Source organism: Dermacentor silvarum, chromosome 4 (assembly GCF_013339745.2).
Source record: "Dermacentor silvarum isolate Dsil-2018 chromosome 4, BIME_Dsil_1.4, whole genome shotgun sequence".
Lineage (NCBI taxonomy): Eukaryota > Metazoa > Arthropoda > Arachnida > Ixodida > Ixodidae > Dermacentor > Dermacentor silvarum.
In genome coordinates this window covers 101,518,803-101,590,891 of record NC_051157.2, presented here as the reverse complement: position 1 = coordinate 101,590,891, position 72,089 = coordinate 101,518,803, and the positions used below count along the sequence as shown (strand labels likewise).

The window sequence follows — 72,089 nt, the reverse complement described above, 5'->3', positions numbered from 1 at the left end:
AAACTTACATTGAAAAACAAACCCTTTTCCCCCGACCCATGATACGCTTCAGAGAAGGCCTGTCCACTCAGGAAGCCTTTTTGCTATTGAGAGAGGAAGTGCTTAATAACGTAGCACCCAGAAACGAAAACCAATACTAGCGCTTGTTCTGAGAGGCACATATGACAATTTCTCCAACGAGGCCATTCTGCGGGGGCTGGAGGATATAAATCGCGGTGAACGCATCTTCACCTACATCCACAACTACCTCACTGGAAGAACCGCAACGGTGGGCCTAGGAAGCATTCGGGCAGAAAATTTCGAGATGCCCAACAGAGGAACCCAACAGGGGGAAATCCTATCCCTTTGCTTTTCAATTTAGCAATGTTCGATCTCTGTAGATGACAAGATCAAATACCATACCTAGGCTACACCGTATACGCAGGCGATATTACGTTATGGACTTCTAAAGGCTCACTCGGCAACAAAGAATGGACACTACAGCAGGTCGCTGACGCAGTGTCTACCTTTGCGCGTCAGAGCGGTCTGCAATGCGCACCCGAAAAATCTGAATTCATCCGTATACTGCTCCCGCGTAGCAGTAACAAAAAAAGGTCAAGAAATTGTGGAGCTTTTCAGTGACGGCCACCACATACAGGAGGTACCCAAACTCAGAATACTGGGCTTCTGATTGCAGCAGAATTGGCGAGTAAGTCGAAAATGATACCTCGAATTACCTATCATAAACAAGGAATGAAAGAAGCAGACATCATCACGCTGGTGCCGGCCTTAGTAATCATCAGGGTCACCTATAGCTTTCCCTATCACTCATTAAACACGATCGAAGAATCCCAGGTGGACGCAACAATTATAACAGCTTACAAAACCGCAGTCAGCCTTGCCCAAAACACATCATCGGGAAAGCTTCTTGCGCTGGGCATTTACTATACCTACAGTGAAGTCGCTGCGGCAACTCTGATCACTCAGGGTGAGAAACTCAGCCGGACCACAGCGGGTAGTGACCCAGCACCTCCACCAAATGATATGGGGCTTATTGGCGTTTAATCTCCGTTAGGTCCAGCCGAGTGCCACGTCGTCCACCGTACATCCACCGCGTACCATCCGCAAACCAATCGATTAACTGAGCGCTTCACTCGCACTCTTGGCGACATGCTCACTGCATACGTCGCGTCGGACCACTCCAACTGGGACATGGTTCTGCCCTTTGTCACCTGCGCTTACAATACCGCGACTCAAGTGACCACAGGTTGGCAAAGCGAAATTGCGCACAAAGCGACGAAAATAAGAACAAAGGCCGATGAAGCTCCGGAGGGCTCTTCAGTGACGTCGGCCTTAGGGAAGTCGGCGACAGCTCGAAGTTTCGCAGGATCAGGGAGGACGCCGTCTTTGGACACAACGTGGCCCAAGATAGTCTAGGTGCGAGCTGCAAAACGACACTTTTTTGATATTCAGCTGAAGACCAGCGTTCTTAAGACATGTCAAAACTTGGTGGAGACGTGAGAGGTGCGTCGAGAAGTCTGAAGAAAACACGACGATGTCATCAAGGTAGCATAGGCAAATGTTCCATTTCAGACCGCGAAGTATGTTATCCATCATGCGCTCTAAAGTTGCGGGCGCATTACAGAGCCCGAATGGCATGACGTTAAATTCATATAGCCCATCAGGGGTGACAAACGCTGTCTTCTGTCGATCACATTCGGCCATGGGAACCTGCCAGTAGCCAGATCGTAGGTCCAATGACGAGAAGTACTCAGCGCCTTGTAAACAATCGAGTGCATCGTCAATTCGGGGTAAAGGGTAGACGTCCTTCCGTGTGACTTTGTTTAGGCGGCGGTAATCGACACAGAAACGAATAGAACCATCTTTTTTTCGCACTAGCACAACTGGAGAAGAACACGGATGCCTGCGTGAGCACTCGTGTGGGTCGGCATGAAAAGCAGCGCAGATGTGGGAGCGCATGTGACGAGGTATTACGAGAAGCCACTTGCGACCATCCGGTATATAGTTGCGGCGGTAGAGCAGGTTGTCTCGCACGGTAAAATGAGAGGCTTGACGGAGGAACGCGTGGGAGGGCGGATTGGCAGTGGAATCCGACAGAAGGTCGAGAAGGGCAACAATCCACGGATCCTTCCGTTGCTCCGAATGCATGGACTCGACGTTGAGCGCTGAGATAGCGGTGTACTGTGCCGAAAGAGACGCTGTATCGTGGGGTAGAGGAGAGCGAGAAAGGGCGTCCGCGTCGGAGTGCTTGCGGCCAGACCTGTACACCACTTGGATATCATACTCTTGCAGCCGGAGGGCCCACCGACCGAGGCATTGGCATACCGCCCTACCCACAGCACGTGGGAAACGAGCTCGAGGAACTTGATCACTCGGACAGGGACCACTTATACGTGGCCCCTTTACCGAGGAACGTGCACGCAGAGCGTCACGAGGGGAGACGTAGGGCTCGCACAGCGTGGCTACGAGCACTACTTCGCCGTCTGAATAGGGAGGACGTCTAATATGTCGACGTCGCCCCCTACAGACAAGCTAATCCACAGAGGAAACACCACGACCACCAACACGTCGTCGCAGTGAGGCTCAACGAACACGGCGTAAATGCGCTCTCCTTCAGGGAGTCCTCAGTGACGGAAGCGGAAACCAAAGCTATCGCGCTGACCACACACCCGGGTGACTGTAGAGGACGTGACAGTGCCATCGTCCCCGACTCCCAGGCCGCTTGTCGGCTCCTACTACGAGGCGGAATTCCCAAATGCTGTTGCGCGGTAATGCAACATTGCCTCCACCACCACCCCACTTGATCTTCTGGTTCCCGGGACACCAGGGGTTGCAGGTAAATCAGAGGGCAGACGCCGCGTATCACACCTTAACTTTCCGGACAGCGACAGTGGCACCCTCAGAAGACTTCCAAACCACAGCCCCCTATCAAAATTATAACCCTACCATCGCAAGGGCCTTGCTCGCCCTTCAGCGTTTTACCCGTTAACTATGGGCCCCTCCCCATTAACAACTAACAGGACAAGAGGTCATCAGTTGGAGAAAAATTCAAACAACGGTTTAACCACACTTAAAAAGATTACACGCCGTGTTCCCGACGTGCTATCGAGGTTCCTGCCCCTGGTGCGGAGGAAATCCATCACTTTTAACGCGATAGAGTTAAGGGCCCCGTGTAGCAGAAAATCCTGTGCCGGCTTCGGCATCGGCCTTAAGCATCGGCGTCTGGCGGAAATAATCATGCCGAACATCATCATTCCGAACCACCCCGACCACACAGGCCCTCCGCGTGGCGCAAGGTGTTAATGAACAAAAATTGAATTTCTCAAAGTAAAATCCGTCAGAAAAATTGTAAAGTACGACTTAACCACAACCTACAGGCCGTGATGGCGTCGGATTGTAATTTGAATATACGAGAAAAAAGCCTGATAAGCAGCCAGGGATCTTTGAATGCCATCGCGTTAAGGGCGATGCTTAAGCGTCCTCCAATTCTGATGGTGTTTCGCTGTGCTTTGGTTCTAGGCAACATTGAGGGGAAGGTTGAAAACCGAGCCTTTCTCGATTTTGGACACGTGCGCGCCTCGGGGCAACAGCAAACAATTATTAAATAATATAAAAAGGTCCTAGGGCCTTCACATTTTGATATAAGACGGCTTAAATTGCTCCCGTAAAATATCTTCCCAGCAATGTATTTGTAATTAAAAGGGAAGCCGACTTTAAGGGGATCAGTGTAAGCTTGGTCTTTGTAAGCTGGCTTTTCCACGTTCGTGTGTTGCAGTGAAGCCCACTCATAAAGAGAAATGTGATGCGAACGGAGCCCGATAACGCTATCGCGTTCCACTCTTAAAGGCGAAGCTTAATCGTTCTCCAATTTTTTCACATTACCTGGGGCTGCTCAAAACAGCCTCCACACCTGAAAGAGACATATTTGGCAGCACAACACACTCTAAATTAGGGAGCCTACATGCAACGCCGTTTTAAAACAGCAAAGCAGCGCTTGAATGTAGGCTCCCCACTCTGAATCAGTGGGAGGCACTACTGTTCAGCTCTGACCTGGCCGACCAGCAATCGCTGATCGACCAAGTTGGACGGGTGGCTAAGACCAGTGGGGCTCTCGACTAGGGCTTCCTCATGAGAATAGTCTATTTGTTTATCATTGAATGAAAGTTTCTTTTATCTCTCTCCGGAAATTTGGCGGAATTCTCACAATTTTCGCATCAATTATAATGAAAACAGGCTGAATGTGAAACGCATGCCGAACCTGTTCAGTATGGTATGTCATAGAAAAAGGTGAACTTTTTGTCATTGGATTGAACCGACAGACAGATACCGTGAGCGAACCGCCGTAAAGCCCGGAATACATGGAGCGAACTTTCACGGCGAAATTCGCCCGGCAGGAATAGACGCGGCGTCACGACGCCAATGGTTCGCTGGCATCGCATACATGCAGCGAAAAAGAGGCGGATGCCGCCGCGCGCTCGTAGCATATAGTAGCATATCTGTCAGTGTTGCCAGACTCCATGAATGCGTTTTTGCAAAACTATAATAAATAGTAAATAGGCTTTTTATTGTATTATTTGTTGTTAATGGCTAAGCAACTTGGAAAAAAGTTTCAAATAGGCGCTTACAAACAATTTCCACAAATTTCAGTGAGCTGTAAGGATTTCAGCGGGCTGGCTTTGCGTCGTCTGGCTACGTTGAGCGGTGGCACCGCGGCAGACGTTGGAGAAGGTATTGTGGCTCTCCAACAGCGACGAGTTCACTTTCTTGTGTAAAAACACATGGTGATACATGTTTACCTCAGTTTCAGTTCCTGTTTTAAAGCCACCTCCAACAACAAGCGTTCAGTACTGCAGCCGGAGAGGTTAAGATTACCAAAATTTGGCGTGAAATGGGCCTGCCAGCGGCTCTCGTTCTCGATCCCCCAGGCATTCCGGGTGCCGTCTGGGCCCCCGCAGATGCAAACAGCCAGAAGACCAGGCATGGTCGGCTTTTTAATATAATCTGCAGTCCTGCCGTCCCTCTTTTCCCTCAAGGCACTCGAGCAGAAGGGACGTTTGGCGGCTCCCAACGAGCTGCCGGAAGTCGGACGGAGATCTATCGTCGCGACGCCTGGTGAGCGCGCGAGGCTCTCTCGCTACTTCCGGTGGCGATTTTCTCCGGCAGTCGTTTTTCCGATCGGACCGGGTCGCCGGCGGGAGCCAAATTTTCGACGCCGAGCGTCGAGCGTCCGCCGCCGGGCGAATTTCGTCGCTTCGACGCCAGTTTTCTGCTCCATGTATCCCGGCCTTTTAGCTTAGGGGCGATGGTGTTGCGCTGCTGAGCTCGAGGTCGCGGTTTGGTTCCCGGCCATGGCAGCCGCATTGCGAGGGTGTCGAAATACAAAAATGCTGGTGTACATAGATTTAGGTGCACGTGGGGAAAACTCCACAACGGCATGCCTCATATTAGATGATGGTTCACGTAAAAACGCAAAAATTTGCTTTTCTTTAAATACATATACGTCTCAAGAAGAAGGAACTACAACTGTAATATTAGCGGTTCTATCTTTGTCCTGCAACAGCCAGCCACACGTGACTGTGGTTAGGATTTGTGTGGGGTAAATTTTGCGAACCTGCCAGCAGCATTCATGTCGGCTGAAGTTCAGTAGGAGGAAAGTGCTCGCACTTAGTCAGCAACTAGCTCATTCTGGTCTCGTCGACATGGAGGCCATCTTTCTTTGCTAAAGTAGGCAACTCTACGCCACCTCAGCGCATGCAAGCATAGTTTTTCTTCCTCGACTTCTGTGTTACTGCTAGTCGAAAGCTTTGATACAAGCCGCGAAAGCGCGTGCTTGTCTTCCGACCATGACCTTCATTTTCAATAATCAGTCGCGTCATGTGTGCCACCGTTAGAGCCGTTCGGCTTCCACAAAAAGTGGTTTCTGTCTTCAGTCGATGGTACTGCAAACTTCTCGGCGTAATGAAACGGAAAGTGACAGTATACTCTGCTTCGTAAGATCAAACGTTCCTTTTTTTTTTCTTTTTTTTTCCCGCGCGTTGTATGTAATCACGGACTCATACGTCTGCTGAACTTTCTATAGGCCGTGCTAAGCGCACAAAGCTTACGCAGGAGGATTAAAATGGAGATCTTTAAGTTTACTGCATTCATTGACCAGTAAACAGGTATCTGCGCATGATGTCTATTGCTCTGCAGAATGTGAAGACGTGGTATGCTGATTGACTGAAGAAATTTTAATTTTCGAAAGCGTGGCGCCTTAACCTTAGATACGAGGATCGAGAAATGTGACATTTTTAATTCTAGGCATGATATCATCAGTTCAGCTGCTTCAATATTTTGGTCTATGTGGCGGTGTTTCATAGATAAATAGAGAGAGAGAGGAAAGGCAGGGAGGTTAACCAGAGGCTAGTTTCCGGTTTGCTACCGTGCACTGGGGTTGGGGATACAGGGGCTGGAAAGAGGGCGAGGGAAAGAGAGAGAGGATAAAAGAGAAAACTAAAATAGGAACAGGTAACAGGTAACAAGAAAGGCGTTCCAATCACGGGCGTTTGTACAGGCCGGAGGATCTCAAGAAGCGCAGTAGCGCTTACGCGGCCTTCTGATGCGATGGTAAGTAGCGTCGACGTTGGAACATTCTTTCTTCTGACCGAGGCGGGTTGTCCAACTGGTTCAGCAGGACGGAAGACGATCATCGCTGAGCAGTGCACTACTGGCACTGGCAAAGAACACCCCGAATTGTTTTCACGTCGCCACAATCGTCACATGCCGCGGTGTCGGCCATCCCTATATGCGGAGCGCGTAGGCATTGATAAACGCGACGCCCAACCGTAGCCTACACAAAAGGGTCGCGTCTCTTCGGTGAAGTCTTGGTGGAAGTGGAAGGCTTTAGTTTGGATCCAGGGTGTGTAACCGGGTGTGCGTAACATGGGGGTTCGTTCCACTCTTATGTGGAACGTGCATTGACGTGCAAGTAGGCGGAGCATCATTGCAGCATCTGTCCTAGACAGCGGGATTGATATTGTATTGTCGTCTACATGCGCTGAACAGCAACTTGATCGACACGTTCATTGCCGATAATACCACAGTGACTTGGCAGCTACTGAAAAATTATTTCATGTCCATCTCAGTCAGGTGGTGTATGGCCTCTGATTTCGAATACCAACTGTTCATGCGGACCCGCGCCGTATACACTGCAGTGCCGCCTTCGAGTCACAGAAAGTCGACCATTTGTGTGTTGGTTCGTCATTAATTAAGTGTAGTGTGACTCGAAGCGCTGCCAGTTCTGCTGCCGTCGACGTTGTCCAGTGAGACGTTTTCAACATGCTGGTGGCAGCTTTTCATGGAATGACGACAGCTGTGGTAGAGCTGTTCGACAGGACGGAGACATCGGTGTATTATGTAGGTGTAACTCCGGTACTTCTCATATAATAGGAGTAAGGTAACCTGTTGAGGAGCCGGCGATGACGTATCTGCTTTTTTTTCGGACGCCAGGTATTGTCAGGTTATTGGCTGAATTAGGCACCAAGAAGAATTTCAAGGTCTGGCGGCAGGTGTGAAGAAAGATTGTATAGCCTCACTATGTGCGGATACCATTCGGCAGAACAAGGCACGTGGTCTCTCAGCAGGTAGAGAGGCAAGATTGGTGCCAAGGAGTCCGGGCGAGGTGCCTTACCTGCCCTCTTGGTGCTTCAATTGCGATGTGGGTCTTGATGAGGTGGTCTCTGGCTATCGCAATAGTTGCCGCCATTGATGCACTTCGAGGATGGATGAATGGAATAACTTTATTGCAAGGTCCTGCGGGCTACGGGGCGCAAGGCCCCACAGAGCGGGCTACTCCCACGTTGGGACCGGGAGTTTTAACTCCCTGGCAGCATCGTGGGCTCGCTGGACGGCCGAGAGCTGCTCCGCCAGGTCCGTGCTGCGTAGTGCTTCTTGTAGCCTGGCGGAGTCTTGATTCCTTTTTGCGCGGGTCCGACCACACGGCCAGAACAAGTGATGTATGGCTAGTGTGCTAAGGTACTTTTTCTAATATGATGTTGTGTATAGCGCAGGCATGTAGTGATGTAGTCTGTTCTGCGTGGGGTACGTGTTGGTTTGAAGCATTCTGAAGGTGATGGCTTGAGGCCTGGTGAGCTCATTGTGAGGTGTGCTGTATATTCTGCGGTCTGGATAAGAGTGCTTTGTGATCTCGTTGTATGTGGAGGGAGCGTCCCGATTCTCGCGGGGATGAATGGAAATCTGGAGCGCCAGGACCTGAACACTTTGTGTAGTACGTAGGCTTGTTTTATTTGACTTATTCAATGCTGGCAAGCTGTACCGCAAGAAGCGGACAAAAATACCCTATATAGGTGCAGCATAGAGCTTGTGAACTTTCTCCAGGTCTTTCCAGCGAAGAAATTCAATAGCTGGCAGATGCCTGTCAACCGCTTTTAAATGCGAAGCATTTCTTGCCGGCGGCTCTGACCCCCCCAGCGCATGCGCGTCCCCTCCCCCTCTCTCTCCTTTCCTACGCTCCCCCCTTTCTCTCCTCTAGGAATCCTCTACGGAGCGGCGCCCGCGTCCCACACCCCCACAGCGCATGAGCATCCCCTCCCCTTCTCTCTCCTCTCCTACGCTCCCCCTTTCTCTTCTCTAGGAATCCGGAGCGGCGCACACGACAGGTGGTGCGACAGCTGCATACTTCGCTGGGGGAGCCACAGTAGTTCCGCGGTATGAAAATGACGGAGCGCGCGCGCCTCATTCTCTCTCCTGTGCAGCGCCGCGATGAGCGCTCGGGCCGCTGCCGCGAAACCATCTCCCGCTCAAGCTAATCATCTCGCCGCTGCTTCGCATCCACACATGGTTCCCTTTAGCGGGAGATGGAGTAATTTTTTTATTTAGAATACATGGGGGCTCCATGTGATGTCTCTGTCAACTATGACAGCTAATAATTTGTAGGACCACACAGATGGTATCATCTGACCATGTGTATATTGCTACCAGTTTCCTGCAAAGTTCACGTTGTGTTTCATACAGTGCAGCCGCACTCAACATTGCCAAGACGGCTCCCCCAAATCGTATTTTTCACTGCTTGAAAGAAAGCTAGGGTAGTAGGTACTGCAATACTTGAATAACTGTAACAGATATACATACGTCAGACAGCTAGGGTGAATAGTATTCTGGGTGTAAAGAAATTACGGGAAGTTCGTCATACTGAGGAAAAGGACGCAAGAAAACCAGTCGAACTCATGATGAAAACCCAAACTACATTTATGATAACAAAAACGAAATTACACGCGGACAGAACATTAAGACACATGGCATGATACACATACAAGGCTACAACAACGTACCATGTGCTACAAGTACATGCTACAAGTGTACCATGTGCTTACGGGTAAATGCCACAAGTGCACATTTATTCCATGAAATCTCGAGACCATGATTGCGGAGGTAGAGTGTAGTCTGAGTGGCAGCGTTTTGGAGCATTGCGCGCACCTGTAGCGTGTCCCTCCAGACGCCCAAACGCGTGTGTCGCCCGCATACATTAATAATTTAACTGTGCTTGGAATGTAATCGAGGAGACCATTCAGCGTGAGGTTAAACGTAGGGCTAAGTACGCCGCACTGGGGGACGCCACAGTAGGTGTAATGTAAAGGAGTGTGGCCGTCCTCGGTGCTCATAAAGAAAGATCACATAGAGAGATAGCTCTGTATCCATAGAAACGTACGACCACCGAGGCCTACCTCATCGAGAGCGGCGAGGATGGCTTCATGTGTAACGTTGTCGTACGCCCCTTTGACGTCGAGGAACAATGAAGCGCAGAGACGTTTGCATCCTTTTTTGTGCTGAACCCAGGTAACCAGGCCAACGACATTATCAATCGATGAGTGGCCACGTCGGAAGCCTGCCATGGCATCTGGGTAGGCGTTGTCGTATTCCAACTACCCCTCCAGACGTCCGAGGATCATCCTCTCCATCACTTTGTCCACGTAGCTCGCCAATGCAATCAGGCGATACGCTAAAAGCTCCAAAGGAGACTTGCCATTCTTCAGTAACGGAACTACGCGACTAGACTTCCAGATTGTGGGAAGTGTGCCAGCTGGCCAGGATTCATTATACATTTCGAGCAAAACACTCCTCGCCCGCTCACCCAGATGACACAGAGCTCTGTAAGTCACATTCATCATGAATGTGTCTGCAATGAACTTGCTCATAGTCAAGAATCAAACCAATATACGAGCTTCGAGTGTTGTATGGAACTCCACCCTAGGTTTCTCCCCACCACGCCGGCTTAGCAAGGCTGTGGGTGTTGCGCAGCTAAGCACGAGGTCGCGGTATCAAATACCGGCCGCCGCGGCCGCATATCGATGGGGGCGAAACGAAAAAAAAGTCGCAGTTTTGCCCGAAAGGCGAAGCATCAATTGCGATAGCAAATTGGTAGAGAGCTATTTGAAGTAGGGATAGTAGTTTTATCGGCTGCATAAACTTGGACACATTCGCTTTCTAAATGAATTGACAAGCGTGGTGTCATCGCGCACAAGCAAACATGAATAGATCACACTGAATGACCGCAGACAATGACTGTCAAAACGCTGGCGCAGCCGCTGCAGCGGGCGAAGAATCGTGCGGTCTATCGCTTCAACAGAAACTGAGCGGCGAATGCACAGCGCATACAAAGGTCAGAGCCGTGTGGAGATAAGAAACGGTGCGGGCGACCGTCACCACAGCCAGTGCAAGCGTATTTATTGGCAGAGTAGAAGCTCCTCCCTCCCTCTAGGCTGCCTATACCGCTTTTTTGCTTTCGCGTGGGAGATTGCGTTCCGGTTCCCCTTGCGCTCGGTTGCAAGATACGCATTTGGTGCCCTAGCACAGCGTCGCCCCGCCTCCCTCCCCCCTCCCCCCCCCCCCATACCCCCAGGGCTTTTGGCGCGACAGTCGCGTTGGCTTTTCGCCGTGCGTTGGCTCTCCGCGATAGCGCGCGTCCCCCGCGCGCTTTCACTCGCGCATACGGCGCGCGGCGACGATTTTATCGCCCTTGGAATCTATACGGAACCTCACGGCGACGGCGACGTCGACGGCAGAAATCCGGTTGAAGTGTCCATATAATTGCTATCGCAATTAAACGCCCGTGTCCCGGGCATTGGCGGCACGTTAATAATGTCATGGTGGTCAAAATTAAGCGGGAGTCCCACTACGGCGTGCCCCATAATATAGCCGTGGTTTTGGCACGTAAAACCCCAGTGTGATGATTGCAAGAAAACGATGCCGACGACGACGAAGTGCGCATGGGTTCTTTCGCCATTGGACCACGCATGTGAGTGATCTCATCAGATCAGCCATGGTCTTGTGTTTTGCCTAAGATGCGTCGCGTCACGATTGGGCCACGTATGACGAGCACGTGGGGAAATGCTTCGTAGCGAGAGAGACGCCTAGGTAGCGGGAGACGGAAGACAGCAGGCCGAAGTGTCGGACACCGTCGATCAAGGCTCCAGGGAACGCGGCCGTCCATGCAGCTGCCGCCCGACCGTTGCTTTTGGCTAAGGCGCTTCGCTAGCACGAGTACTGCAGCTCGGAGCGTGGCCTGGCCGGCTGTGCAACCCCTTGCCGCCAGCATTCCGGATCGCGGTCAGCTGTTCAACGAAGCACCGTTCATGGACTGGCCGCGTATGCGCCGAGCACTGCGGCTCGCGCGCAATCTGTCCGCTGGGCAGGCTGACCATTACTGCAACGTGCACTGCAGTTCGGACGCAGGCTGACTGCTGAGCGGTCGTCTCCGGTTCGTCAAGAGCCATCTCTTCACCATCCAACGTCGAGGCGTGTTCTACGTCGTCACGTCATCGCCCCTAACTTCGGTAACCTCTCGTCTCCTGGCCACCGTACCGTGAGCAGTCTTGGACTGTTCGTTTCTTGTACTCACGGCAACCTTCGTCGTTGTAGCCTTGTATGTGTGTCATGCCATGTGTCTTAATGTTCTGTCCGCGTGTAATTTCGTTTTTGTTATCATAAATGTAGTTTGGGTTTTCATCATGAGTTCGACTGGTTTTCTTGCGTCCTTTTCCTCAGTATGACGAACTTCCCGTAATTTCTTTACACCCAGAATACTATTCATCCTAGCTTTCTGACGTATTTGTATCTGTTACAGTTATTCATGTATTGCAGTACCTACTACCCTAGCTTTCTTTCAAGCAGTGAAAAATACGATTTGGGGGAGCCGTCTTGGCAATGTTGAGTGCGGCTGCACTGTTATTTGTAAACACAACGTGAACTTTGCGGGAAACTGGTAGTAATATACACAAGCGACACATGCACGTATACCTTATACAAGCAAAAGCCTTGCTTTGCTGCAGTGGCACATTAAGACGGACGTTCGCCAGTGCCAATTCCGACATTAGCGGGCATTGTGCGTCATTTACTAATGACAATGAGACATCAAGTGCGGTCTTTATTAATAATCAGCCATGACTTCTTGAATGCGTGCGAAAGATGATGTGCTGGATGCCGGTGCGATTGACGTCTGGGTGCGATGCGTGGGAGCACACAATTGTGTTGCGTCATCATGGTGTAGAAACACATCTCCAACAGAAAGACGACGAGAGCGAATGTCGCCATGATGCCCCACAGGAAGAATATGGCCGCCATGTCGTCGTAGCTCAGTTCCTCGAAAGACAGCACGCCGGCTTTGGAGGCGCCGGACCGTTGCATGTCCCGGCAGCGGTGCCACTCCTTCACTCCCTCGTTGTACCACTCGAGGCGAAGTCCAGACTCCATGATGGCCCTCATTCTTCCGTGAAGCGGAGCAGACCGGATGGTACGTTGAGAAAGGGCGCAAATGCAGAGAGAGAGAGAGAACACAGCACATGGTAAGGATGCGGGTAGCGCCCATCTGGGACTATATATAGTTGGGCAAAAGCAGACCTGAGATTCCAATAAATGCTGCTCATCACCCATGACAATTTCAAACCACTTGCGCCAGGCGAAAATTGTTAAGAAAAATAAAATAAAAGAAATGTGCGGGAAAAGGTTTTAATTTTCGCATTTTGCAGTTTAACATTATTTAAGTACTTAAAAAGGGTGTGGGTGGCTCGGTACGCTGTCAAAAAAAAAAAAAAGCATTCGTTAAGTAATGCCTACCTCGGAATCAATAAAGTAAAGGTGAAGGAGGTTCCATCTACTCCATTTTCGCACTTCAGTTGGCTTTCTAACAACACTCAGTTCTTGGCGAATATGTTTTCATGGCTGGTTAATCACAAAAAAATAATAATAAAGGGACATGCGTATGTACATTGTGACCGTTTCCTTCCGGTTATTTCACCTTCGTCCCTGCCAGATTGTAACTATCTTTATCGTGTGAAAGAACTTTATGAACACTAGCCATGCGTCACAAGGGAGTGCCGAATAGCCGAAGTTTAATCTGAAAGCGTACTTCGCTTGAATCCTCTTCTGCAGTTCCGCTGGCAGCCGCTTGGAGTACGCCATAGTGCTGAAAGACGTGAAGAGCAGCTCCGGAGCCACGTACAGCCGTCCTCCGGTGAGGCGGCAGTGTTTAGCAAGCATGTGCATGCTCCCGTCGCGGTCGTTGATTAAGACAGCGCGTCCACTGTACAGCTGCTCTAGGGAGCCTTGGGAGTACAGCTCGGACAGGGGCACGAATCCGTCTTGGCGAAGAGCCAGGCTGGTCAATGCGCGCAGTGAGGGCTTTTCCGACGTCTGCGCAAAGAATAGCGTTCGTCAAACGCCTAAATTATAAATCTGCAGTAGTTCTCGTACGAAATGCAGCGGCACTCAAATGCACTAAAGGAACACTAAAAGCACAGCAGACCTAAAATATTATGAACCTAGGTCGCCGTAACACAGTGTGCTCTGTTGTCAATAGGCCACTCGACGCCATAGAGTTTCATACCAAGATCGCGAGAGGAAAACCTGGCGCTGCAATCGTTCATCTAGCATGGGAACAGAAGTGCTGCTTTTTTTGGCATAGCTTCTTTGAGGAAGGATGTTACGGCTTTGTTACTCTTCGTTGAGGCTGAAGTGAGTGAAACGCATTCCAACGCTTCGTTAGAGAAGTTAAGTGTTCTAAGTTCGCAGCTATTCTCATGGTGCTACTTTCTGACCGTAACTAAAGCATGGCACTTTTGCCTGCAACTAAACCTAGATAACATTTGGACGGCAATACTCACTATGACTGAAAGGACTTTTGATATTTTTAAATATCCTTCCTTGTTGTATAATTTCGAAAATGACTTGATTTCTAGCAATCAGGGTCTATATGAAAGAAATCGGGGTCAGGTATTGAGCTTGCGACGAAAAAATTATACCGTCGAGTAGTTTAGATCTGGACAGCTGCAACGCCCTTAGGGAGACCAGAGATGGAAGTTGTGACGAATTTATTAAAGAAAGTTTTCTATGTCTCACTGATTCGTCCATGAGCGCCGAAAAAGCGCTGCAGGAAAGCCAACTTACACACTGGAACTATCGGCGCATCTGCGCACACAATCGTAGAACACTGCAGTTTACATTCAGAGTTGTACCGATAAAAACAATGGGAACTGCAACGCCACGCTACCCAGACGAACTGTATATAACTGCATTGCACTACGCGCGTCACGGAATGCATTCCCGTCCGTCACCAGGCCGCGGGTGCAGCGCACAGCAGAAGAAGAGGCTGCCGTACGCGAACGTAAGCGCGATCGCGATCGTGCCTGTAAGGCCGATCCCGTCCGTGTATCGGCAAGGCATGTAGTCCGTGAAAGTGTGAGTGTGTGTGTGTAATCAGCGGCTCCATGATCTAAAATAAAGGCTACGCAACTTAACGAAATGTGTCTTCATTCAACTTCAACGTTAACAAAGTACAATACTAAACAAGCAATCAAACCACATATGCATCGCAATGGGTCGCTCAGCATTTCTTAGGCTCGTTGCGTGGTCGTTGGCTTTGGACTTTGATTCAGTTTTAATGGGTGAAAACTTCGCGTTCAACCATCTTTCTTTAAGAAAGAGGATTCGAGTTTTGGTGTTTTAACTTCTATGTGTGCCGAACAGTCATTCTGGCGACAAGTGCATACGTACACTAGAACCAGGTTTCCATCTCTAGATTACTCAGCTGTAGTACTTACTTTCCAGCTTTATTGTAATTATGCAGTTGCAAAATTTTATGTTCACTGAAAGCGGATGAAAAAAAAAATGTCAACTGACCACGCAAAAAATCACCGTGAGACGAAAGCAGCATCTGCGTGCATGCACCGTTTGTGAACGAGCGTAAATAGCAGAGTCAAGCGTCGTAAACGTTTCGTCATAGGTTAAGGAGTCGGGAAAACTTGGCGCTCATTTTTCTGCTGCCCCTACCAGAAGACGAGTGACCATTTCAGTCATATTGAAAGCCTCTTGTTTTATTGGATATAGTCGTGAATGCCGCCGAACCGGATGCTTTTTCAGTGGTTTTGCTGGTGCCGAGAATGCTAAGATAACCTCGAAATATGCGACTCACAATATGTGACGCTGTAGCTCGGCTTTAAACTCGTAGGCGTTCGTCTGCTGGAGTGTACTTTATAGCGGAAGAATTCATCTCAATACAGTTGCTCAAGCTCGCTTGTTTTGTGTTTTACACATGTGAAAGTAAACCAACATTTCACATCATGTTCATCTCATTTCCACAATAAGAATTCGCAAAGCGTGTTCATGCCCGGAATTCTTCGCGCCAACATCACCGACCGAGTTATCTGCTCCTACAGCCGATTTAAGCTTCTGACAGGGCAGCGGTTCCTTCAGTGGTGACGTCGGTAAAGTAGCCAACATGTCGAACCCTTCGCGCTTTTATGCACCGCATGTTTGTAAATAACATTCCTTGTAACCCAGAAAGACAAGTAACCGATGCCTTTTTATGATTCTGTGCCCACAAGTGTATTTTGAAACTGTTTGCGACTGTCTGTCTGTGTTCCTTTTGCTATTACGTTGTGGCGTTATGGAAATGAACTCCAGCCCTGATGCCTCGAGGCTTTGCTAGATGCCGAATCCTTATTCGAGTGCCCGTCTGAAAAGATACTATCCTTTTTTATTTGAAGATGCAGACGCGTACTCGGTTCAGTCCGCAAAAAGCCACGCTGAGCTGGTATCTGCTATAAAAGCGACAAAGGCAAGTAAAGAGAACATGTAAAAAAAATTGCCGCGTATCTGCGTGCTTCGCTGCAAATGGCGTCGAAAGACGATAGTCTTCTGCCGGCCGTACTACATGAGTGCTGGTCTGATCCGCAGGCCACCCGTGATGCTGTTCTCGTACCATTTCCGTCCTGGCATGATAAATGCAATGGAGGTTTGTTTGAACAGATTTCATTTTACCGCATTATTTCATCAAGCGGCCATTTATGTTTTGCCCTGCCTCAGACAGCGCTTCCTTTATGTTGAATCGGCCGCATCTGGCTGGCATTGATAAAATTGAGGAGGCGCTGCGTGAGACATGGACGCCATCTGGCAATACATCGGGAAACATGAGCTTGTGCAGAGGGTTTCCTTCCTCCATGGCAGAGGGCGCTCGTCGGCGCGCAGTCGGGGAACGTCGTTCGTCGGCGCGCATAGCATGGCATTTTCAGCGCAGCTTAAGAAGCTAGGGTCTTTAGAGTTACGTATCTATGTATTTTCTATTAAAGGAACACACCTCCTAATACTTACCTAGTGATGTTGCGCCTCAGATATGTGTAATATTTACTTTGTGATCGATAACGTTCACAAGTATGAACAGCCGTACCAGTTTAAGTAGTGTGCGCGGTAAGCAAGTGGTCCAACTTTGGCCGGGTGGCTGAATCGGGTGACAGACAGACAAACAGACAGACAGACAGACAGACAGACAGACCAAATTTTCAGCGTTTAAGTTCCCCAAGAAAGACTATCGTCTTTAATAAAATTGGAGGAATTTAGATATGACTAAACGAGCTCGAAAAGATAACGAGCACGCTTGACTGCATCGATGAAGACGTAGCTATGGTACAGAGCTCAGTAGGCGCCATGTCAGTCCTGCACGACCACTTGCAATCACGTCTTGACGAAATATAGGATCACTCACGACGCATAGAAATGGTCACTCACGGCCCATGGCAGTGCTGACCCAAAAGAAACTTGGGAGCAATGTGAGGCCAATGCAAGGATGTTATTAGCTGGTATTTTTTATGTATTGCCTGATAACACAATTGAGTGCAGGTCATCGTCTTGGAACCTTCAAGCCAGACAAACACAGGCCTATAATTGGTAAATTTTCCTCGTATAAAACAAAAGATAAGATACTTAGTGCACGAAGTACACTGAAATAAATGTTTCTGTCACTGAAGATTTTTCACTTGCTACACGCCAGGCCCGGAAGAAACTTGTCGAATTTGCAAGCAACCAACCAGGTGCGCCTACCCCTTCCAACTCGGACACAAAAAATTACTTTTGAACAAAGACCACTACGAGTACGAATCTAAAAGCGGCTTCGTAAAAGAATGTACACCAAGATTTGTAACTGAGAGCCATGAATCGCTTCACACTAGGGACACTACGTCATAGGAATTCCCGAGGGACAGTAAGACTACACAATCATAAATTTCAGTTCTTTTTACTAATATAGGCAGCATTGTAAGTAAACGGGACTCTCGTGCATCCACAATTGATACATGTAATGCTGACCTAACTGTATTATACGAAACCTGCCTGCATCCTCATATTTCCGATCGTGAATTACTTTTAACTTCCAAAAAGTTTTTCTTTTTACCGCTGCGACCGGACAACACACAAGAGTGGTGGTGTATTGGCCACTGTACGCCAGAATATTCCATCGCAATGTATTCAAATATTCCCTAGCTTAGAGATACTTCGGGTACTCCTTCAGTTAACGAATAAAAAAATAGTTGACGGCGTCTGTTATCACGCCTCTGATTGCTCATGCAGGTTTATTGATTATCTGCACAACGTTACTAACTTTGTGTCCTTGCGGCACCCAGCCTATGTTATTACTAGGTGAGTTTATTATTCCAAACATTTGCTGGAAATTCGATCCCCCGCTTCAACAGCCATTTTCAACATTAGCCAAAAATTTCTTCATTTCTGCTCAGTGATTTCCCTTACTCAAATAATAATAGGGCCTACAAGGACAGCTTCATCTAGCGGTAACATCCTCGATGTCTCATCCTGACCTCTTATCAGATATCACCCACATACCTTCTTTAGACGATCACATTTTACTATCCTTTAAGATTAATCTCCGGTATTTCAAAGCTGAAAAGAAATCTAAAACCTTTCGCAACTTCAAGAAAGCCAACTTTGATGCTATAGACGCAGGCCTGTGCGCATTTCCTGACACAAGTCTGAAAGATTTCGACCAGCGAGATGTTCACACGAATTCGAACATGTTCCTTTCTAAGGTTAATGAATTCACAGACAGATACATCCCCTTACGCACAGTCACCTATAATTGCAATGCGCCATAGTACAACGCCCATATTAAACGACTATCAAACAAGACAAAACGTCTGCATAGATCAGCCAAAACTAGTTCAAATTTCATTCGGTGGAAAGGTTATCAAGTTGCTTCAGAGCAATACACAAGTGCGCTTCAAAACGCCAAGGACAACTTTCATTTTAGTACTCTGCCATCAATACTAAAACTGGTACTGAGAAATTATGGCTCATTATAAACCCCAGCAAAAGGGCTGACGTAAGCTTAGTCGATGGCACAGGTAACGCCATTCCATCAAGCAGATGCGCATATATGCCCTGAACGATGCTTTTTCAAAAACATTTATCTCACACTTCCAATGTTTGTCTACCTGCGGCACAATTTTAGACCCATACAGTAATGTTTCCAATAATAATTGACCCAGCTGGTGTAGACTTTCATCAATTAAACTTTCATCATCCTCGGACTGCGATTTTATTAGCGTCAAGTACTTGAACAGCACTGCTGTCTACTCCTCGATAATACTAACAAAGATTTTTGAACAGTCGCTTGATACAGGTTCTTTACCAGCTGAGTGAAAAGCCGGCAAGGTTTTTCCACTACATAAATCAGATAATAAGCATTCCCCACTTTACTACCGGCCGATTTCGCTTACTAGCATTTGATGTAAAATTTTAGAACACATCTTGTTTTCAGGTCTTGCTAACTTTCTTAAATCAATCCCTTGTTTCATGTACGCGCAACACGGCTTCGGATCGAATCCCGGCCACGGCGGCCGCATTTCGATGGGGGCGAATTGCGAAAACACCCGTGTACTTAGATTTAGGTGCTCGTTAAAGAACCCCAGGTGGTCCAAATTTCCGGAGTCCCCCACTACGGCGTGCCTCATAAACAGATCGTGGTTTCGGCACGTAAAACCCCATAATTCAATTCAACACGGCTTCGGAAAGAATACTCTTCTGAAACGCGACTAGTATTATTCACGCATAAATTGGGTGTCATCCTTGATGCCAGCGTTCTTCATAAATCACATATTTTTAGATATCTCAAAAGCATTTGACAAGGTATGCCATGAACTACTACACATAAGCTTCGTCTTCTAAAAATAGATAGCAAGTTACGTTGCTTGAGGTTTTTTTTTTTATTTTTTTTTTATTTATTTTTTTTTTTACTAACCGCTGTCAGTACGTTTCGACTAACAACACTGACTAAAAGCTTAGCGGTGTTCACTCTGGCGTACCTCAAGGCTCGGTACTTGGCCCTCTTCACTTTCTAATTTACATTAATGATTTGGCGTCCTGAGTTTTTTCGCATATTCATTTGTTTCCTGATGAGTGTGTAAATTTTCGAGAAATAACAACTGCGAACGATGATATTAACGCTGTCTCAAGTTGGTACACGACGTGGTGTATGGAACTAAACATTAACAAGTGTAAATTATTGCGTGCATCATGAAGCATTCAAGCCCCATACACTTACCTTCTTAACAACGTTCCCCTGGACCCCAAGACTAGCTACAGATACCTTCGTGTACATATCAAGAGTGATATTGCCTGGACTACTCCCTGCGCAGAACCTTGGGCTTTCTTCGTCCTAACCTTTAGCTTCCCCAATCAGCCTTAAAACTGATGCTGTATAAAACACTAATACATCCAAAGCTTGAATACGTCCCGTCTATTTGGGATCCAGGTCATGGATAACGCAGTCCGTTTTCTCCAGTCTAATTATAACAGAACTGCTAGCACAGCCGCCATGAAATCAAGTTTTAACTTACGTTCTCTCGCATCGCATGACAAACAACTACGTCTCTGTTTTTTTTTTTTTTCTCATGAAACCTTTCATCACCCTGAATTATACAATGAGCCACTTCAGTCACCGCAATATATATCTCGAAGATTAGATCATGCTAACAAGGTCGGTATACCTTCTTTCAGAACTAATTCCTTTTCACTTTCATTTCTTCCAAGCACATCTGACGAGTGGAATCACCTTCCTGAGAATATTACTACAACTCTAAACCATGAGCTCTTAAAAAAGAAAGCCTGGGTAATATTGGATAAATTGAACCCATTTTGTTCTTGCTATTTTTATGTTAACCATGTTTATCTTGCTTTATTTCTTTCTGTTTTATTCTTTCTTCGCTATATCTTATGTGTATAGATAGAAACCATTTTAGTGTCGGTTACTATTATAATAACCATGTTAATCATGCTTGATTCATTATGTTGCACATGCTGCTTATATATATATATATATATCCTTTGTATTTCGTGTTTCGCATTTCCCTCTGTAATGCTTCGGCCCAGAGGGTATGTCAAATAAATAAAATCTGACACTATGCTGCAGTGGACGATTCAGTCTAGACATGACTTAACATATCCTTCACTGTGTTTTTGATGCTGTTTTTTGTTTCCTTGCACACCGCACATATATGCTGTACCTGTGTATGTCGGCTCGTCAGCAATAAACTTCAAGCGCTCGTATAGAGTCATGTGTACTTTTCTTGTGTCCTTCGCCTTTCCGCACAGGTGCCTCAGTATGTTGAGCCCAACTACACCATCCACTCGTGCTCAAAGCGTTCACTTATCCTATCGCTGAGAGTTGCTACACCCTCAATACGCGCACTCACCCGCACGTAGGCATCAAACGCCGTGTCCTTCCAGATGAGCGGTCGTATCGACGTCTGGTACGCGACGTCTTCTACTGATCGGAATCGCGGTGGCTCGCTCTTGATGGCAATGCTGGCCATCAGGTGGCCAGCGAATTCGTTCGTTAGCACCAGCACCGCCAGCCACCAGAACGACAGGAGTAGCCGGCCGGCGTAGCTGTCCGTGTGAGCCGTGTGCCCTGCAAGAGGGTGAGACGTCGAGGAAAACACGTTTTGCTGCGAAAACTCTCAGAATGATGGACGCTAAGGAGAAGACGCTGAGCGATTACCTTCCTGGAACTACCGCAGTGTTTATTTCTTGTAACGTAAAAAGGCGTGAAACTATGTGAAGAAAGATTGACAGGATAGAGGGAAACCCGCAACTGTCATGTCAATTTTAAAGACGATAGTCTTTCTTGGGCTAGTAAACGCGAAAAACTTTGTCTGTCACTAGATTCAACCGCCCGGCCAAAACCAAGCATGCGGAGAGGAGGTGCAGAGAGAGAAATAAAGAGAGACAGACAGAGAGCGAGAGTTATAAATAAATAAAATAAACGGTCTTGGCGAGGCGAGGCGAGACTCCAACCCGGGTACCCACGGTACGAAGGCGAGTGCCATAACCACTAGGTCATACACCCACGCTTGTACAACATGCATTTATGGGAACCATATCATTGCGTTGTACCTGAGATTGTAACAGAACTAGCTATGGGTAAAAGAAAGATAACATGAGAGCAAGAGACATTTAAAGAAAGAGAGACATACAGAAAGAAATTAGCAATGAAACGCTGCAAATGAAAAAAAAATATATCAACGTGTTAGAAATGGTGTCGAAGAGACGCTATGCGTTAAAAAACAAGCCGACTGAAGCCGCGGCTCTGTAGCCGGCTTTAAGCCAACAGTAATAAAAGGTCCCAACAGATGACGCGAGAGCCGGGCGAACGCTGGAAATTTGAATTGAATTCAGCAAAACATCCATTGCATCCATCATGGGCGAAGTGAGAGGGGAGAGGAAGAGCGTGAGGGGTGAGAGAGAAAAGAAGAGAGCGTGTTACGTATCAGGGGCGGCAGAAGACTATCGTCTTTCGACGGCATGTGCAGCGAAGCAAGCAGATATGCGGCTTCGCGCCTTCTTTTTCCTTTCCTTTAACCGCAAGAAAGTATGAACCAACTAACCCAACGAGATGTATACATGTTAGTTAGGCCTTAAGAAGTTTACTAACTACTGGTGAAATTAGATGTTTGAAGTCGACCATGCCTTTCTTTACTGATTCTCGCACGTTGAAGCACCTACGTCGAATCCATGCATGTGTGACGCTAAGGAAGCAGAGTTTTAAGCCGATCTTACCGCGAAACTATAGTGTTCAGAATTCCTGCGATAAAACGTCCGCTCATAAGCGCACGTTCCAAACGCCAGATACAGATGTAGAAAAAAAAATTATTGAAAGAACCTCTGTAGCTAAATCGCAATCAAATCTAAAGAGAATTTTGCGATTGTCAAAGATGATGCGCGGACAAGGAGAGTGGAGCGCGGGTTGGTTAGGGTAGAAAATCCTCAAAATTTTAACTTCGCAGATTTAGGTGCTTGATGAGGCCATGGAAAATGATCAAATTTGTGCTGATGGCATTTCTTCTTGATGCTCACTCTATCGATATTAACATTCGTAAAAATAGCTTGTGTGTTAGCAGAAACTTTAAAAACTTTTGTATACCATTCTATCTCAACAGAAGAACCTTCCCCATCCCTCATCACAAGCTAAACAGAGCACAGGCAACCACCCTTCGACTGTTACAGACAAACACATACCCCTCACTAACACGTTACCACAGGATCTACCCAGACACCTACCCTAGTAGCATTTGCAAGATCTGTAAGACTGAGGTAGCATCGCTTCCCCACATGCTACGGGAATGTAAAAACCAATATCCGACAAATAATACCGTGACCCTCTCGTCGAGATGGCACGCCGCCCTGCGCAGCTCCCAACTCGACGACCAACTCTGGGCTACCCAGCAAGCCTGCGAGGCGGCGAAGAGGCAAGACCTCGATGTCCCCCCCAGGGAGGCCTAGGCCCAGCCAACTAAACTGCTGGTTTAAATAAAAGTTTGTTCCTCCTCCTCCTCGGGGCGCTACTGTAAACTGCGCCAAAGTATCCTCGGAGGCTTCATTTGTGCAGTCGAAGACAATTTTCAATTGTTGCTTCAAGCAAGTAGCTCAACTCTACTGCCCGAAACTTTGTGCACGCATAGGAGACTCTCCATACTCCAAGTCAACCGCTGAAAGTGTCCTTCGAAGTTCGGAAGTATTAATTCTAGAGCGCTAACTGTGTGCAGTCGTGCTTTCAAAATTGCCAGAGCGAACGCAACGGCCTTGCGCGCGCAGGCGGTGAAGCGGTAAGAGCTGTGCACGACTGCTGCGAAAAAAGCTTCCAAGTAAACAGAAAACGCATCTTTGCCCGTAAGATGCTGCGAGGAGCACACTCGGGCCTTTTTGCAGAGAAGCTGTTATAGGATAGGTTCCAGGAGATCGCATCCGGCAACAGACAGGAAGTAGATAGACCGGAAGTTAATCAACAATTTCAGACGCGTCGTGCCACCTTGCGGCGTTGTATGAAAACGTCGGGATGGCGGCTTTTTTATATTTCGGGATCGTAAAAAACTTATGCACCACACCGCGCTTTTCGTAGTACTTTATGTTTGCTTCTTCATTACGTGACTAAGCTCCAGCTCACCCTGGCGGCCATGTCTGCACGTCAGCGCTAGTACGCGTGCTGCGATTGGCGTATCCCTGTTTAATAAAAAAATCCCTCAGCAATTTGGCCATTATATGGACGCCTTTCTTACTGTTTTAGTTTTTATTAGTTATTACAGTTAGCACGACCAAGATCATAGGCTTGGTTTGAGCGGTGAATTAAATTTTATGCGTAAGTGTCAAATGACCCATTGAGCGAAATGCAGCTCCACTAATGTGAAACATGGGGAGGGGCGAAGCATACAGTGATGCACCGCTAATGGGCTCATACTGCCTTAAGCAATGGCTCATATGGATGAATGGAAACAACTTTATTAAAATCCGGCGAAGTTTAACGACCCGGGCTCACGTCTCCCATGAGGGGACTTCGAGGCCTTGCCTCCTCGCCGCCTCCCGGGCCCGCTGGACTGGCCACTCTTGTGTCTTGAGATTGGAGCTGCGCAGAGCGGCGGCCCACTTCGACGCAAGAGCCTCCGGAGATACTGCCATTTTCGCTCCTATAACAGGACACTCCCACAACATGTGTGAGAGTGTCGCTCTAGTTGCCTGACATAAGTTGAAAAGAGCACTCGGGTATTGCGTGGGGAAAATGTGCCGCAATCGCACCGGACTGGGGAAGGTGTGTGTTTGCAGTTGTCGCCAGACGACTGCCTGGCGACGTTTCAGTTTGGGGTAAGGTGGGGGCAATATCCTCCTGCCTAACTGGTAGTGGTTGGTGATATCATTATATCTGACTAAGCGTTCTCGCGTGTTTCGCACCAGGAGGTCCTAACTCGAAGAGGGTGTCTACCCTCTTTACACGGGTACTCTCAACTGCCATTGAGCTGATGGCAGTAGATGTCAATGGCAGTTTACCGAATTTACACGGCAACTCCAACTGTCATTGACATCTCAACGATCGTTGGCCTCAACGGAGGTCGAGGGTCTCAGTTGACAGTCCCTGAACGGAGACGGGAAGATGGCAGCCTCCGTGGATGAAAACGTGCCACCCGCAGCTGCCAAAGCTGCAAAGCATATCGTGTGGACAAGGTCCATGACGGACACGCTGCTACACATGTCTCGCCAACTAAAAAATCTAACGGCTCCGACTGGATCGTCTTAGATTCACGTTAAATTTTTTTCCACTAGGTATGTTTTGCAGTCAAAGAAAGATAAGTGTTACAGCGCAATAATAAATAAAACAGATTTTAAAGATAGCCATGCAAACGTAGCGAGGAAATATGCAATAATTTATCGCATATTACTCTCAATTCAGCGCGCTCACGTGATAGCAAAATTTAACCCGAAAGTCCGTGTAAGCGCAGTTAACAGTCATTCACTTCAATGCCAGTTTGAAAGTTCAACTGACGTTGATTTCGATGGTCGTTCATGGTGACCGTGTAAAGAGGGTATCAGACTCTGCGCGGCGGGTCAGTTCTGGCGCAGAGCGGTGTGCCATCTCATTCAAGTTAGAGGGGCCCTTGTCGGTCGGGGTGACGACGTGCGCTGGGAACCACATGATCGCGGTGCTATCGAAGCGCTGTCGATCAGCTTTCCTTAGGATCTGAAAAGCTTCGGGGGAAATGAGCCCCCGCGCGTAGTTACGAACTGTGGATTGTGAGTCGCTAAGAACTACCTCGCAGATGGGGCCAGTAAGCGCAAGCTCATACCCCGTAAACGAGGCGTCCCCATTACGACGACATAAGAGAAGTGAAATTCTACGCTGAAACCATGAGCGGCAACGCAGCCAGCTGTGGAAGACGACGACGACGACGAACGCGGGACGCTCGGCACGCGCTCGTGTCGAGCGCGTGTCGAGCGCGTGCTGAGCGCGTGCTGAGCGCGAGCACGAGCCGCTTGCTTACCGTGACTATGACGATGACGACGACGACAGGAGACGCCGACAGCCCGGGCGCATAAGGTGCTTCGCGCCTAAAAACATCAAAGTCTCTACAATATGATGTTTAGGTTCTTTGTGTGTTATCGCACATCGCTCCGGAGCGTCGCGTACCCTTGTGGCGCCAGCTGAAAGTTGCACCGCTTCAAAGCGTAGCGCCACCTCGTGGCGCCTACTAAAATGTCCGGGGGGTGGGGGGTTCGTATAAGGTGACGTGGCTTCTCCCTTGGCGGTCATGCGTGTGTTGCGCTGGTACGCGCGCCGCCGTCAGGCAGCCGGACTCTAAAATTAAATAAAACTTAGTCTCTTTTCGCAATTGTTATGTATGCCTTTGCATGCCAATGCACACAGGCTAAAGTCCCCACTATGACGCACACGAACACCGGCAACTTACCCAGCACTATTCTCCTGACTAGAAAGAAGCCGCACATGTTCACGGCTAACATGGTCGTCAAGGATGGCTTGGTGAACCGGGAACTTTGAGTGCACGTCTCTTGAATTCCAAAATGCACGCAAATATAGTCCCAATAGAGTTCCAAAAATATAGACTCAACAGCTTCGGTGTTCTTCCCTCTTCACAGTGAGTTGGAAGGGCATCACGCTTTTTTTTAACAGCGGAGCTGTTTAAGCCGGCCGTAAGTTGTGCCACGAGCCGCAAAACATCACTGAGTGATGAGTCACCTGGGTTGCCTAGCAACCACCTCGCGGAGCGGCGTGTGCTTCACTTCCTCTCCGGGCCGTGCACCTGTTGCCTTGACATGGGACGGTAAGCAGAGGGAAGGAGAGCATGCGGGCGGCGCGCGCAATGCTCGGGAGAGGGAAAGAAAAAATGAGAGCGAGAGAGAGAGAGAGAGATAGAAATTGTAGCAGCACTATTCTAACCACTGTAGCAGCACCAACGAGGCAACGCGCAGAGCTGCTGCCGATGCCGTCCGCGTTTCCACGTGTCCCTGCGTTCGCGCCGAAAGCGCCCGGTGTCCGTGACTGCAGCAGGCGCCTCTGGCGTCGGCTCGGCAGGTTTCGACCAGCCACGCCCCGGCAAGTGTGGAGGCGCAGCTTGGCCGTGACGTCACCAGGGGCATAAAGTTCAGAGCCGCCGCGACGGTCACGGCGGCAGAACTGTCGTTGACTCTGTGGCGAGTGCATGTAGCCTGACATGGGACGACCAAAGAAGATCCGGACACCCGAAAAAGAAGCCGCTCATCTTGAAGCGCGGCAAGGCGAGAATCTGCACGTCGGCGGCGAGCCGATTCTGAATACCGTGCCCAGCAGCACTTAACATTGCGTAGCAAAACTTAGCCAAGCCTACTAAAACCTGGAAGAAAAGCTAGGTCGATCACCAGCTCCGCTGTTTACTCCAGCCTTGCACCACTAGTGCAAGCTGCCCACGTTTTGTTTTGTTTTGTATTGTTTTTTCTTTTTGTTTTCTTTTCTTTCGGTGCGAAACACCTTATGCGCCCGGGCTGTCGGAGTCTCCTGTCGTCGTCGTCACGGTGAGCAAGCGGTTCGTGCTCGCGCTCGACGTCGTTGTCATCTTCCACAGCTGTCTGCGTTGCCGCTGATTCCAGCGTCGAATTTCACTTCTCTTCTGTCGTCGTAATGGGGAGGCCGCGTTTACGGGGCTATAGACTTCAGACTCTGCCCAGGCGGCGCTGCGGAAAAACCCGCCACCAGCGCCCCCATCGCAGCGTTGGCGCAAACTGAGTAGTGCAAAGAAAGCTGTCCGCAAGCGAAGCTGCATAGGCCACAATGGAGCCCCGTCTTTCGGTTTTGTTGAGGCACGGTTTCCTAAAAATCAAGGACCTGGAAAGCTTCTTTCTTCCATGCACGCTTCGGAAAGGGAGGAGAGCGAAGTACGTGTACAATGTAAAAGAAGTTTCAGGTGTTATTTCGGCGCGCTGCAACTCGCAAGTACAGCGAGCATCGTACAACGTCGAGTTCGAGGCAAGCACTCCGATGTCCGTTCTCTAGCGCCTAAATGTGTTAAATGTGGGTGCGTTTATAATGTCAAAGCGATGAAGTACATATATGATTAAGTCAGTTAACTATGTAGCTTACGGTCAGTGGTAAAAAGCTCGCTTTATCAGGGGCGAATGGCCCTGGCGACCTTCGCCTTTTCAGTTGCGTTCTCGCTTCAGCTCTCGCTTCCTGGGCGTTCGAGCGTGTTATCGCGCATCTTCGAATGTTTTCTTCACGGTTGTCTTCCGTTTGTATTTACTGCAAATGGAGATACGTGCGTGTCCGTTTTCGCGGGGTACAACCGAAGGCAAACCAAACCTAAAGGTTGTCACGAACGATATTTTGGGATTTATTCGTTTGAACACGTGTTAGCATTCGCGTGTTGTTGCACGCGCTAAACTGATGGCTATCTGGTTTCAAATCTCTCAAAGGGAGACCGCTTGTTATTCGATTGTTTATCGCTCACTGCGGCGCGATTACATCTGTTGCCGGGCAGGCGCGTATATACACAAACGATGCTACCGTTTTGGGGTTTCCTTTTTTGGAGACCACGAAAACTCTATCGCACCTTGTTGGCGATAAGACGAATGCTTCTCACTTGTTTCGGTTTTCGGACGTGCACACAACCATTTTTCAGTTCGCTTATCTTCTTATTCATGAATAAACATTGTGTATTTTACAACACAATCTATTTTCTCGTCACTTTACGATCACTCTAAAAATTACGACCATTTTTTTTCGAAATTGGTTCTTTCGAAGAATTTAAATCAGCAATTAAAGAAATCGACCCTGGGGGGTCGCACTAGGCAAAAATGAAAATCGACCCTCAAAGGGTTAAGCATTTTATCGTAATGTTTAATGTCGTAATTATTTACAGAAAATAAATTCTTCCAAAGCCTTTTTCGGGCAGCAAACAGCCTGCGAACATAACGAAAGTAACCTTCCTACAGTCCCTCCGCGAAGCATATTCCTGTCTCGCGGGAGCTACAGCACCGCTCAGTACCCTTGAATTTTAGCAGACGCTTAAAACAACACACGCGCACAAATGAATGTAAATAAACAAAACATTTTTTTCTACACACGGGCGTTACTTCGCAATTACTCATCCAGTGCTCCCACAGCAACTTTATTGCTCAGATTAAAAAAAAAACGCAGTCAAGAGGGCTCAGTGCATTGCGAAACGTGCTTGTTGTATCGGAAAAGCCGAAACTAGAAATGAGCTCGCGATACCACAATGCCCTAGAACACGATTTTGAATTCGTAAAGGAACCAAAATGTTTGGTTAAACTGACCTGCCAAATCTCTCCGTTCCACTTGCTGAGTCAAGCGGAGGCGGACGTGTGTAAACAGGTAGAAATATCGATGGCACATACGCAGGATGGTTCACAACTTTGTTTATTCTGTTGCCAACGAAGGGGCGGCTGCAGATTCTTCAGTTTTCACTTGGTTGCCATAGTCCCTCGTCAGGGCTACGCAACACAATTACAGTAGACCAACATTATCACACTTTCTCATGTGAGCGGCTGTGTTGTGGAGAATGCGAGTAATTCGCTTACCCAACACGCGAACGGCCCGTATCCAGCGCTCTCGCCTTTCTCCTTCATACGACCGGGATGGAAATCGGTAAAACTGAACGTTGTTATTCAGTCCCTTCACGTTCATGGCAATTTACAACGCAACAGTAACGTCGATTGCGGCGTTTCTTCGTAGCGCGCGGAGCTGTCGCGGTTGCCGTCGTGCTCGCCATCGTCAACAAGAACTTTATGGCAGTTCGGCGGCGCGTCCGACTAGCGGAGAAATTCATAGCTCTCATTTTGGGTATTAAATGCGCAAAACATTCGCAATATGAACGAAAATTAAGTTAAATCGTTGTTTCGCACTCGTAGCTCCTTAGGCAACTTAGCAAGGGAGTCGGACTATGCACTACTCAATTATTACGTCTTCGCACCGGCAGGTGGCGCTACGCGTCTTGCAAAACTCCAGAGTCTGACGTCTATGAGCCATTGCTGAAGGCAGTATGAGCCCATTAGTGGTGCATCACTGCATGCTTCGCACCTCCCCAAGTTTCACATTATAGGAGCTGCATTTCGCTCAATGGGTCTTTTGACACTTACGCATAAAATTTAATTCACCGCTCAAACCGAGCCTACGACTTAACTGGTGCTAACTGTAATAACTAATAAAAACTAAAACAGTAACAAAGGCGTCCATAATGGCCAAATTGCTGATAAACAAAAAAAAAACGTGCAGTGGCTTAGCTCGGCTATGCCAGGATATACGTAGCGTTGGCAAAGGTTCAGATGATTATTCTTAGCTTTCCTGGTTGTCTAGATTGTCAAGGATTAGCTTGATTGTCATGATTACTGCTGCTCCAATGACACACACGCGGTATGCGTATTATGTGGCACATGTATTCATTCCTCCTACGCTCAACCGCTAATTGCCAGGCAACTACTTCGGGATCCGATGAGTCAAGCTTCTCCGTTCTTCTGCGCTGTTGAGCAGCATTTGTGCTCTCCTTCTCCATGGCTATACCACATTGGCAAACGCCAGTCAGAAGCGCAGCGGCTCCAGCGCAGTGTCAGGCGGCGAGTGCACAGCGAGCGAGCGCGCGCCGGCGCCAGTGCGTCTACCACGGCTACGACGTCACTCCTCTGGAATGCGCAGACCGGCGGCGGTGAGTCGCGCGCGGCGGCGGCGGAGTGCGCGAGAGGTGCCGGCTCCGGTGGCTCCGGTGGTGCGCAAGCCGTGTGACATCACTGATCCTTGCGCATGCGCAGCACGGCTCTTGATGTGCCGCGCGAAACGGGCTTGGCTAGGCCAGTGTAGCTAACGCTACAAAAATGATTGTTTCGCTAATACTTCACGGTAAAAGACATCATCAAGCTTGTCCTTAAATAATACTAGTGACGGCTTGGCCGCATGGCGAGTTTTTCTTCTTTCTTTTTCTTTTTTTTTCTCGAACTTCGCTTCATCAGAGATTCGGGGGTCATTCTGGAAGGTCTCACAACTCTGCCGGTGTCATTGTTTTCTTTCTTAGGAAGTTTACGGATTTTGAAGCACTCACTGTCATTGCTCATCTAACACATTTATCAAAGCTTTAACCGTCCTGGACTTTGCTGACCATCGCTGCCGCTGGCTACTGCGTCTGTACAGTCGAGTTTGCGGCTGCTCTGGCGCCATCTGGCGCAGCGACGCAGCAGTGTTGGGAAGTGGGCGCCGCAGCTCGGCCGGCTCGATGAGTATTCTTTCCCGCGCGCTACATTTCGTCTCGGCCACGGTTGAAGCCGTTTTGCTTTGTTCACCAGCCTCCTTATTTTTTTATACGTCTTGCGACGGTGCAATGGCATGCGCTTCATCGGCAAGCGTCGGAGGTGAAAAAAAAAAGGCAAGTGGAACCGGCGATACTGCTGCGTAAAGGGCTGTCACGACCACGAAGGCCAGCCCGGGATAAAGTTGTACAGGTTTCCTGGCAAGTCTTATGAGATCGAACGGCGAAAGAAATGGATCGCAGCTGTGAGGAGAGTAAAGTAAGTCAGCTTCTTTGATATTTGTGATAAGGTTTTGTTCTGTAAAGCGTGCTACACATGCGCGTTTCACAGCTCGTTGTGCGACGCCAGCGGCCATGACCAGCTGCTGAACATTTAAAAGAAATTTGTCACGACTTTGCTGATTTGACGACTGCTTGCCGTTGTCTTAGCATTCGGTATGATCAGCATAACACTGGCATGTGCGATGAGTAATATTTTATGCCAAGGAAGCCTATTTTGTGCTGGCGAGCACTAATTCGACGATTCTCGTTTCGGCCGCTGGCGCTTGAGAGGCGCGGTTTCACATTGTGCGATTTTTCTTGCGATATACATTTGCGATGTATCATTGTAAAAGCAAAGTGCGTATGCAAGGAAAGGAATTCGCCAGCGAAATCGTATCTTGTGAAAGGGGCCTAATGAGCCTCGATCATTGTACATGGTGAAAAACGAACATTCGCGTCATGTAAATTAAGATCGCCTAGTTAATAAATCTCGTTTATCAGCGCAGCAGGTGGCTCCGACTGGGTCCCAAACGAGTCAACGAGGATAGCATGGTCACTGCCACACGATCCAACAATCCGAATCGTTTAGCTCACTCGACATGACTGTGCTGACGACAGCCTACGAGTGAGTGTGTAGCTGCACGCGGTCCAGATCGAGCTGTATGACAATCTAAAGTAACAGTGTGACAGGGGCATCAAATGATAGGCCGCGGCGTACAACGCGCCGGAGCGAAATGAGGCATGCATTGCCAACAGTGAGGCGTCGATTAAAAATCAGTCAACTACAACGTTTTCAGGGTGCCAGTTTAGTTACTTCAATTTTAGTATAATAGTAAGCTTTACTCACGTGAAGGATGACGTCGTATACTTGCTTTCCCTGTTGCGAACGGCACTTCGCGTGAACGTCCACGCCGTCCACTTCTTTCACACAAGCAACATGCGAAGCAGCGTAGAGCTTGCCTCCGCTGGTTAACGCTGCACCGTGAAAGTAATCGTCTATTCCTTTAATAGGCCTGAACCCCGCAAAAACTATTTGTGACATCACAGAGGGCCACGCTTGTACTTTCACGTACACACACGCACAAAAAAAAAAAAAGAAGACGGATCGCGGATATGCGCGCGGCTTTCGGAGGCGTGTATACGTAGTTCCGAAATCTCGCTGTCTTCCCCCCTTCCCAGTTTCGCGCCGCCCGCCACATGCGACGCTGAGCATCGCGCCACCACTGCTGCGCAGCTGCGCCGCCTGTTCACTGTACGGAGCCTACAGAAAATGAAAAAAGAAAAGAAAAGAAAGCGGTTGTCACGCACGTGTTCTACGTGAAGCGAAGCTTTCATGACGTGAAGCGAAGCCTACAAGTATCTTTACTGTCGCGCTATGCGCTGAATCTGTATTTTATTTTTTGCACTCTTCTTGTCGTATTGGTATTCGTTTTCTTTGTCTTTTTTTTTTTCTCACTGAAACAATTTATCGCAGTGGGGTGCATAGTAGCACCAACGGCATCAACCGATCGAATAAGAACACCGGCCTCACGCCTCAGAACACAAATTTCACACATTTCGATGCTCACCTTTGTAGGCGAAAGAGCAGAGTATGTCCCAGACGTTGTCGTACGCCTCTCGGAAGAAGCTGTCTCTGTTTCGTGGCCGCCGTCTTTCGACGTAAGCGAGACCCGCGGACATCAGCGGAACCATGGCGACAATCACTACCCACGCCTGGCCGGGAAAAAAAAGGACCAAATAAAGTTCTTGTCACCGTCATTTGTCAACCTCTGGCCATCCACTCTGGATATGTAAAGGGGAAGGGGGGGGGGGGGGCATTCTAAACCCAGTGTCTTTCTTAGCAAGTTTCCCACACGTTTGCGTATCGCGTATGTACGATATGTATGTTTCTAGTGTCTTAGACGGGTCGATCCCGAAGGTAGTACAGCCTTAACATGGGCCGTTTCCGTGGCCATGTGCAATCTAAAAACGTGGTCCGATCCCAAAGATAGTACAGTAAAACAATTTAAGTGGTATGACGCTTCTCTTACTCTCCCTGTGAATAAAGAAGAGAAGAAAGAAAGAAAGAAAGAAAGAAAGAAAGAAAGAAAGAAAGAAAGAAAGAAAGAAAGAAAGAAAGGTTAACCAGAATAACGTCCGGTTGGCTGCGCTACACCGGGGGAAGGGGAATGCGGAACACAAAGATCACAGGGAGAGAGAGGTAGAAGGAAAGAAGGAAATTATCGGTCAATTCGCTGACGCCGCGAACTCACACAGGAAGACATTGTTTATGATCCGATTCAACTAGGGGTTGAATCGACTTCCAACTTCGTTCGTAACGAACCCCCCCCCCCCCCCCCCCCAGGGGTTTTCCATATGTGTCAAGCTCTGGCCATCCACTCAGCATTAGATAACGACATGGAGACGTAAATGAGAAAGAACACAATGAAAGTTATAGGATGCCAAATGTGCATACCAATAAAAAAAATCAAGCTATTGTTTCCTCTCCATAACTATACCTTGCACCGCTTTCTCATTCTTTTTTTCCCCTCGGGCGCACGTTATCTTTCCGTACAATATTTTTCCAGACAGCCAGATAAGTTTTATGACGATGGCTGGCTTGCCTGCCAATCGAAGACAAGCAGGTATCCGAACGCGTTGACAGAAGGCTTTCCGGCGACAGCGATCAGCGCGCAGTGGCTGGTGTACATGACGGGTGCGTACGTCACCACCTCTGCGCGGTCAGACTGCAAGAAGACCGAGGAAGCGGCCAGGTCAACCTCCTGCACAAGTGCAAAGAAAGCGAAATAGCCAGAAGACGGCATTTATACGTCAGGCGTTTGAAGAAAGCACCGGCCATTTTTTTTTCAGAAAGTATGCAGAAGGTTGCTTATCTTAAAAGCGAGAAATCTCCCTTCGAATGTGACTATTAGTTGCCTCATAAAAGAATGTGTGGGGTTCACATATATTACCTAAAAAGAGTGGAAAATGAGATAATTGCGTCAATAAGATGAGTGAAAGTGGTGGCTCTTCAGCACGGAACCGCTGTGCGACTCTTTGTCGCTTTCTACGTAGAGGAACTGCCGTGCCTCATCCTTCTGTTGTTTTCGTTTACCGCTGAATTCTATCGTGACATGTCATCAGATCGGCAAAAATAAGACATGGTATTTCATTAAATTTAAGTTCGCTAACATGAGACAAAATGTTTATTGAAGTAGTGCTTGCTTGCTTGATTTTATTTTCATCTTTGCAGCAATGTTATTAATTTATTGTAGACTGACAGACAGACAGACATGAACTTTATTTGGTCCCGAGGAACTACGTGGGGACCCCCTGTGGGAAGTCCGTAGTAGTCGCTGGCCGCGTCCACGTAGGGGCAGGAAGACCGTGGTCCTCCGCCCTTTCGCAGGCCCTCTGGACAGCCTGGAGTTGGACTTAGAGTACGCTGCTTTTAAGGGCATTTGTCCCAGTCCGCTTCTTTGTTTAACGGTGCGTTACGTAACGCAGGGCACTGCCAGAGCATGTGAGCCAATGTACAGAAATGCACACCACAATCTGGACAGCGTGGTTCTATATTTGGGGCGATGCGACTTAGAAAGCCCCTCGAAGGAAAGCACCCCGTTTGGAGCATTCTAAAAGTCGACGATTGAGACCTGTTGAGCTTAGGATGAGGTAGTGGAATACTCCTCCGCTCTAACTGGTAGTGAGAAACTATTTCGTGGAAAGTAAGTAATGGGTCGCTGTGCTTAATTCGCCCGTCAGCAGCATACCTGCAGACCTCTACTGAACCTCGTACTGAGAAATCGTTATTGCGAATAGATGCGCAAACATCCCCTAAAATGGTCAACGCAAGACGTGTATACTATTTTACTTTGAGAGAACGGGTGAACTTGGCGCGATGAAATTTGGAAGGGATGCTGGACATGCAAATGGCTACCATTCGAGCAATACAGAGATGTGTAGGATAATAGGGTTCTGTGGGAAATAATTTCTGTTGACTGGGCATTGGAGCTTTAGTGGGGTATTCAACGGTGCACAATATCATGATCATGATATTACGTAACACTCAACCGGCAATCAGTGGCAGCTCGAGCTGCGGCTGAGTGCCGGTTGAGTGTGACGCATTCCATTAAAGTTGATAGACCAGTTTTGATGTGGGATTCCTTTAGTGTGATGTGGTGACTTTTCCAACTCGTAGTTACGTGCTTGTGAGTAGTGTCATAGTGTCTGCAGTGTTTGTTTTATATTTCGTTATGTGTCTTTGTCATCTTGTTTCCTTCTTTCTTTTTCTTTGAATTTCGAATAGCTAGCGCTAAAGAGACCTACCCTCTCATATTTGTTTATTTAATACTAAATATGAATGAACAATATCTTCTCACACCTCTAGAGGTGTCGGGGTAAAACTTCGCAGCAATAATGTTGGTCCTAGGAGTAATTTGTTGGAGAAAGTTTATAGTTGCAGATGCATCGGAGTGCCGCCTGTTGCCATCTTGATCTGTAAAGCTATTGCGAACAGGGAACTGCACTATGGGACACTGATGATATAATTTTAACAGCGGAGCTCTTTAAGCTGGCCTTTAGTCCATCCGTCGTCGGAAAACATGTGGGCCGATTCTGGCGGCAGTGCAGAAAGGGTCCAAGCGCAATGACACATACCCCTGTGAACTAGCGAAGCTGAACAAGCAAGTCTAGCTAAGCATGGTTGGGACTACTTAAGCTTATCCAGCCATCGATAGCCAATCAGTGGTTAATCAATAATCGATCAATAATCAATAAATTCCAGAAAATGCTGGGCATGATTTGGCAGTGCTTAGCCTAGCCCAAATACGTTGCCAATACGATGCTATAGCCAATCGATAGCCAATCAATAGCTAATCGATAATCGATCAATAATCAATAAATCCGGGAAATGCTGGGGATGATTTGGTAGTGCTTAGTCTAGCTCAAAGCCAGGACCAGCTAGCTAGGGTCCCATCAGCTCCGCTGTCTCTATAGCATGGCGCCTCTAGTGCAAGTTACGCTAATTTTATATGAAATAAAAGCATCAGGAAATATTGGACAACTCTCTGTTTACTAGGACATTATTTACGTATCATGATATTTGTGGCGACCTGTCTTCTTGTACGTCCTACTTCCTTTCAGCAATAGACTCGAATGACAAAGAGTCCGCGGCATACAGACATGTGCAAGCAAACGTCCCGTTACAAGGCGGGAAAATCGCTTACCCCGGTCTGCAGGAGTCCGATTATGCCGGTGTAACTGCCGTTGTCGAGGCGAGTGCCGAACGAACGCTGTGGGTCGTACGTGACGTGGAAGCTGAAAAATCGCCAGGCAGGACTGTTATACGCATAGGGTTAATTTCGTCAACACTATTTTACAATATTTTACTTATTCTACGTGTCGTTATATAACCGCTCTATCGCATTCGGCCGTTTATTGTTTCCCCTATTATTAAGGTGCTGAATAAATTGGAGTTTGGGTGTGTATATTGGCCGCCCCACATGTTGAAGCGATGTCGCCCATGAGAAACAAGTGCGTATGTTATCTTTTATTTCCTCGCCCTTGCTGTAAAAATCCTGGCCAAAAAAAAAAAAATAGCAACACGCCGCACTAAGCAGTTTATTCACCTGAAAGGAACGAAGTCAGCGAGTGCTTGCAGGATGTGGCCAAATATGCCGGCCACGTGGAGCTTTTCCCCTTTGTATTCCGGCTGTACCCATGGCGGAGCCTGCACAGAACCAACTTCACAGCTTTGAAGGTTTCAAGCCATTAGGCCACTACATATCTGAAAGACGCTGTGGCCGGACCACCTTACTAACTCGACTTCGAAGCTTTCGTTGCCAACATCGTCCAGCCCTACAATTCATGTAATGAGCGTTTACGCGTGCTGACAACGTTTATGTGTGACTCATGCGTATCATTGGAATATCATAAAATGTATCATTGGAGCATGCTACTGTAGGAGAACCACTGCTCTAGTTACTCGCTGCAAGCAAAGCCAACGTTCATCGTGTCATATCTTGAGAGGAACGTCACCACTCACTTCTACTAGATTCCAAGCACTATTTTAACAGCGAAGCTGTTTAAGCCAGCCGTAATTTGTAGCCGTGGTAGCCATGGCAACCCGGAAGAAAATGAGGACGAGGAGACGGCGTGCATGCGCACGCGTTCTCCTCCTCGCCAGCTCCCTGCCTTCCGGACCCCTGTCTCTCTTCTCTCCGCGGCGCACTGAGCCAGGAGAAAAAAAAAAGCGAAAGCTTGCACTAGGCCACGCAAAGCTCAAGACACAGCGAAGCTGGCCGACTGATATCGAGCGACTAGCCTCCAACGCGTTCGACGTCGGCAAGCGACAGCGTTCTAGGCACTGTACCAAACTTGGTTAGCCTGCCTGCGTTTGTGGCTAAAGTCCCTATATAAGAAAAGTACCGCCATCCTTTGATAAACGCCGCTTCTCTCTCTCCTGTATATCCGATTGGACGATGATAGCGCGCGCTTTTCACTTCTTTATATTTTCTTTTTTTCCACCTCAGAGCCATGTTGAAAGTCCTCTGCGCAGCCGCAGTCGCCGGCGGTGGCGGCGGCGCGCGCCCGGCCTGAAACCTTCAACGTGGACTTTCTAGGTGCGCCACCGTCGACTCGGCTTTCGCAAGCAAAAAGTATAGAAAAAAGCAAGCGCTTTAGGAGAGGAGGCGGCGGAGGAAAGAGTAGATGGCGGTACTTTTCTCATATAGGGACTTTATTTGTGGCATGCCAGGAGCGCCGTCGCTCGTAGGCGCCTACGAGTCCAGCGCAAGTCACGCGAAATGTCTCGAAAGGGAAGGTACCTCCGAAAATAATCACACGAGAATACCTTCCTACATGCGTAGTTAAGTTGAACCAAGTTAAGACCTAGCAGCAACCAAGTTCATACCTAGTAGTAGCAGCCAGTAAGCTTCGCTGTGCCTAAGCTTTGCGCGACCGAGTGCAAACTTGCCTGATATTTTGCTCAAAGGGCCACGTGACAAGGCGCAGTGATTGCTCCTGTCGCTCATACAGTAGTTCGCAAATTTGTGGCGGAAGCTGTTTATCGCTACTCATTCTTACCTATCATTCAGCGCACTTACATGCCCGCAGAACAGGGAGAATCATATATACGCAAAGCATGAAGTGTTCACTAAGGGCCTTTCGGGTCTCTTGATGTTCGACAATGCGTTGAGAAAAAATGTTCGAGTAGACTAGCTTTGCAAATGTGGACCCAACATCCTCCTCTTCTTCTCTATCTCTCAGTGCTCAGTTATGATGACCCATGAGCTACATCGCTTCATTTTTATTCCGCGCTTAAATTTTTTTTACAGCGTAAGCTCTTATGGGCTCAATGCAATAGCCGTTTCGGTTCGCGATGGTGTCCGCCGCCGCTGCCGCCGCGCACCACCATTGGGGACCGTAACCGCTATGGCCAGAAATGCGAAAAAAGTACCCGGTTCCTGCCGGGATCGAACCCAAGCCCGCTACGTGGGAGCCAGATACTCTACCACTGAGCCACGCAAGCGCTTGCTATCGGGAAACGGGAAAATGCGCTATAAATGCTCCCCAAGCGCGCGCACAGGCGCAGACAACCCGAGCCTCCGCCAGTATGGTGGCGCCATCTAGGTAAGGCGCCTGCAAACGCAGCGTGCGCAGGCGCAGACGACGAGATGCGGTTCAGACGACGCGCGCTCTCAACGCACTTCCGATGTGAGATGTGCGCCACGTATTCTAGATACCTCTTTGGTACACGTTATGGCGTCTCCTCGCAAGGTACGAACCGCTGCTGCAGAAGCGAATCGTAGAGCTACATGCGCGGCTACAACCAGGCATCATCGGGCTCACAAACCGCTGCTGAAGGAGCGATTCCGTAGAGGTACGTGCGCGGCTACAGCCAGGCATCATCGGTCTCAGCAGACTGCTGTGTAGCGAGCATTACAAGCCGCAGCTCGCCGTCGACGCCGGGCGGACAGTTCAGATCGTTTTCGTCAAAACGAGGCGAAGAGACTTTGTCGCGAAGACCCTGGTGTGTGTGGTGCCGAAATTGGAGCTATATATGTATACTCTTGAGCTGCTCCAACAGCTTACGCTGTGACTGTGCTGCGTGTGCCGCGCAGGCCTGTGACTTTTTCTCCTGAACTAGCGATAATTGGAAGGTTCGACACTATGAACCACTGATAATGTGTCATACGCCTAACATCATCTCTTCCAGAAAAGTATAAAGTGCTCCGCATGCCACAAAAGATCCAGCGAGCAAAGTCGCTACGGAACGTATAAAACGTCTATAAGATATAAGCGGCCCGAAAGACTCACGGCAGCAACGGTGACCCGTAGTTGCGTAGTGTTCAAAGCCATCTTGGAGAAACGCCGAGAAGGTGAATGCTGAACTCAGAAGCCTCTTCGTATTTATTTCGTCGCACGCTTGTTCTTCCGTTGGTCTTTACTGCATGTAGAACAAAAGTGACATATAATCACGACTACAAAGGCAGTTTGGCCGGCCGGTACAAGGTACATTATCATTTTTCCTGTTCAGTACGTTCAGACGTTTTAACGTTGCGTTTGGTATGTGCCTAATAAAATTTCATGTAAGTTACTAGAGCAGCTAAATGTTGTGTACATATATATTTTTAAATTTCATTGGCAAATCTGCCTTTCGCTTTCAAACTGAACAGTCTACAGCTACAAGAGCCTTCGGAAACAGCATTGTTTACTTGGGGTCTTATTTTGAGGAATAATTACATTGCATAAAAATCATTGTTTATACGTACTACACATCTTCAAGATGCGTACGAAACTCTAGCTAAACGCTATCTCGCGTCATGTCGATTCCCGTACTATATGTGACTATTGTCGTTCTATGTTTATTTACCTAAATATGCGGCCACATTCTGTCATTTTCTTTCTTTGAAGAAACGAATGCAGATCTCAAAAGGCGCATTTTTAAAGCCTATTTTTGTTTGGAAAACAAAATATTACACTTGCGCCTGCCACCAAAATCATAACTTTAAGTTATCTCATTGTAACATATTTTTAGTGGAAGGATAGATTAACGTTCTCTTGCGAGGAACCGAAATGAACAAGATAAGTACAATGTTGGTTATGTAATGCTCAAGTAACCAGCAAGCATGCCCTTCCGTATAAGTATTCCTTTAACCAAATAGGAATTTTTACATAATTTCAGTTATTCTAGTTTATTGCATACATAAACATTGAGTTTATGTAGTTGAAACGTAAGGTTTAAATAGAAACATTTATAACAAAGCTTTATGCTTGTTTGCATAGGCGAAAATTAACAAAAGCTAGCTCTTGCCCAGGGAAGGTTTGCTCGGAACAAATCAATAAAAAGGTTTGAAACAGTTGCCTCTGACCCAAAAAAACATGTTTATGAATTCTACAGTTCACAAATTTTCACAACTTGGTTCTCCCAAAGCCTTGTTCATGTTTGCTCTTGCTCGTGTAGCAACCCATATTTACTTCGCAGTTTCTTTGAAGCTTAAGTAGACTGATCTGCGGCTTTCACAATGCGGTGACGATCACCTATGAGTCGCACTATCATTGTAGACAGGCCAAGACACCCCAACTTGTTTGTGAGGCCTAACGCGCGTCCGTAATCATTACAGGAAATGACAGTGCCACACAGACGAAACTTGAGCGTTTGTAAGGTCAAGTAGCAGGCACCTTTAGAATCATATTTCGTCAGCAGTCGTTCACGCACAAAATTTCCTCAAGCATAAACTTCTTCAGCAATGTGTGCGAACACCGATCGTAATATGCACCCATTCCTATAGTTTAAACCATTGTTATAAAGGTCCTCCTTTTTGCTTGTAGGTGTTTTCAACTGTAGTTTCTGATTTACTGAAGCCACATCTGAAAAAAGTAAATTCTGGGGTTTTACGTGATGAAACCATGACCTGATTATGAGGCACGGGGATCCGGATAAATTTTGACCACGTGGGGTGCGTTAACGTGCGCCCAATGCACGGGACATGGGCGTTTTCTTTTTATTGCGATAGCAATTATATGGACACTTAAACCGGATTTCTGCCGTCGGCGTCGCCGTCGTCGTCGCCGTGAGGTTCCCTATAGATAACATCTTCGCCGCGTGCCGTATGCCCGAGCGGAAGCGTGCGGGGACGCGCGCTATCACGGAGAGCGAACGCACTCAATCTCCCACGCGCAAGCAAGGAAGCGGGAAGCCAGCGCCGGAGGGAGCGGGGGGGGGGGGGGGGGGGGGCGCACTTCCACTCTGCCAACAACCGCGCTCGTCGCTCGCTCGCACCGTCTCTTATCTCCACACAGCTCTGACCTTTATGCGCCGTGCATTCGCCGCTCAGTTTCCGTTGAAGCGATAGACCGCACGTACCTTCGCCGCTGCGGCGTATCCGCTTGCTGCCAGAGTTTTGACGGTCGTTGCCTGCAGTCATTCAGTGTGATCTATTCATGTTTGTTTGTGCGCGCTCACACCACGCTTGTTCATTCAGTTAGTAATAGTCGGGCCACATTTTCCAACGCACTCTATACATGCAATGCTGCCCGGATCAGCAGTGCAGCGCTACAGGTGTGTCCCTTCGCACGCGCTGCCCACGGGAAGCGCTTCTCATCAACACCACCGTTTAACACGCGCCTTCTCGTGGTCATCGAGTCTCTCTTCATGTCGGTCTACTTACGCCACAGCACACCTGCTTACTTAATCAGCTCATGTTTACTACAATTCATATTGCTACCAAAGCCGCTCACCTTACTTCGTATGACACTGCTGTGTTGCTATCGCATTCATTGCTTCGCCCTTAGGGCGAAACTGTGACATTTTTTTTTCATTCCGCCACCATCGAAATGCGGCCGTCGCGGCCGGAATTCGATCCCGCGATCTCGTGCTCACCAGCGAAACGCCATAGCCACCAAGCCACCACGGCGGGTGCTGAGGCCACATCAACTAGTCTCATGCAAGGGCACAAGCCATATCCCGGTTGGCCGTTTCATGAGCTCTAGGGAAACAAACTTGTTAGTGTGACCTGCTTCGATCCTGGAATGTATTATGTCCAGTTTCTCATAGCAATGTCCCTGTCTACTTAAAGACAGCCATTATGGGTACCACTCAATGTGGAATAGCATCAATGTCTACCCACTGTCTTGCAAACATTGTTCGCTCCCGTTGTGCAAGTAATGTTTATTAAACACTTATTCCTAATGTAAACGTCATCAAAGCTAACGATTTGTTTCATATGAAATAGTATGCGCGAACAAATATTAAATGATGCCGTGAAATTTGAACATTGTTACGTCACATATGAAAACTAAAGTTTCAGTAGCGGTTTCACAGAGCACTGGGTGAAGTTACAACTTTTTGTCTATCTCTTGGATCAAGCAGGTTGAAAACAAAATTTCGTTTGTAATACGTTCAAGGATGAACAGTAAATCTAACTCATCATGAAACGTAATATGTATTTTTGAATGCAATTTTGGTGCGGCCATTTAAGTTAAGAACTATTATCATCGTACAATTATCAGTCTGCCACATCCGCCGTTATCTGTATCTTGCTATTTTGACGTCGTATAAAGCATCACGCCTGCCTCTTCATACATGAAACGTTCGCTATATTTCAGGCATGCATACTCGTTCATATAGATAGCATTGAAGAAATAACTGATACACGTAAGCATTCTTTAGCTCAGCACATCTATCCTTCGCCCCTGATAAGCCCGTCTACAAGAAGCGCAACTCTATTCTAAATTAGGATGGAAAAACGCACGAACATAATATTTCGATGACTTACGTGATTGGCTATATAGCTGACAGGACCGCGTCAACCAGTGTATCACGGAAATAAGTACTGCAAGTGAGCTCTCATGGCGTGCTGAAAAACCTTATACATGGACTGACGAAGTTGGCGGTCATGGCTTCTCGATATTACAATCCAGGAGCCGCCAAATGTACGCGACCACTCCCTACATCAAATACTACGCAGTCAACGACGTCCTCGTGACGCCTTCGGGGAACTCGTACGACAGTCCAATATACGCTTCGTTTGCTGGCAGGAAGATGACATGATCTTTTCATGAAAACCGAGAAACAATCCACGATCAATATTCCCGACCGAAGCCCTACAATTTGACATCACTAAATGCCCCCCCCCCCTCTCCTTCGTTTTCTAGCGCCTTTGTCACGCCTTCCAACACGCGTCTCGTGCCATTGTAATTTTAGCTGTACTCATAAAAAGAACCAGAGGCGAAAATAACACCAACAATTCATCCGTGTGTTAAAAAAAAAGATTGATATTCCATTCCTTGATCCTTAGTGCTGTCACTTCTAACGGCTCAGCGGTGTGTAACGAACACTCGAAAGCCGTGATGACAAGTTCCTGTCGGTGTGCTGACGTGATGTAATTATGAACACGTCTAAAATGAGGAAAACTGCAATGAAGTATCTCAGACACCTCGATTCCGTTGTTAGGAACTAGGCTAAATTAAACGTTTAGCGAACTTTATCAATTCGCCTTTATTTTTCCTAATTTGTCTGATAGCTCAAACTGGTCAGCAGTTTGAAGCAATAATCAATAATCTTACAGTATATCGATCAATAAAATTAATGAGATTGCAAAACCTGTAAATACTACATGGTAAGCAGAAGTAACACCGTTTTTGAGGCTTCGATCAAACACAGTTGCTTTGCTTTCTGGGTTGAAATGGATGAGCGTATCGCGTATTCAAGCGCCAGAAAGCACGTAAACTGCACAATTCGAAATGCGCTACACAAACAAAAGTACGTGTAAATGTCATAGAAGAGTTTAAGGAGAAGGTGACTTGGCAAATACCATTCACAACATCTGACGTCAATCATAGGAGACTACCTCTGCGTGACTTACACTCTCTGACATGCTCTGGAGCACGTACTATGGATACAAACGACGCAATAGGCGTAGTGCACGGCCTACACGTGATGTGCAACTCGCAGCGCGTCATTGGTAGGAGCCACTCTACTTTCTACGTGACATATTTTGAAAATATCAACCATTCTTGTCAACGCAGAAGTCCAAGGACTACCCCGCCATGTGTTAGAAATCCAAACACATCGAAACTAACGTAAATCGGCGGACTAGCCTAACACTGCCTCATCCCCTTCCACGCCCGCCGCATTAACGCAGTGGCTACGACTCTGCGCTGCTGAACACAAGGTCGTGAGTTCAATTCCCAGCAGTGGCATCCTCATGCCATGCAGGCAGAATGCAAAAACGCTCGTGTACAGGCTTTGGGTGCACGGTAACTAATCCCAGATGGTAAACGCATATCCTCAGCCCTCCCCTAAGGCGTCCCTCGTAACCAACCATGCACTTTCGGGAAATCAATCCCAGCAATAATTAATTAATCCCCTTTAACAAGGGTGTCCAGCGTGCCGACTTTTGCGGTCGTCCACAGCGCGGACACATAACTAGGTACAATATTGTCACACATCCATTATTTTAATCTTTCCCGGTTATCGCTTACGTTGAATTATCGCTATTACCACCTTATATGTCTCGAGCAACCGGCACATGACGCATCCGAATCTTCGCGAACCTTGTAGTCACTTACAGTCGGGTACAACTTTAGAAGGCAGCGGCATTTGCCCTCTCAAAGGCGGATGCATACGAACCTCCACCAATAGGTGCGCACTATAGACTTGCGTCATGAACCGGACGGCCGGTGTCCCCGCCGACGGAGAACATGGCAGCCCGCGCTTCAAGCTGGGGCGAGTCGCGTCAGCGGGACTATTTCTTTGGTCGCGGAGGCAATCGGCTGCTGCGCTTCGGTCCTCTGGCCGGGGCCTCTCCTGTCTTCTTAAGTTGTACCTGACTATAGGTAGCGAAAGAGGTCTGTCTTATCAGAGCGCACACGCGCCGCGAAGAGTGTAGCATTTTGTGGAATCTACGTGAGCATCACCGACTGCTCTGAATACACGACAACGCGTGTATAATCTATCCCGCTGTCATAAGATCAGCACCTACCTGTGCAGGGCTACTTTGCATCGGGCCCTAATATACAGAGGTGTGTTGTCTATTAGGGCTATAGAGAGCTTTAAATTCGAGGACGCAAGCGGCTTGCCTACGCAAGAACACGGGGCCATGGAACTGCGCACGCACCTACGTCTGCGCATGCGCAATACCGTGGCCCCTAGTTCTTCCGTCCACACTGCAATGGCACTGCGCATGCGCAGACACCTACGTCTGCGCACGCGCAGTAGCTTGGCCCCTAGTTCTTGCGTACGCAAGCCGCTTGCGTCTCCTTATCTAAAACTCTCTATTGACCCGGAAGACACCCCTGAGATAATATGTCGGGAATTGATCTCCACGACACTTAGGGTGCTCGCGGCCAGATTCATGGGCAAAAGCCGTACCTGCTTAGTGACGGTACAGGGCCCCCAGTGGATTCCAGAACGTTTTTACTACTATGGTTGTACATTGCGACCTAAACCCTACCTCCCTCGGGCGATATTCTGCTACCGCTGCTTTCAACGTGTACACATGCAGGCATTCTGCCCAGAGCGTACTATTGACCAAGAAAAGCTCACACCAGAAGGCGAACCTCGATATCGATGTGGCTTATGTAAATCTGAGGAGCACGATATGACATGCACAAATTGCCCGACTAAGCAGAATGTCGCAGCACGGCTACGAAAGGCTATACCAAAAAATAGTATAGTAACAACTCATAATCGTTATGAGGTTCTTGCAGAAGAGCCAGATATGCTCATGGTAGAAGAAGCAGAAGCCCCGGAAACACAACTGTATTCTTCTGCTCTTAAACGTGGCAAGCAGTCGCAGACAAAGAAACATAACTTAGCTGAACCTCTGTATCAGTCGGACGATAACCATGATGACATTGACGCTCGGATAGACGCACTGGCCAGAGAGGTTGAGCAACTACGCAAACATAAAGAATTGGTAATTCTGCAGCGTCAGAACACAGGACCAACACATAATGCATCAACTAGTGCGAATGCCACTGTTACACCTGCATCCCGTCCGGTATAATAGGTCAACCAAGCTGTTTGGACAGCAGTTTTAGATCAACTTGCTCAACTAACGTTGCTCATTCAGGATTGCCTGCACCATGGCTAATTCTCTGCATCAACTGTCACAGTATGGAATTCCACAGTGGAATTGTCGGGGCCTAAGCTCCAAGTTAGGAGAAATTAAAACCAAGCTTCAATACAATAAGCTACATGTATGGCAACTGCTTATTCAAGAGCATATTAAGATATGCTGCCTGTCCAGTTTTAATGGGCATCAGAACCCATCTAATAGAGATCGATGTGCTACTACAATGGCTTCTTCTCCGGGAAAAGCTGCAGTGTATGTATATATCATCGCATATTGATTGATCTGGAACACAGTGATTGGTCTGGAGCCATGGTGTAGTGGTAATCAAGAAGCTGCCGGGGTCCTGACAACTATCAGTGAAGACTACCGGCATTCTAGTGTCATTCTACGCCACACCACAGCGCACACGTTTGAACTTGGGGTGGATAGCCAATCTACGGTCTGCGTACCCGGGAATTCTTATTCTCGTGGGTGGAAGCTTCAATGCTCCACATACAGAATGGGGATACAAGTACAACTCCCGAAGAGGATGTCAAGTTAAATACATCATGAGCGATGCCACTTTTACCATCATGCTGTGTCTACCTGTGCTGTGCCCGCAGTATCCAGAACACACGATCCAGACCTCACGTGATGGTTGGGTCCTGTAATACCACAGTGGTGGGTGGAACCAGATACATGGGGCAGGTGATCATATGCCAATAATGATTGGTTTGCACAGAACGTGCATAAAAAATTTCGACGACCAGTAATAGTCACGCATTGGGATAAGTTTCGGGAATCATCGATTTATAAAGTACCCTCAGAGCCCTCGGAAATTTTTCCCGCTTCGCAAGAACTGCTTCGGAATAACACCATTGTAACCACAGTTGACGAGGACCAACCTCAACCGGACCTCGCTCCTTTGCAACTTTGGGCAAAGCGACGTCAGGCAGAAGTGTATGCGTCGAGGAATCCCGATGTACCAGGTAGCCGTGCACATGTTAACCATATAGCGGCGAAGGCGCGTCGGCACGAAAAACAACTTTCTCGACGACGATGGTAGTGCGAGAATCTTGGATCTGGCATTAGAAACAGAGCACTTTGACCTACTTTCCGGTCAATAGAACGCGGTCATAAGCAACCTGACCCTGCAGTGAGCGTTAGGTTAGCGATGCGGAGTTCGCCACATGAATTTGCTGAACACGCTGCTAGAGCGTTTTTACCGAAGTACGATCACGCGCCATTCAGCCCCGAAATTGACGAGTCTGACACAACTGCCAAATCCGAAATATCCAGCACTTTCAGCGTGGCCGAACTAATAGTGGTGATTGAAACTTGAAGAAACGAACAACACCTGGTCCTGATGGCATTCCTCATTAGGTTTTCTAGAAGATGAAAGGAGTAGCTCTCGACGCACTTCTTCAGGCTATTAATAAAGTATGGGAGACTGGTAACGCTGCGCCTGATTGGAAGCATTCAATTGTTGTCCCGATTCTGAAACCAGGAAAGTCTCCAAATAACCTGCAGGCTTTACGCTCAATTTCACTAACTTCAACTGTCTGCAAGCTCGCAGAAAAGAATCTGGCCTCACGTGCTTCCTGGTGGCTTGAACGCCATCACAAATATCATCCGGCTCAATTGTATTCCGTTCTTGCTTGGGAATTGAAGACGGACTTTCTATCTTAACAGACGACGTTTTACAGCTTTCACCACACAGTCACGCTGTGCGCATGGTAGTAGCAACAGACGTAGTGAAAGCTTATGACAATATAGACCATAAAATCATTATTGCCAACCACTTGGAACTGGGACTTCCACCACGGGTCATAAGATTTGTCTAGTCAATTCATCAGAACCGCACATTTGCGATTAGAGTGGATGGAAGGCAAGAAGGATGCTTCACATCTAACAGAGGAATCCCACAAAGTTCGGTTTTGGCTCCTCAACATTGCTCTAATGCCTCTAGCCTGGCAACTACACCGGGTTTCAGACGTGAAATTTTTAATCTATGCGGATGACTTCATTTTGTGGTCCGTGCATGAAGATGTATCTAGACAAACTCAACAGTTTTAAGAAGCCCTTGATGTTCTGCACAACTACGCTCGGAAAGCAGGGTTGGACATTTCCGCCCAAAAATCAAGCTATGTTGTGGTGGCCAACAAGAAAGCACGCGCAAGGATCACGCAGCACCCCTTTACATTTAGACTCGGTGCAGTGACAGTCCCTGAGGCCTCTGAGGTCTGCATACGTAGTCTCGATATTCACCGCTCCGGCAGTGGTGCACACTGGCTCCGTAAAATCAGACCGAGTTCGACAGAAACACTTCACCTCATTCGTCGCATTGCAGCAAAAGCAGCTGGAGCTCGTACTGACGTAGCTCGACGGCTGGTACGTGCAGTCTTGCAGCCACGAATTTCATATCAGGCACAATTTCAACGCCCGACTTTGGCACAGTTGGCACAGTTGGAGACGATTAATCGCGATGCTATGTGACAATCACAGCACTACCCCGCATTACTCCGATACCAACCTTACAGGAACATGCCCACCTCAACACAATTGCAGAGCTAATTTTGCAACCTGAAAACGCACTTGAAATCAAAAGCAACTTGTCCCGGTTGTCGCTGCGTTGCATGCTCATTTTCAACGCGGCTCTCGGATTGACAATTAGCCTTATCCAATGCCTCCCTGGGAATTCATCAGCATCACAACTAATAAGCCAATGAAGTTACGACGCAGCGATATAAAAAGTATTATTAAAGAGCACAATATCATCGATGCATCATGCGCTAACACCTGCAAACTCTATACGGATGCTGCTATCCTTCCAGACGGCAGGAGGACATCGTTCCCCAATACTATGCATAATTTCATCAGCGGCCACCAGCGTTATTTATCTACGGAAGCCAGCGCTCGAGTAATGGAACTTCACGCCATCCACAACGCCGTACAAGATGCCACATTTAAGCTGCCTACAATCAAACAACTAGATATCTCCACTGATTCTTTAGTGACTATTCGAGAACTAAAGGTTGACAAGGCGATGGAAGTCTGCGAGACAATACACACTATGAATAGTAAAACAGTTACTTACGTCAAGGTACACTGGATTCAAGTCCATGTTGCGAACCCTCACAACATTGCTGCTGACCAGCAGGCTCACTTCCCTCCTAATCTAGATCTTCCGTCTATTCCCCTCTCACCTCAACCCCTTAACTCACTCCGAGCCCGTAAAAATTTTGTCCGGCAGGACACACGCGCTCTTATCCCACCGTGTGTCTGCTCCCTCCCCCTTCACCTTACTAGGCGGAGGAAGTTGTGCTTAGGAGGCTTCGAGCCGGGGTGGCCCTTACATCGGCTGTGATCTCAACGTGGAACTGGTCGCATACCACTTGGTGCTACGTGTCCATACTGCTCCGTCCCTGTGATGGAAGCAGATGCGTACCACCTAATATGGACATGTCCAGGCTTACAATAGGAACGCTCGCGTCTCCTACTGCAAGCCGGCCTCCGCTACAGCGTCACAACCAGCTATGACCTATAATACGCATATACACATCAAGAATTATGCCTTAGGTGCAAGTCTTAATCGCAATAAAAAAAATAGTGACAGGTAGCGACCTGTGCCCATCCGATTCGAGGGCCGCCAATGGTGCTTTCGCTATCGTGGCAACTTAAATGTCAGTGCTACTCTTGTTTCCACGCACAGGTTCCCCCATGAGCAATTCGATTGATCCAATTAATCATTTGTGCCAGTCTTCCTACCTGCGCACCGTCGCTACTTCTTGGCGAGATTGCTACCTGCACCGTCTGTGGCAAACGATTTTCACTCGGACAGAACCCAGACGATACGTCATAAATATGAAATCATTTGGGCGCACTTAAAGAAAAAATAGGAAACGGAGATGAAAGTATCGATCCAGTTCATTCTCAAAACGTTGAGACGGCCAAGACTTTACGAGACGCAGCCAGAGAAGTCGCAGAATGTCACCATTTACGTGGCTTCAACACGCACAGCCACCCAAGGCTACCGGATAAAGAGCTTGCTTTCCAAGAATATCGAATAAAAATCGTTTCCTGGTGAAATCTGAAAGGGAAAGCCGCCACCACTGAACGGTAACCTAACCACTACTCTCCGTGCACCACCTTGTCCTGGTTATGCCAAGGCAAGATTCACAATCTTCAATTCAAGCCGGCACACCGATTCAGAAAACGATGAATATACCGGGTGTTTCAGCGAACATTTTCATACACATTTAAAGGTTGCCTGTGGCACATAACACAATTCTAGTTCATGAGCTGGTCTACTCGAAGAGGCGGATATTACTTGCACAAAAAAACTGAAATGCATAATCGACTAAGTAAGAGACAATCACTAATTAAGTTTTTCACTAATTACCTTTTGCAAGTCCATTTTGTAATTTACAAAATCTAGCCTAGAAATTCGCAAGGCGTATCCACTTGTAATGAATTCTCAGGGTTACACCAGTTTCAAGATATTAATTCCCGAACTTTTCGGAGAAATGCATTGGCGTTCCAGCTACGTTTGCGCTTCAATGCAGAAAACGACGGTTTGTTAAGAAAGTAAGTGGAATGCCAATGCATTCCTCCGCAAAGTTCGGGAATTGATATCTCGGAACTGATGTCATCCTGAGAATTCGTTACAAGTGGATACGCCCTGCGAACTCCACGGCTAGAATTTGTAAATTGCAATATGGGCCACAAGGTAATTAGTTTCAAACTTATTTAGTGATTTTTTTGTTATTTAGTCGATTATGCATTTCAATTTCTTGTGCAAATAATGTCCGCCTCTTCGAGTAGACCAGCTCATGAACTAGAATTGTGCTATCTGCCACAGGCAACTTTAAGAAATTTTTGAAATTGTTAGCTGAAATACCCTGTATGCTAGTTAGCCCAATATTCTCACGCACGCATGCACCTATGCACTGAATACAGTCACGCATAGATATCGTGAAATGCAGCCCAGCCATATATACCTCATGTCACGAGCATCCGGAAACACCATCTCTCATCACACGCTCCTAAAAGCAAACTCGAGGAGGTGCAACCGAGCATCGGCCAGGCGACGCTGCAACGCCAGTCACGGGCGCCACCTGTAGAAAATAATTTAAAATGGCCCGGGAGTGCAGGCCATGCTCCTTCTCCGTTTCGCTGTGATCGCTTTGCTGCGCAAGAGCAGATTTCTCACGCGAGGCGAACTGCACGTGTATACTTTCGGGCAACGTTTTGCCACGATTGTTTAGTTTCGAAGAACATTTATACTCGTGAGAAAAAGTATACGGACCGCAGGTTCGTCGAAAAAAAATCGAATTTTTTCATGATTGACAAATCCAAAATCTACGAGTGCTCTGGAAAGTTCTCAACGCCAAGATTGGACTGCAGTATTCAATTTCAAGTCACATTTATAGGCGGAGAAGAAAATCGACTTTATCGCGGAATCTCTGGTCCGTATAGCTTTGCTCGGGCGAGTACATCGTCCGATCAGGATTTTAAAGAAAATGTGCGACGTGGAAAATGAATTTCGCGGTTTAAACATCGCGAAAGCACACCTGCAGGATAACGTCGACGACGTGCAGCAAGTCATTTAAAAAGAACGCGTACTGGTGTGTGCGAAATTCTCGCACTTGAACTATGCTGATAAACAGCAAACAAGCACTCTGGTAGTGTTTATGTTATCTTAGAACATGGTAGCCCCACGCTGTGTTTGTCCTAACACTGCTATCAATTTCAGGACATATTCTTGACAATATAGGTGCTAAGAAAAAGTATAGCCTGCAAATAGATTAAGCTGCGCCACTAAATTGGTTTTCTCATGAGGAACCAAACATCGGCTCTCTTTCACAAAACAACTCTTAATTGCATGTTGCATCATATATGATACAGCAATTAACTTTTTCCTCACACAGACAACCCAAATGTATTTCTCGTTTAAAACATTACAGTAACGTGATAAACCCCAAACAAACATCCGATAGAGTTTATGTGCGGACTCCAAATGTAAAAGCTGTGGAAATAACCTGCTTATTCATGAGCTTTGGCGTGTTGTATGACAGAAAAAATTAAGTTCTTTATTTTACGTGCCACACCCACGATATGATTATGAGGCGCACCGTAGAGAAGGCCTCCGAACAAATTGTTATCACCTGGGGATCATTAACGAGCACCCAATTACGTATGGTACAATAGCGTATTTCTTTCTTTTCTTCCCGCGGCCGTGAAGCCAAGCCAAGACGTCTTGCTTAGCATCGCAACGGTATAGCCACTAAGCCACTGCGGTAGGTGTCTTAATTGTGCGATGAGCTGCCGCCATACATTGTTCGAGGGAAAAAAATAATTCAAAAGTTATTTACAAACTAATGGCAGCTGGTAATTTTATTGCTATAGACGTGATACAAGATCCCGGATAAATATCGGAGATTTTATTAGCAGCGGAGCTGTTCTTAATCGACCCTTCGCCGTCCGTGTTACGCAGCTCACGTGACAGTAGAGGATGAGAGTCACGCTGGAGAAAGGGCAGGTCACGTGACCGGGAAAGGAGAAGGGGGATGCTGGAGAGAGGAGGCGGCCAATAAGAGACGCGCGCTGGAGGGTAGGAGGCGACCAATGAGAGGCCGCGCAGGGCGCGAGGAGGAGAGGCGATGGGTATAAGGGCAGGTGTTTCTATATGCGGCGCGCCGTTTCGAAAGATGGAAGCCGCTCGGCGCGAGCGTCAGCGGGCGCTGGCACGAGAGCGGATGCGACGGCTACGAGCCAACCCCGAGCTTCAAGGGAAGGAGGCCGAAGACAAGCGCCAGCGGTGAAAAACCAACCCCGAGCTTCGAGAGAAGGAAGCCGAAGCCAAACGAACACAACCACAGCCACGCTGTTTCGACAGATTTCACTTCGTGGTAGTGGCTGTAATTCTATTCACTTCCGGTTCCGCTTCCACTTCCGGTTCCGCTTCCGGTTCCGGAAGCCAGCTTCCGGCTTCCGGAGAACGCTTCCGGCGTTTTATGAAAAAAAATTCCGAAAGTTGTGTCCGTAGCGCGGAATCGAACCAGGACCCCTCGCTTCCGAACGCGCGGCGCTAACCACTACGCCACGAAGCGCACATAGACGCACGCACCACGATGGCAATAAATACCCAACATTAACGAAAGGCCGCGTTTCTAGCGCGTTACGGCACGTGTAAGAAGCTGGTGTAAGACGCTGTGGCCTCTCCGCCTTACCTTCAACGCGTTTCGAACGCGCTGCCCAAGGCGGTGGCAAGTCAAGTTCAAGTCGAGGAGCGTTTATGAATACGGGGGGTATACTCTCTCAGCAATCATGTGATGGTGTCGGCAAACGCGGTGCACGCTCCGGCATGTGTATATGGCTGCGTAAGACGCTGTGGCCGCTCCCCCTTACTAGAGAGTACTGCACGTTTCTAACGCGTTTGTGCTAGCGTCCCCTTAAGCGGGATATCCGATGATTCCCTCCGTAGCTTCGCCCACTCATCATCATTCACCCCGTGGATATGCTGTGATTTTTTTTTTTCTTTTTGACTCCTGACTTTGAACGAGTTGATCCATATGTATCATATATTACACATTATGCGGTGAGGGTTTAAGAGTAAAAATCACATCATATCTCACAACCATGGTGGGATGCGAAGCATCGCGGGGGGTGCGCATCGAGTTTCCGTTTCGCTTCACTTGACAACACAACCCAATGAAAGTTAGAGTGAGAGAATGTATTGAGAAGAGAGGAGACATTTGTACGGGGTTGTTGCATCTTTATTTAGAGATCGTACGTGATTCGTAGCGTCGGTGCGCGCGTTATCTTGAAGACGATGGCTTTGTGGTCGGTGAAGTGTAGCGTCAATGGGTCTTGCTGCAGAGGGTCGAGTTTGAAATTTGCGAAGACGAGGTCTATGCACGTTCCCCTGATGGTGGTGGGTCGCTTGTGATCTTGGGAAATGCATCGCAAAGAGTATACGTCCTTCATGTGCTGCACCAGCCAATCGGTTGTCAGTATGTCTACGTTGAAGTCCCCTGCTAGTATGAAGGGCGCGTGTCTGTAGGTCTTGGTGTACTCTACCGTCGAAGCCCGGGCGTTGTAATGGCCTCGAACGTGTTGCTGCTCTGGCCGCAGACTCGCGTTGCCTCGTCGCTTCGGGATCGGGAGCTGCCGCTCGACGCTGCCGTTGCGCTTCGACTTTCCGAGCCCGGAGTTTGGGGTCGGCTTTGATAAAGCTGACGTTCCACTTCGGCGTGCCGAGCCCGTGTTGCTTCCGTAGAAGTTTCCTGCCGACGTTGACGTTTACGTTCGGCTTCCCGAGCCTCCCTCTGCTCCGCGGCGGTGGCGCTGCCGCTGCAACTAGCGCCGACGTTGACGTTGTTCATGGCGTTTCGCACATCGTTGCACAGAGAGAGAATGACGGAAGCACAGCGAACGCGCGCTTTATACTGCGCCGCGACACTTGCACCGCCTACCGGCGTACCCTTAGAGAGAGAGTGAGAGAGTTATAAGTAATGATTTGCTGCGCCGCACCTGTGGGGGAGAGGGGAGGAGGAGAGCGCGCACCTGCGTAGGAAAGGAGAATGAGGGAAAGTTGCGCATGCGCAGTATTAGAGCACTGCACGGGCCGATTTTTGCGGCCCGGGCCCGGCCCGGGCCCGTTTTTACATTGGGCGACCCGCCCGAGCCCGATCAAAACATTTATGGCGAGACCCGGGCCCGGCCCGGGCCCGGAAATATTCTACATTACCCGCCCGGCCCGGCCCACCACTCCTTTACCTTAAGCCCGAGCCCGGCCCGAGCCCGACTCGAAACCGGCCCGAACCCGGCCCGAGACCGAAAAATACATGTTTTTCAGAGTTGAGAAGCCCGAGAATAACTCGCAGAATGCCCGAGCCCGGCCCGGGCCCGCGTCAAAAAACCCGAGCCCGGCCCGGGCCCGGGTCAAAAAGCACACGCCATGCCCGAGCCCGGCCCGAGCCCGTGAAAAAACTCCTCTACCCGGCCCGGCCCGGCCCACGGGCCGGGCCGGGCCCGGGCTTTTGGGTAAGCCCGAGCCCGTGCAGTGCTCTACGCAGTATGAGTGCGGCCACCGCAGAACGGACACTGCCCCGAGCATAAGATGCTCTCGCATCTAAAACATTATACAGGAAGGAAGCTAGACGACATCATATCTGCACCCGAAAACCCCTTTCCTACCTCCGATAGAGTGGATGTGAGCGCGCTCAGGATTTCGGAGGTTTGAAGGGGTGAGGAGGACTGATGAGAGAAAGCGCGGGCCGGTGGGATTGGTGCGCAGAGGAGAGGGTGAGGAGTGTTGAGAGTAAGTTCGCGCCGGTGTGAGGAAGTAGGTGATGCTGTGAAAACCAGCCTGGGGTCTGGGCAGTCTAGCTCAAGTGGGCGTTTGGAAGCGTTGAGACGCCAAACCTCGGCGCATGGGTAGCGAAATGAGTAAGGAGCGGAGGCTCGGTCTTAGTGGGTGTACAGCCCAGTGTAAGCGCGGCCGCTCATTGCTAGGTATGTGGTTTAATAAACGACCGGCCAGAGGACGATGCCATCTCACTTACCACACCAGCGTCGCCGATGCCAGCCGCTAGAGGTGCGAAGAAAATGAAACCACCTTTGAAACGCAAACAACCTTCACCAATGGCAAACAAGCAACATGGCTGTTGATTGTGGAGAGTGTGGGTACACACCAGACTTTCGTGCACGCAGTGTAGTCGGCAGATACGGATAAGTGTACTGGGTGTCCCCCGTAACTTTTGCCAAAGTTTGAATATATGCAAGTGCCACGCTGGACAGAACCAAGATAATGTTGTTTGCCGTCGCTTGAAACTAGTCAGACTAAATTTTGTATTTTGCTTATTCACATAATTAGTTATAATGACTAATCAACTGCTCAAATATTACATTCAGAGCAAAAGTGAGAATGAAAAAATTGCAGACCATAATGGAATGTTCGCGATCAAGCTTTCTGTTGCTTAACACGTGCTAGATAAATCTCTTTCCGAGCCCGAATGGAAGCTCGCGGGCTTTCGGAACTAGATTGCTATGAGATAATGGCACTACTTTTAGGAGAAATCTAAATGTGCAATCGACGAATTAACAAATTGTAACCAATGGAGTTTTTTTTTTTTGTACTGATTACCTCACGCCTATAAGTATATTTAAGATGCTAGGTATATCGACTTGGCATGCGTTTTGAGGATGGCACCGCCTTTGAGGTATCCGCCGTCAGACTACCGTTAAAAATGAACTGCTCTTCCACTTACTTTTTCTGAGAAAACGCCGATTTGTACGTTGAGGCGCGAAAGTAAGTGGAATGTCAAAGTATTTCATTGCACACTTTGAAAATTAGTCTAGCAATTGCTTAACACAATCGTAAAAATCCGTTGCAATTGGGTACGCCTTAGAAACTCACCGGCTAAAATTCGTAAATTGCGATATGTGCCCGAAACCAATTAGACAAAAGCTTAATTATCAAAATTTGGTTTTACTTGCACGTAAATAACGCGACTGCCAATATAAGGCGAGAGACGACTTTCGGCGTATCAGAAAAAGAAAGACAATGTAGATATTTTGTATTTTCTTGTGAAAAAATTAGACAAGACCTTGTATGGGGTAGATATCCCTAAACCAACCTTTTTTTTTTTTTAAGAAACGCTTGGGTGGGACTTTGAGCCAAAATTGCATGATACACCATGCAGAAGCGGGTGTATTTTGCGATCATGCAAAAATACCCTTGAATTGCACAAAGCGTGCAAAAAATATTGGAACCATTAAAAAAACTTGAAACATTGCTTTAAGAAATGTAGTTTTTTTTTTCTCACAGCTCCAGCAAGAATATGGTTCATCAAAATTTAATGATGTCATCCTTGGTCAAATAATTGATAGCTTTATTATCTATACTGGATCAGTTATAGGCGTTTCTTTTATGGTAATATTTGCTTTGTATAGCCTTTAGAACTTTGACGAGAGCCAAAATAAAACCTTCTTCCTCTTCTTCTGAGAGTCACTTGTTGCTGCTGTTATTAGCTATTGGAACATGGCAGGTTCCGCGCTATCGCCATCCTAAACGCTACTGGTGTTTTCATTTCCTTACCTGTTCTACATAAATAATGGCGCTAAGAAAGAGTACGTAAACCGTACAAGCATTATATTTCGCCACCCAATCTGTTCTTTCGTTTGAAAACAAATATCTCCTCTTCTGCATCCTGCATCATATACAGTAGTGAAATCGTGCCTCACCTAGCCACCGAAATGTATTTTTCGATCTAAACATCACCAGCAGGCTAATACAGTAAATAATTACCTTTATATTTTTCCGCCCTTACTTCAAGTGTAGAATTTGTCAACACAGCCTGTTTATTTAAGAACACGGTGCACGTTCTGTGACGAGCGGCCATGATGCGTGCTAGTATAGTAGTTATCCTATGCGTAACCAAAATGGTTCACTTTGCCGTAATCATGAAAATTTGTCTAAATAACGTCTTGATCAAAGGAGGCAGACGATCAACCGTAATGAAAAACTTGGAAGGCCGTCATCCCAAGAGTTTATTACCGGTTTTTGACAAGCAAAAGGCTGACAGTGCGAATTTGCGGAAAGCAATAAAGTTTTCCGGGATTTCAACTGAGAGAATTGGAATTGAACTGCCGAGGAAAACAAGTGTCACGCCCTTAGCAGATGGCCATGATTGACGCGACTGCTACGCCTCACCATCGGGTGAGGCTGCTCGCCCGGTGGCGAGACGAGTGAGACGAAGCAAAGGGAAACGCATTCGGGGTTACGTTGAGTCTACCAAATTTCTAGGCGTAATATAGAGTCAGCCGAAGCAAGAGAAGGGTAATTTGAGGTCGCTTCGTCTTTCCTGGGGTTCCAGTAGACTGATAGTTGCCATATACGTAATGGGTGCTTGGTTGGATCTCTGAATCAAAGTTAGGTTCCTTTGAGCATATTTTATAGGAGCTGAGGATAGTATGTACAGGAATTCTGTGCGGGCCAAGAAATTTCGTGTTCATTCTTCATACCCGTCCGGTCTCAATCATTGGACGACGTTGTTGTTAAACTGCCCATGACTTGTTCGCGATGAGAATGAGAAGAAGCCGCAACCAATTGTGAAGGAATATCAGTTGTCTTCCTTACAATCCGGGCAACCAACTCTGACCTGTAGCAGGATAATTTTTCGTATGCGGAAATGACCGCTCCAGAATTAGCCAGCCACGATTTTCAGGCGAGTGCAGAGAGGTAACATGCGACACGCGTGTAACAAGAGGCCACGTGCTACTTAAATGACAATATCGCGAAAGACAAACACATAGTTGAATCGTAAATGTTTATTCCACCGACACTTCAGGATTATGTAAGATTGTAAATTCCGGCTGTGGCAGTACGAAGCACATGGTAAATGTGCGCGTACGATGAAGACAGGCACGGCATACTGTACTGGCAGATAAGTACGCATAATATCATAACGTGAACGTAACGCCCAGGAATAGAGACTACGGCACACATTGCAACTTGCTCCTGATAAAGGCCGCAGCTTACATTGAAAAGACCTATACCACTCTGTTTCTCGCTGAAATGACCAAAACGTTGATCGTAAACGTAATGGTATTCTTAATTGCCTGCCTTATCAAGCGACATGTCTGGCTTTTGCCCAAATAAATTCCCGATATTTCCAAGCACCGTAGCATAAGTACACCAGCTGAATGCACAGGGACCCAATAATGCAATTTTTTTGTAAGCAAAGAAACAAAAAAGCAGTAAATCCACAGAAGCGTCATTTATAAAAGCTTCGCTCATCACTATAACGCCGTAACGCACGCATCGTACTCATCCGATCGATCAACGTTTAGCGTAGCGGGACGAAATCGTTATGAGGAGCCTAACGCAATAATTCTCGGCAGCTGGCCACGGTCTTTCAGGAGGTCAAGTATCTCGGTAGAATACTGCACTTCCTCCTGGAACTGCGCCGCGTCGCCGTGTTCGCGGATGAAGCCGGCAAGCGTGGCAACGAGCGCTTCCCTGACTTTGGGCAGTTCGCCCAGCAGCGGCTGGACGCTGTGCGTGGCCAGCGAGAGGAGGGCGCTGAGCAGAAACTGCCGGCAGTCGCCAGTCGACGCGCGGAAGCATGCTCGACGGCGTCGCGAGCAAACTCCGATCCGGCCAGCGCTGCCCGGAAGCCGTCCTCCTGGCTGCACAACGCGGCCACCAGGAAGCTCGCCTTGGTCTTGAGACGCCTGCAGTGGAGATAGTTTGGGCGCTCAAGTCGTGAAGATGCTCTGAGAAAAATCACGAGGTTTGCTTCCAATGAATGAATGAATTACCTGACCTGACCTGGCGAGTGGTGGGTGAGAAAGGGAAGCCTCGGCCTGCCTGCGTGCCTGCCCGCAGCCAAACTTCCCACAAAATAATTCGCCCTATAGTCAGGGCCCTCATGACGACAGGCCCGATGCAGAAACATTGGCTGAGGCTTTCCTCGTTCTGAAACTCTTGATTAAGACAGCACCTTAAAGATTCAATTTATTTATTACTGATACATATTTGTCTTGCAAATATTCAATGTAGAGCTTGTACGGATCGCCGAATGCTAGTGCCGCCTCCAACAAAAACATTGTGAGTGACTAACCGAACGAACGAGCGCGCGAGTAAGCGTACGAACGAACAAGCAAGCAAAAAAACAAACGAACGATACGAACAACTTAACGTTTTCGTTGCCAAGCGCGACCAACCACGACAGCGGGCGAAAGAGGCAAAGAGAGCTGTTTGATCTCATACATTGCAGGCTTCGACACAGAAATACAACGAAACAGGCTTAACATATTTTTCAACGCAACCAAAAAGATGTCGCAGTCTCGCCCGAAAGGCGAAGCATCAATTGCGATAGCAAATTAGTAGAGAGCTAATCGGAGTAAGGATAGCAGTTTTATCGGCTGCATAAACTTGGACACATTCGCTTACTAACTGAATTAACAAGCGTGGTGTCAGCGCGCACAAACAAACATGAATAGATCACACTCAATGACCGCAGACAACGACTGTCAAAACGCTGGCAGCAAGCGCAGCCGCCGCAGCGGGCGAATGTTCGTGCGGTCTATCGCTTCAACGGAAACTGAGCGGCGAATGCACAGCGCATACAAAGGTCAGAGCCGTGTGGAGATCGCGTTTAAGAGACGGTGCGGGCGACTGCCGCAGTCGGGCAAAGTACGCAGTTGTTTGCAGAGTAGAAGCTCCCCCCCTCCCTCCTACGCTGCCTTCCCGCTTTCCTCCTTTCGCGTGGGAGATTGAGTGGTCAGTTCCCCTTGCGCTCGGTTGCAAGATACGCATTTCGTGCCGCAGCACAGCGTCCCCCCGCCTCCCTCCCTCCCATAGCCCCACGGCCTTTCGCGCGACGGTTGCGTTTGCTTTCCGCCGTGCGTTCGCTCTCCGTGATAGCGAGTGTCACCCGCGCGCTTTCACTCGCACATGCAGCGCGCGGCGACGATTTTATCGCCCTTGGACTTCATACGGAACCTCACAGCGACGCGACGGCGGCGACGACGGCGACGGCAGAAACCCGGTTGAAGAGTCCATATAATTGCTATCGCAATAAAATATTTCTATATACAAGAATCGCATGTATATTGAGTGTCAAAATACTGTCTTACTTTTACCCCTTTGTGCTACAAAGCATTTGGGAGTTCGCATTGCGCCATAGTTCTATCTGCAAAAGTTCCAAGAAGCTCTTATGAGATCGCCGAAATGAATCGTTACGCTCAAGCCAGTGGGGTCCTGGACTAGGGGCTCCACCCACATTTTCATTCTTTTTTTTTTTGCCTTTTCCCAATAAAGTTTTACTCTCTCTCTCTCTCTCTCTACAAATCAGACGTCATGTGTAAACTGGTCATCATAGTTTGCACGCTTGCAAGGACTACATTCGAGGGACGGCCAATGCTGCGAGCATGATAGACAAGATTCAAGAAAGCAGGAATTAACCAATTTGGCTGCGCAAAGAGAAATAACAAAAATGCGGGAGGCATGGAGGAAATAAATGCTGGGGTCAGATGTAAGTGCTACCGAAGCTATTTTGTGACCCAAACTCCTAGAGACTCCGCAAGAGATAAATTATCGATAGAGGTAATTTGATAAATCAAACGCAAAAAGCATTATGACAAGAATGGGGTAAAGCTACAAGACAACAAAGATCCTACGCACTGTGGGAATCGATGTAAGCGCTCGCGAAGCTTTCTGGGCTGTTTGCTCTGAGTGACGATAATTACCGGTGATGCTGACAGCGATTGTTTAATTTTGTCAACGTTAAGTCAAATACAAGACTGATGAGTTGATGTTAAACGTTACCCAGCATGCACCACTGCTGTTCTGCGTAGTACACAAAACACACCACGAGACATGTTTGCTTGAGGCGTTGTTGTGCGTCATTGTTCATGACCACCCAGAAATTTAGCATTCTCAATTGCCTCACACGGCACATCGGATCGTGGCGGAAGCGTTAAACTGTAATTCAGTTATGGGGCTGTACGGGCTGACACCATAATTTGATTATGAGGCACGCCGTAGTGGCGGACTCCGTAGGCTAATTTCCACGCCCTGGGGTTCTGTAACGTGCACCTAAATCTAAGTACACGAGCATTTTTGTAATTCGCCTGCGTATAAATGCGGCTGCCATGGTCGGGATTGAACCCCCGACCTCGAGCAACGGTATAGCCGCAAAGCTACCGCGTAAGGTACTGATTTGACGTACGTGTGGCACAAACTGGATAAATATAGGTTACAGTATGGTACGTTTCTGCGATTTCTGAAAAAGCACCGGAGCATCTAGGCGACACTATATACCGGCTGTCATGTCTAGTAGTGTATACAGTTCTCTTGCCTTTTTAAGTCGCCTTTTCCTCTCCCGCTCTCCCCCAATGTACCCGAGGTGCGAGCTAAGAGTGGAAAGGTTGTTATTGACTCGTTTCGTGACTGCGCTGATCCTACTCATTCTCTGTCTCCTCTCCCTACCTCCTCTCTACCAGTATATGTGCCTCCCCCTCTGGACGATAGCACTTTAGCACAAAGGTAAGCGCTGCAGTTTGTGCAGTGCTTTTGCGGGGGGTTACGGATAATCGCAGCTGTTAGGATGGCGTTGTAGCGACGCTCAGGGAGCTCCAGATGCCATTGTGGGGGCGCGATGGAAAATATTAAGCCAGTTTCTCGCGTACCCTTTCCTCTTTGCCGTGCTCCTGCCATGTGGAAGGAGCACGGCACACGCTCTGAACCACCCCTCGACGCGGCGTGCAAGACAGCTACAGCAGCAGCAGTGGAAAAGTCGAAGAAAGAAGCAAAGAAACCATCGCTTTTAAAGAGTTCCAGGCAATGGATGGACATGCGTACGTAGTCGGTAAGCCAGGCTGACAACGACGTGACGCTTAGAGTGACTTCCTTCAAGAAGCATAGTCGCTGCGTCCTATTGTAAAAGCGACAGTTCAATGCCAATGTAATATCAGACGAAGAGCGCGCTAGCGTCACTTATGGGTAATATAAATTGCTGTAAACATTCGCTTACTAACTAAACACGCGCGTTGTCACTCGCCCTAAGGCACAGTTGAACAGACTTCACTCGACGAACGTAAGCAGTCCGGTCAAAATACTGGCCGGATGAAGAGCGCCGGCCGCGACGAAAGTGCGCGCTTGTCGCAAAGTGAACTTTCCGTGATGCCGCTCCCTTTAACATTTCATTTTACCGCGTCTCTGAAACTGAGCCTGTCACGTGACCTCCAGCATGTGGCCCCCAGCACAGCAGGTCCCGTGAACTCCACCACACAAGGCACACTGAATGCGCACGCGCCGTCTCACCCGTAACAACGCGATGGGGGTGGTGGCGGCGACAATACGAACGCGCCTCGAGTGGTCAATAAGGCAATTTGGATATGACTACTTCACTAGCTATCTGCTCACAACAATGCCGTGACGTTTGATCGTTACAAATACACTCTAAAGAAAGTTTACACCCTTAGGGTCGGATCTTGTCCCCAAACAATAATCGTCATCTGTCGTGTCCGCATTTGCTTTCTTTAACGCTGCGAGCCCGCTACTTTCTATAGTCACGAAAGGCTTGCGCGTTATCAGCGTCACACAGCATTCTCGGCAGGAAAGTAGCGAGCGCTGAGTTTTCAAGAAAGGAAACGCAAGCAAGGCAGATGATTATTTTATGGGGACGAGATACGACCCAAAAGATGTAAACTTTCTTTAGAGTGTAAAGGATGCTGACGGACCAGTGTACTTGCAAATATTCGAATCGCAATGGAGGCAGATAAACTATGAACTTGCGGCAGAGACTACAGCAAGATATACAAGCCATCAGATGAAATAAGTTTTTCTCATGATGGCGCACGTTTTAAACGGAGTCTCGCGTAGGTTCCTTTTAGCAGAGCTCAATATTTTGTGCCTAATCTGCATTTCATCTTGTCAATCACCAGAATGTTTCATCGACCACTCAAATACACGGAGGCTAAATACGTTCAGATGCAGTAAAACATAAACAGGAGGTGTTTCCATCCCATGTGCATCTTGGTTGTTGGCTCACCTGTTGGTGGTCTCGAAGAGGACCCTTCGCAACACGACTGGCCCTCCCAGCTTCTCGAAATTCGCGTAGGCATCCTTGTTCTGTCGCACCATGCAGGACAGGGCGTACAGGGACTTGCAGCGCACCTCGTCGTCCGTCTCGGTGTTCAGCAGGCGTAGCAGGCGGCTCGCACTCCGCAGTGCCGCTCGCTGACAGTGCGGGTTGTTCTGCACCAGCTCGGCGATCAGCGCGCACGTCCCCACGCGAACGAGCGAGCTGGGGTAGTCCAGAAGCTCGGGGAGCACCTGGTGCAGCAAAAGCATGGCCGGCAAGCCTATGTACACCCTGTCGGAAAAGACCGCTCTCGCAATTAAAGAAGTCTACCGCTGGTGTTATTTTACAGCGTATTACAGCGTAAGCTGTTATGGGCTCATTCCAATAGCCGTTTCTGGTCGCGATGATAGCCGCTATCGCCGGAAATGCGAAAAAAAGCACCCACTCCCCACCGGGATCGAACCCAGGTGCGCTGCGTGGGAGTCGGATACTTCACCACTGAGCCACGCGAGCGCTTGCTACTAACGCGCTGGCGCGGGCGACCCGAGCCTCCGCTAGTATGGTGGCGCCATCTAGTTAACGTGCCTGCCACTGCCGTGTGCGACGAGATGCGATTCAGACGCGATGCGATTCAGACGAGGCACGCAATCAACGTTATTCCGATGTTAGATGTGCGCTACGTATTCTGGGTACCTCTTCGGCACACGTTATGGCGTCTCCTCGCAACGTACGAACCGCTGCTGAAGAAGCGAATCGTAGAGCTACATGCGCGGCTACAACCAGGCATCATCGGGCTCAGCAGACTGCTTTGCAGAGAGCATTAGAAGCCGCAGCTCGCCGTCGACGCCGACGCCGGGCGGACAGTTCAGATCGTTCTCGTCAAAATCGAGGCGAAGACATTTTGCCGCGAAGAGCTTGTTGTGCATGGTGCCGAAATTGGAGCTGCTCTTGCGCCGCTCAACCAGCTCAACCATTTCTGCTGTCGGCGTCGCCGTGAGGTTCCGTATAAAGTCCAAGGGCGATAACATCGTCGTCGCGCGCCGTATGCGCGCGTGAAAGCGCGTGGGGGACGCGCGCTATCACGGAGAGCGAACACACGGCGGAAAGCAAACGCGACCTTCGTCGCGCGAAAGGCCGTGGGGGTATGAAAGGAAGGGAGGGGGGACGACGCTGTGCTGAGGCACCAAATGCGTATCTTGCAACCAGGCGCAAGGGGAACTGGCCACTCAATCTCCCACGCGAAAGCAAGAAAGCGGGAAGGCAGCGCGGAAGGCAGGGGGGGGGGAGCTTCTACTCTGCCAACAACAGCGCTTGTACTTTGCCCGGCTGTGGCGGTCGCCCGCCCCGTCTCTAAACAGCGATCTCCACACGGCTCTGACCTTTTTATGCGCTGTACATTCGCCGCTAAGTTTCCGTTGAAGCGATAGACGACACGAACCTTCGCTCGCTGCGGCGGCTGCGTTTGCTGCCAGCGTTTTGTCATTGTCTGCGGTTATTGAGTGTGATCTATTCATGTTTCTTTGTGCGCGCTGACACCACGCTTGTTAATTCAGTTAGTAAGCGAATGTGTCCAAGTTTATGCAGCCGATAAAACTACTATCCCTAGTCCGAATAGTTCTCTACTAATTTGCTATCGCAATTGATGCTTCGCCTTTCGGGCGAAACTGCGACATTTTTAACAACCACACACCAGAAGGTGAGCGCTCAAAATAAGGGCAAAAAGAAGCAAAATTGTTGCTGATGCTGTGCCTACCTTTGTCGCTTTCTCCGCCTCTTCTATAGTACGCTACATCTATAGACGGCTGTTAATAACATGGTCAAAAAGGGCATCTGTATGTGTAATTCACGTTCTTTGCTTGCATTTCTGGTGTATACCTGTCGTCCGAAGAGAAATTCTCGTTTAAGCTTAACCTGACGTGTCGCCATTCCGACAAAGTTTCTTTTTAAGCATTGATGCCAAATGTATACCGCTAAGGCCGACGGGTTCTGGTGAGGACAAGGAACTTTCTTTTGCCAGGAATGAATACTCTCGCTGCGACAGAACAGCACACCTAAGCTGGAATTTTCTTGGTACTTTGGCATATCCCCTGTCATCATTATTGAGTGGGATTTCAGTAGGGCCATGCTTCTAAAACACAACCGTTTCTTTCATGTCATAATTCTAGCAACGATATATTAAACTAATTTTGCCAATACTATTAAATATTCCTAAGCGAAAGCAAGAAAAGCTTTGTCGTCTCATAAGGTGATCCAATGCCAACAAGCAGCCTTATCATGTACGTGCAGCTGCGTACGCTTTCGAACTATGAGATCACATAACTTCCACAGGCGACCGATGTTTTTGAGAAGCAGGATCTCTTTTTTTTCTGATTCCCTATGAACATTTCGCGCTGTGTGGTTTCTACTTTGTCGCCAGTCTGCGCTGCATTCGCCGATGCTCGCTAATTGCGCCGTTCCCTCTCCTCCCTTTCTCTCCACCACGTATCACGACGTCACCATTCTCCCACACCGACACGCCGATCAATTACTATGACCACCACGAGACGGACAGCGTCCATCCTCGCCTCTATGTAATTTTGTCTTCCACCACGGGCTGGTCGTAATAATGCAGAGCCAACTCACTTGAGTGACACACCTTACCGACGCCGGTTAATCATCGGCGCCCTTCTAGTGACACGTTTACTTATCATTTTTCCAGCAACTGCATTTCTCCCGCTAGCAAATTAAATTTATCGCTCAGCTCAAAACGCGCCTGGAAAATTTTGAACTTACTCGAATGTTATCGTTCATTCTATTTGCTGTGTATGTTCTAAGCGATATTTCCGTAATCAGATTGTATGCGCCAAACGAACTGTGCAGTACTCTCTGGAAGGCACGCGGGCACCAGCGATTACGCTGGAACGTTCAACGAGTCATGTACAAAAGCCGACGCGTTTGACCCGTAGACCAACGGTTTCGAAGATCGCGGACTGTGCTCGCCGCTATCGTTGTGCTTTGAGTGTCACTTGCTTTTGTGGGTACAGGTTCGCTCAATAAAGAGTTCGTTTCGTGCATTCACCGTTTTGCTACGTGTGTTCTTCACTGTCACTCCACGGTGACAATGGGCAGACCGCCCATCAACGGCTCTCCCCGTATTCCACACCCAGTAGCACTGCTTGCCGCCAAAAACTGCGCCTTCACACTACAGCACGTAAATCATCTGTCCTGTAACCGACACTCATGCGTGTCTCCGACACTTCGAGCCTCCCTTTTGGGTGGCCGCCTCACAGATACTTCCTTCCGCCCTACCAAATGTTGCACTTTCGCTTTACCCCGGGGACACTGACAGCTCATGCTTTATGTGTAGGCAACCATTGCAATTTGACGTCTTGCTGTGCCTCGCTCATGCGGCTGCCAATGTGTATTCGCAATCACATGCACCCTAGACCCTCATTTCATTACATTACCTGTCATATTAAAGCGAAGTTTTCTTTGTGAGCCTTCCAGGGCTTTGCTGACCGTGGCTGCATGCCGAGGACACCTTACGCACTTCTTTATGAGTTGTGAATGCGAAAGCATTTATGTCCAATTGAACGCGTTGTCAAAGGGCTTCGTCTTCTTGCCGCTTGAGACGCTCTGTTTGGCATGAGCTTCCACCTCACGCTTTCGAATGGCTTCGGGCTCTCTCCTAGCGCAAAAAAAAATTATGTGGTTTTACGTGCCAAAACCACGATCTGATTATGAGACACGTATTAGTGGGGGACTCCGGAAATTTGGACCCCCTGGGGTTCTTTAACGTGCACCCAAATCTAAGTACACGGGTGTTTTTCGCATTTCGCCCCCATCGAAATGCGGCCGCCGTGGCCGCGGGATTCGATCCCGCGACCTCGAGCTCAGCAGCCCAACACCATAGCCACTGAGCCACCACGGCGGGTCTCTCCCAGCGCATTGCGCCGTTGCTCGTTCTGCCCGCCGTGTATTGGGAGAGATGACGACGATGGTGGATTTCACTTCACTGCCTGCCACTGCCGAGGTTGCGGCCGCCAGCGATGTAGATTCTTCAGACTCCATAGCGGGACGTGCTGCCCGAGCCAGCAAGCAGCAGCAGCCTGCGGTGCCGAATCTGCTCCTTCGAGGCGCGCTGGTGACGTGGCGTCGCGGCGATGCCCTCTCCCTTCACGCAACACCTGGCATGCTATTGAGGCAGCCGGTGTCCCGTTTCGCCCGCTCTGCTCCGTCGAGGCGCAGCTCGCGACGTGGCGTCGCAGCTGTTTCGCTGCCACAGACTACATGCACCGGCTTTCTTGCTCAAGGGGCCATTTGATGCTTTCGCATCAAAAGGAGATTGCATTACGTACGTGATGGTGGGATCCAACCCCAATTTCCGTGCTCACGTTGGTTTCGACGGGAATTCAGGGCGCAGGCTCCTTTCCCAAGCGTATCACCCCTGAAGGAAGCCGAACGCCAGGCCGGGGTACGCTTGTACCCTTTTGAACCAGTGGGTGCCCGGCGGCGGTGGGAATCGAACCCACAGCCTCCCGCAGCCGAGGCGGGCGTTCTACCACTAGGCCACGGCTGCGGTTGATTGTGGTTGATGCTCTAACCATCAAGCCACAATCGCGCGCATGCTTCGATCCTGCAAACAGCAACTCGCTCTTTGAGATCAGCGCCACATGTGTCACATTGCGCAGCCCAGTTTCGCGAGAGCACACACAGACGTCAGTTTCCTTTACATCAAGGACGCAGGAATGAAATGGGCAACTTTATAGCATTTTATTAACCACTTCACGATAGCTTTGCTTCACATGTATTCCACGATAAGCATTAGATCTACATACTTTCTTTTTACTATCGTGACACTGCCATTAAAGAGAAAGTCAAGATTCGTGTTGACGTCTTAGATTTCACTCCAAATTTACTCTACTGACTAGTCTTAGCGTAAACAGTGGCTTAGTGAGCCATCATCATCATCAGCCAATTTTTTTTTTCTCCACTGCAGGACGAATGCTTCTCCCAGCGATCTCCAATTACCCCTGTTTTGCGCTTGCTGATTCCAAGTTATGCCTGCAAATTTACTAATTTCATCACCCCACCTAATTTTATGCCGTCCTCGACTGCGCACATTCTGAAACTCTAATGGCCCACCGGTTATCTGCCCTCCGCATTCTCATGGCCTGCCAAGCTCCATTTCCCCCCCTTACTGTCAACTGGAATATAGGCTGCTACCGTTTTCATTACCAAAACGTGACCGGCAGCTTGTACCGCTATTCTTGAGTAAAATAGTGCACAATCATTGCACTGTACCAGTACTAACATAAGGGGCAGGGACTTGGAGGCTACCGGAGCAATCGTCAATACCACCTGCCCTCTTTCATGCATCTCTGTATGCCAAGTGGTCGCCGCTAAAGAGAGACCACTATGCTTTATCGCTTATGGCTAGGGGTGGCATTCACGAAATCTTATTCATTTCTCATTGGAATGGCCGACAACGCTTTTTGCAATGCCTGCCCTTGCGAGGAGACGCTAGAACACATTCTATGCGACTGTCCTGAATATAATGTTCCGAGACAGTCCCTGGCGTCCGTTCCAGCGCACCTTGACAATACACCAATGTCAATTGAAACGATTCTCACGTGTCGTCGACAGAAGACATCGCAGCTGAAGGCGACGAAGGGACTACTTAGGTTTTTATAAGGAAACGGGCTTGGACAAGCGGATGTGACAGTGATGTCACGTACCACGCAAGAGTGACGGACTGTGACTGACGATGTGTGTGCTGTGCTATGTGCTCTCTCTCTTCTCCTCCCCATCTTTCATTCCCCCTCATTCCGCTCCCATGTGTAGGGTAGCAAACTGGTTATGCTGAACTGGTTAACCTCCCTGCCTTTACTTCTCCACTATTTCCTTCCTTCTCTAATCCCCCCCCCCCCCCCCCCCCGCTGTATTCCTGTTTCTTAACCTAACGCCTAACATTTCTCGTTACATCGCTCAGCTGCACGGTCCTTAGCTTCTTATGAAGCTTCTTTCGAGCCTCCAAGTCCCTGCCCCATATATTATTACCGGTACAGTGCAATGATTGTGCACTTTTTTTACTCAAGAATAGCAGTACAAGCTACCGGTCACGTTTTGGTAATGCCTACCGTATGCGCTCTAACCTATTTTTATTTTGTAAATTTCGTTCTCCCGATCAGGGTCCTCTGTGTGCAATTGACATGCACAGATTCTAGAGGTTGACTGCCAATCATAAATTTGGTTCACTCTACGCTTTGAACATGACCTTTGTTTTCTGGATCTTCAACCCTACTCTTGCATTTTCATGGCTAAGGTCCTCAATTACTTATTTTAATTCATCCGCAGCGTTGCTGAACAGGACAATGCCATCTGGAAACTGCAGATTGCTGAAATATTTGGCGATCGATCCTCATTCCTGATCCTTAATTCCCTCTTAATGGATTGAATATCTTTTCTAAACACGTAGTGAATATAGCATTGAAGATATTCTGTCTCCTTGCCTGATCCCTTTCTTGATCGGTATTTTCCCGCTTTTCTTATGCATAAGGTAGCTGCGGAATCTTTATATATATTTGATAAGATATTCATTTATTTTTCCGGTACTCCTTGATTACACAATGCTTCCATGACTGCTGGTAACTCTACTGAATCATATACGTTTGCGTAATCTATGAAATTCATAGAGAGGTTGGTTGTACTCCGCAGATTTCTGAGTTACCTGATGGATGGCATGGATGTTATTCATTGTAGAATATCTCTTTCTCGAGTCAGCCTGTCCTCGCGGTTGATTGAGGTCAAGTGTTGCATTGATTGTATTGAAAATTACTTTTGTGACTATTTTACACAATACTGAACGCAACCTAATGGGTCTATATTTCTTAGTACGGGAACATGATGAAACAGCGCCAAAGACGAACACAACGACAAAAAACAAGGCAGCGCACTGTCTTGTTGCCTGTTCTCTGTGCGTTTGTGTCAGGCGCTCCTTAATCATGGCACCAACTCCACTTGCCCAGTTGTTCCTTGATGTGTCTTCGGCCGGCAACCTAGCGTCAGCGTCGGGGCTTCATGCGAGACTCTAGGCACGTGTCGTGTACGTCATGGACCTCCTATATATACCCCTTTGGAACGAGCAATAAACGTTCCATTTTTCTACGTTCACCGTGTAGTTATTTTGTGCACCAGACGCGAGATCTCAGCGGAGACGAGGAAAAAGCCGAACTCATCGGGTTCACAACACAGGGAAGAATGAGCCTCGGAAAACCACCCGTGTTCGACGGCATCTAGAATACATGGACGGCCTTCAAGATTCGATTCGATGCGTACTTGAAAGTGCAAGAGATAACAGACGAGACGAAGAGACGCGCCATCTTGATATATTCGTTGTCCAATGCGGCAGTACGGGTCATTCTGGGATGATGTCTCCCAAGACAAGTCAATGCCCTTACCTATCAAGAAACGATCGGATATTTACAGACTACTATGGCCGAAAATCAATAGGATAGCCGCGAGTTCCGCATTTTTATGCGGGCGCAGCAACCCGGCGAGACAGTGCTATACTTCGTCGCAGAGATTCGGCGGCTGGCCGCAACTTTGGGATCTCTCTGCTGCGACATGCTCCGTGGTCGAATAGTCTGCGGAGTGGCAGATGAAGATGTTCGGCGTCATTTACTCAGAAGACGTGACGTGACCTGACTTCGTCAGAGTTGGAAGAATTTGCCATTTCAGCTCAGAACGCAAGCGAAAACGCCAGAAACATGCACACCTCGGAACAGGGGGTTGTCCACTATACGAGAATGCCGTCTCGAGAAGGAAGACCTCAGTAGCATCTCCAACAGTGCCAGAGATGCGGAAGTGACACACATGCAGAAGAAGCATGTTTTCATCACCAAACCTATGTCGGAAGTGTGGTCGGCGCGGACATATCGCCCGGGTGTGCCGTTCTGAAACATGAGGTAAGCCTCGCGGTACCTACACCGCCACGTTGGCGGATACCGATGGCCGATCGCCCGGCCAAGAAACACTTTACACCCTCGTGGCACATCAAGACAGTAACAGATACATGATGAATCCGCAGGAAACTGCCTGGAATGGGGTATCACTTCGCATGCTCGTGGATACCGGATCGCCAGTTAGCGTCGTCTCCGTAGTAGTGTTTCGGCAGCATCGACAGAATTGGCCACCGTTAACGAGCACGACTGCTCAATTATCATGCTTTTTGGGAGAGCTCCCCGTGGCGGGTAAAGTACGCATGACTGCGTCGTGTGATGACAGACGGTAGCCGGACCTTAGCC

General features: G+C 48.3%; 2 protein-coding genes across 2 annotated transcripts in view; both read right to left on the bottom strand.

Moving 5' to 3' along the window:
- Nucleotides 1-12,408: 12,408 nt before the first annotated feature.
- Nucleotides 12,409-43,172, bottom strand: LOC119448798 (glutamate receptor ionotropic, kainate glr-3). The gene is made up of 9 exons (XM_037712013.2): nucleotides 42,923-43,172; nucleotides 39,462-39,591; nucleotides 36,773-36,873; nucleotides 36,371-36,461; nucleotides 33,770-33,928; nucleotides 32,735-32,879; nucleotides 21,030-21,247; nucleotides 13,403-13,686; nucleotides 12,409-12,760 (listed from the first exon to the last, which is right to left on the bottom strand). The coding sequence occupies exons 2-9, from the start codon at nucleotides 39,501-39,503 to the stop codon at nucleotides 12,409-12,411; spliced, it is 1,392 nt and encodes a 463-aa protein (XP_037567941.1). The 5' UTR covers nucleotides 39,504-39,591; nucleotides 42,923-43,172.
- A 15,944-nt stretch (nucleotides 43,173-59,116) lies between these two features.
- The window catches only part of LOC119448797 (hsp70-binding protein 1), a 14,185-nt gene continuing 1,212 nt past the window's right edge, over nucleotides 59,117-72,089 (bottom strand). The window contains exons 2-3 of the mRNA XM_037712012.2: nucleotides 63,772-64,055; nucleotides 59,117-59,446 (exon numbers count right to left, since the gene is read on the bottom strand). Of these exons, the coding sequence (XP_037567940.1) occupies nucleotides 59,128-59,446; nucleotides 63,772-64,055 (603 nt within the window). The 3' untranslated portion in view covers nucleotides 59,117-59,127. The remainder of the gene's footprint in view (nucleotides 59,447-63,771; nucleotides 64,056-72,089) is intronic.

Coding starts and splice junctions, on each gene's coding strand:
- LOC119448798 (XM_037712013.2), bottom strand. CDS start 39,503: ATGGCTTTGAACACTACGCAACTACGGGTCACCGTTGCTGCC. Junction 36,874..39,461: donor TACGGGTCACCGTTGCTGCC/GTGAGTCTTTCG, acceptor GGTTCTGTGCAG/GCTCCGCCATGGGTACAGCC. Junction 36,462..36,772: donor GCTGACTTCGTTCCTTTCAG/GTGAATAAACTG, acceptor GCGATTTTTCAG/CTTCCACGTCACGTACGACC.